The following is a 72,089-nucleotide window of genomic DNA, read 5'->3' as shown; positions in this document are numbered from 1 at the left end:
TTCCTCCTGTTTATTTTATGTAACTGCATATGTATTTTAATGTCCCCTTTGTAACATCCTTGTATATATTTTTCCTAAACACTGCCTCCCTTTTGGATTAAATATAAAATTTAATAGTCCTGTTCCTTTTGTTCTGTAATAGTTCCCTTCCCCGAAGCCATATACGCTACCAAAATGTAGGCGTCCGGACTGTATGATATTTCAAACTCGGCCGGTGGTGGCAGAGAGAATTAATAATTGGGCTATCTTGAAGCTGACAATGACCGTACGGAGGGCGTTAAACACGAATTCAAGGCTGTGGAACCCAGGGTGTTGCGTCATACACTCACTGGTTGCTTACCGATACCAACGTAAAGAGTAGTCTGGATCGCGTGCTCACGACTCCGAACAAAATACGCACAGCATGACGGCACGGTGAGATATTGCATGATCTCCCCGGTGTCGTCCCTCTGTGTGTGTTGGAATTCCTGACAGTTATCAAATTCTGTGTCGTACCTCTGGGTTCAAAATGTTCACTGTACCCCTTGATAAAATCCTTGAGGGGTGTAGTTTCCAAAATGGTGTCACTGGTGGGCGGTTTCCACTGTTTGGGAAGCCTCTGATGCACCTAAATGCGACACAGCGTCCACTAATTATTCAACCAAATTTTACATTCAAAAAGTCAAATAGCGCTCCTTCCCTTCTGTGCCCAAGCAGTGGTTTTCCCCCACATATGGGGTATCGGCGTGCTCAGGAGAAATTGCACAACAAATTTTGGGGTCTAATTTTTTTCCTGTTATCCTTGCGAAAAAAAAAAAAAAAATTAAAAATGTGTACAATTTTTGTGAAAAAAAAGTTAAATGTTAATTGTTCCATATTCCAAAAATTCCTATGAAGCACCTGAAGGGTTAATAAACTTCTTGAATGTGGTGTTAAGCACCTTGAGGGGTGCATTTTTTAGAATGGTGTCACTTTTGGGCATTTTCTGTCATAAAGGCCTCTTAAAGTCACTTCAAATGTGATGTGGTCTCGAAAAAAAAAAAAAAATGGTTTTGTAAATTTTGTTGGAAAAATGAGAAATCGCTGGTCACCTTTTAACCCTTATAACTTCCTAACCAGCACAATTTCGGAACCAAAATATTTTTGATGTAAAGTAGACATGTGAGAAATGTTATTTATTAACTACTTTTGTGTGACATATCTCTCTGATTTAAGAACATGAAAATTCAAAGTTTGAAAATTGCAAAATTTTCGCCAAATTTCTGATTTTTTTTTCTCTTTTTTTCACAAAAAAAGCCAGTCATATCAAATTTTACCAGTATCATGAAGTACGAGATGTCACGAAAAAACAATTTCAATCAGTGGGATCCGTTGAAGCGTTCCAGAGGTATTACCTTAAAGTGGCCTGGTCATTAATGTGCAAACAACCTTGGGGGTAAAGGTGTTAATGTGGACTTGCACACCGAGCCCACACCTTTCCTTGCACATGATGGCTGATCTAATCAGTCATCATGTGCCTTAACAGCCATGAGTGGAGCAGTTTATCCACTTGCAGCTATTAACTGGTTAAATGTCTGTCAATCACTGATGGCAGGATTTAACACGTGCTGGCAGAAATTGCATCATTGGTCTCCCTGTCACGTGATTATGGGGTGCTGATGGTTTGTTATGACAACTGAGGGTCTGCAAACCACCCCCCCCCACCTCCATGCCAGTCATTACAATCCTCCTGTGAACACCAGCCCGTAGCCGGCGTACAGTATACAGCAGATCGTGACTTCTGCTATACATGGCACAGGCGATCAGACGATCCCAGCTTCAAGTCCCCTAAGGGGACTATTAAGTCGATGTGTTCTATTTTTCATACTTTTAAAACCTACGTTTAAACCCTCTTCCTTTTGCTCCATTAAAAACCATTTGAAAAAGTGCACATTTGGTATCAGCGTTCAGAAATGTCCTATTTATCTAAATATAAAAACAAGTAATCTGAGGGAAAAACTAACAAACCCTATACATGTTTGGTATCTGTGTACTCATACTGACCTGGAGAATAATATAACAAGGTCACTTTTACCATATAGTGAACATGGGGTAAAAAAAAGCCCTCATATGACTATGGGGACAGAAAAATTAAAGGGTTATGGCTCTTGTAATAAGGGGAGGGAAAAACAAAAGCAGAAAATCACAAGGTCATGAAGGGGTTACATAGTAAACACTTTTCTAAATACCTTTTTGCTTGGTCTACTGCACTCAGGATTCCAAGATGGCGGCTACCATCAATTACAACCTGTCCTAGATCTGAGGACACGCGCTCTGAGTAGGAAAGGCTGTCAGGCACAAGACCAAGGGCAGAGCAGCGGCATTATGATCGCACATGCCCCCGTTCAGTCAGCCTGACCGTTTTACTGGGTCAGTCCTACTTCGTGTCCTGGCAGTTGCCATGTTTAAAATCCTGAGTGTGCAGTAGATAAAGCAAACCTCTGCTAAATGAAGGTATTCAGAAATAGGAATAGTTTGTAAATGTTTTATTACATTTCTTGGAGAACCCTTTTAAGCTTTTCACACACAATCTTGCAGACTAATCCTGCAAACAGGCTGCCAAGCAAGGAGCAAAACGCTCAATGGGGTGAAATGATCTGAGCAGCACAAAAGTCATTTTCAGCAGTGCGCCATCCTGTGTAATCAGTAAGTATCCCAACACAAATGATGCCGTCCTCTATAATACGCCCTTCCGAATAGATCTACCCGAAAGAAAGAAAGGGGAGCAGAGAGATGCGTCTAAGGATTAATCCAAATAAAATCAGATTCTTTATTGAAACATTAGCAATATAAAATTGATATAAAGGAGAAGTGACAGAGTGCCACACCACCACAGGTATACAGGTTCCCACAAGCCGCAAACAATAATTATAGGACAGCGATCCAATGGTAGAACAGCCCCAAATTCATGCACCCCTCACTCAGTAATCAGGGCATAAACCTCTCCAACAAATAGAGAAAATACAGAGGTATAAAAGGCAGGCCAATCAGTATCAGACGGTATGAACTATGCTTCAAGTTAGAAAAAGGTAATTTTTATATATAGACCATCAGATATACGATTAGACCTATCACCTAAATGTAAACATATATAACCTGATGAAACGGCTATAGTATCAAGAGGGACAAAAGGAATGATTTCATAAATCCAGTAAAGATGACAAGTAATTCTTAGGGGAAACAAAATACATACATAGTGTGTAATCATATACAACCTGGTGGCGGGATGTAGGTACCCCCTGAGGAAGCCGACGCAAAACGCGCGTTGGGGTAACGTACATCCCACCACCAGGTTGCACAATAATTCTGCTATGTTTAACTGTTCAAGCAAAGTGGATGTGATTTCATGAGACGTGCGCCTGCTATTAGAATTCAACAAATAGTATTTTATGTTATTTATAAGTTAGTATTTATCTATATTCCTGTCTCTTCACCTGTTTTTGCAAGTGTTCTTCCTTTCCCTTTTCTTTCTTTGCTTTTCCCATACCTTTTCTTCCCCTCCTACCTTTTTAAATGTTTTATATATAAGGTATCTTATATGTATATCGTAACTCCTTTCTCTTGCTTATCTTGTCCATACCAATCTTTTCCATTTTCCCTCTATCCCTTTAATTTTTTCTTTTTCCTTAATTTTCTTTAATAAACTATATTTTTCCTTCCCCCTTCTCATCCTTAACCCTTTATTTTGCCTATATCTTTCATCCCTTTAAATTTTGCTTTTATTTTGTTCTTGTTTGCTTCTATAAAACTGTGTATTTATAATATGTATCCCCTCCTTTTTCTTTACCCCATTTATGTAAAAAATCCTTAATAAAAACTACTTTACCAAAAAAGGCGCTCACTGTGCACCCAAGGACGCTGCTGCGGTTTTGGTGCTTTTTTTTCTCTAGATGCTTCTATGTGAAGCCTAAAAAAAAAGGCAGATACTATATTAAGTGCAGAATCAGTTTTTCTATACTATTAAAAGCACATTAAAAAAAGCGGCTTCACACCTGCACCAAAAATGCATCAAATAAGGGGGAGAAGATTGTTATTGCGTAGTTTGGTGCGGACATCTGCTGAAAACAAAAAACACAGTATTTCTGCAACGTGTGAACTCGCCCTTACAGAAACAAAAAAAGTCATATGTCATGTAGTGAAGCTACATAAAGATGAGAAAGTTCTGGCGGCTCCGACTGTGAATGAAGGAACAAAAAATAATTCACAGGTCCCAACTAGAGAGGAGCAGGACGCACAGATGACGTTGCGCTGCCCCGGGTGATCAAAAGCCGCCGGGGACACCGGAAGATAAGAGACTCGCGGCCTCCTGTCCAGCCGCCCAGTACCACTCATCTGGACGCTGGACCAGAGACCCGTGAATTGATCCGCTCATCTCTAGTCCCAACCATCCCGGACACAGCAGCCAGTCCCAGATTTGGGTCTTCGCCCTGCAGTCTCAAGCGTCTGCTGAGTCCCTCACTGCCAGAGCCCCTCTGACAACTCTTCCTGCCGGGGGATAAAGATAATGGTAAATGGCTGTGGATTGGGGTGTGGCCAGTGGCCAAAAATTGCCGTGGCGTGCCACATGATATGTCCCTCTTTCGGTTATTCAAAAGTTGGGAGGTATGGTAACGTCATCTCTTAACCATCTAACATAATGTAAGTGTTGTATCTAATCTACGGTGGTGTACCGACTATTATAACAATGTAGCAAACCCTATTCCTAGTGTCAGAAAACCTGGATAACGTGTTACTTATTCAGTGTAACAGGCTCTAAGTGAAGATGGTCTTTAATGTGCCTTTTTGGCTTGCACCACCCATGGTATCACCACTGTGTGTGTAATGTATACTTCGCAGATACAGAGGATTATAATGTAAAAGTCAGTTTATTTGAGATAAACTTGAGTCAAACTGGCGTTCAGCAGATTAATCTGAATAATCTGTAATTGTTTTTGCTATGTATACCCCTTTCACATCATGGAATAAATGGCGCTATAATAAATAAGAATAATTAATGTGCTGTAATATATTTCTGGGATAGTTTCACAGAAACCAGCCTGAGGGGTCTGGTGGCTTTTGGGCAGCTGATCTGCTCTCAGGATGTCCCCAGGGCAGGCTGTGGAGACTACAGAAGCTGCAGCAACAAGCGGCTGACCAGAGGTTCCTTTTGAAATAACATGAAGGGGATGATTAATGGAAATCAATGAGTCTACAGTCATATTCTGTTCCTCTAAGATCTAGATATTAACATGTAGTTTAATAGTAGGTGGCATTGTGGAGAAATCCAGGTCTTTGTACCGCTGCCTGCAGGTAGTAATGGTTTAAGGGGCTGGAGCCATTGCCAGTTGATGAGAGAATCCTAGGAAATTCTGTAGTCACCGTGCCTTCATGGCACTGCACCAGAGCACAGCTTGGCATACTAAGTGGTGACGAGCCGCCTGAGGCCTGTGCCTAGTTTCCTTTGGTGGCCCCTGTAATATCAGCACTTAGTATCTGATTCATCAGGACTTAAGCCTGGTTTAGAAGTTATTCCAAAATGTTGCAACACTTGGAATTTCCTTGCTAATTCTGGCCAGATATGCCAAAGTGAGCAGAGGAAGGGCGGGACGGGGCATGTGGAAGCCCACGCGACAGATTCTTTAAAAATTCACTTTTGTGGCATAACCTTACACCAGAAATGTCCTCCAGCCCCGCACACCAGTAAGATGTTCCATCATTATGTGGCATGCATCTCTTCACGAATTAGGTGCATTTACTCCTGCTCACCCATCATTAAGACTTGTGAACACAACGCCAGGCTTAATGAATGGGGCCCTTAATGTACTGGGGGTGGGGGGTTAATGGGAAGAATACTGTTAGAGTAGAATGGAGCAGCACTGGAACAAGAAAAATGTGCATTATTATCTTGTAAAATGTTTCCTTTTATTGGACATCATAGGATCGATGGCTGGTATAATGGGGCATTATGACTTAAGGCAATGTGGCTGCAATGAAACAATATGGCTGTGGGCACTATAAGCGTTATTTTGAGGCACTATTAGGTCTATTCTTCAAACAGTTTCTAGAGTAAAAATACTTGAACTGTCATAAGATTTTTGTGCACTTTTGATGTTATTGTGCCAGTCCAGCCCAGCCCAGCTTCGCCAACTTATTGATATGTATGGGAAATAACGACCGTGACATACAGTTGCACCAAATTCATTCACCCCTGAGCCTGTTTTCACCTTGCTGACCAGTGTCACTTTATGTTTTAATAATTCTGGAACTCTTCAACCAATCCCAGTTATTCTGAGATTGTTTCTCCGTGACACATTATAATTTATGTTAGTCATAAATTTAGGTCCAAAGTTTTTTTTGCATTTATTAGTGAAAATATCGGAATTTTGTCGAAAATTTAGAAAATTTTGCAATTTTCACACTTTCAATTTTTATATCCTTAAAGCAGTTAGTCATGCTGTACAAAATAATTTCTAAATAACATTTCCCATGTATCTACTTTACATCTGCATCATGTTTTATTTTTTTTTTTTAAGAAGTTAGAAGGGTTAAAAGTTTATCAGCAATTTCTAATTTTTCCAACAAAATTTACAAAACTTTTTTTTAGGGACCACATCAGGTTTGATGTGACCTTAAAGGGCCTCTAACACAGAAAATGCCCAAAAGTGACATCTTTTTAAAAAATGCATCACTCAAAGCGCTCAAAACCACATTCAAGAAGTTTATTAACCCTTCAGATGCTTCAGAGGAATTGAAGAAACGTGGAAGTAAAAAATGAACATTTTAATTTTTCCCACAAAAAATGTTCATTTATCCCCAAATTTTACATTTTTACAAGGGTAATAGGAGAAAATAAACCGTTCATTTTTTCTGTAATTTCTCATGAGTACGCCGACAACCCATATGTGGTGGACAACTACTGTTTGGGTGCATTGCAGTGCTCGGAAAAGAAGGCGCGCCATTTGACTTTTGTAGTGCAAAATTGGCTGGAATAGATAGTTCACACCATGTCGCGAGTGCAGAGCCCCTGATGTGTCTAAACAGTCGAAACCCCCCCACAAGTGACCCTATTTTGGAAACTACACCCCTCAAAGAATTTATCTAGAGGTGTGGTGAGCAGCTTGAACCCACAGGTACTTCCAGGTACTTCACAGAATTTTATAATGATCCGTGTAAATGAAAAATTACATTTTTCCAACAAACATGTTCCTTTTGCCCCAAATTTTTCATTTTCACAAGATTAACAAGAGAAAATGGACCATACAATTTGTTGTGCAATTTTTCCTGAGTACCCCATGTGTGGTGGAAAAATACTGTTTGCGTGCATGGCAGAGCTTGGAAGGGAAGGAGTGCCAATTCAATTTTGTCTGGAACAGATTGCGGATGCCATGTCACATTTAAAAGCCACTGACATGCCAAAACAGCAGAAACCCCATTTTGGAAACTATACCTTTTGAGGAATTCATCTAGTGGTCTCGTGTGCATTTTTAACCCTCGAGCCTCAGAATTGTATAACTTTGGGCTGAGTCAATGGAAAATTACCATTTTTTCCTCTAAAATGTTACTTTGGCCTCAAGTTTTCAATTTTCAAAAGGCATAATAGGAGAAAATGGACCATCAGGGTATCCATCTAAATCTCCAAATGACGATTCAGATGAAACCCCGAGTGATCCATTCACTATAATGAGGCAGCAGAGATATTCTGGACTCCATCTGGTCTCTGTTCAGTGTTGTTCTTCTTTTCAGAAGTGCACAAAACTGTTGTCAATCGCACTTTTATGCACGCCTAAAAAGACGGACACCGCCGGATCATAGGCCAGACAGAGTCCACAGTGCCTCCATCTGCCTCATTATAGGGAATCTTCCCCCCAGGGGTTCTGTCTGAATCGTGTATTTCAGAGATTTACACGTAAACCCCATTGTAAGCGCTCAGTGCAGAATACATGTGCGCCGAGCATTTCTGCGATTTTTGGGAGGCTAAATGAACAAATCAACAGCAGGTGAAGAATTTGTTTTATTTATTTTTTACGCCGTTCCTCATGTGGTATAAGTGATTAGACAACTTTACTCTCTGGGTCGGTGCGATTGCAGCGATTACAGCGATCGCTTCATGTTTGGCAGCTGTCACACACTAAAAGATGCTTTTTTTTTTTTGAGAACTATAATTTTTCTACATTTCTGCCAACAGTCATGTGAGGGCTTATTTTTTGCGGGATGAGTTGGCGTTTTCATTGGTACCATTTTCGGACACATGACATTTTTTGATTGCTTTCTTTTCCAATTTTTGGGAGGTAGAATGAACAAAAACAGAAATTGTTAACTATTGTGACAGAATAGATGTGGTTGTTCCAGACGCGGCAATATGTTAACTTTTTTGTTTATTTTTGTTTTTACATAAAAATATGTATTTATGGGTATAATTTTTTTTATTCCTTTTTCATTATTTTGTGATTTTTAAATAAAATATTTTTACTATTTTTTTATTCTTTTTTTTTTCTTAGTTCCTCTATGGGACTTTAACTTTTAGCAGTCTGATCACTGGTATAATGCATTGCAATGCACTACCATTGCAATGCTTTATACCTGTTTGAGAAAAACATGCGTATGTGTCTTTTTATATAATGTATGTAAACTTCTGGTTTCAACTGTATGTCCGTAGGAGAGGAAAGTGAAGCCAGTGCTGACTGTCACGCCAAAGATGGCTGCCCTCCTATTATATAAATCTCACTTTAACTCCACCACCAGCCTATCACATTCCTAGTTCCACATCCAACCTCCATATCAAACCCAGTAATAAATCCTTGTCAGGACCTCAATAAACCCAGCCTTTTTGAGGCCTAGTTCTGTACGGCCATTAATAATGCACTGGTGTAAATAATATGTGTGAGGTAAATTGTGTGGAAAACCGGATTGTAATCAAGCTATGATTTCTTCAATTGGACTGCAATGTCCTGGACCATACGACTTGTACCAGTCATGTGACTTATGCTGTCCCAGGACTACAGCCATATTGGCCAAAGCTGTGATATCACAGAGGCACATACCAGCATGTGGAAGCATGGCGACATAGCGATGACATCACAATGGCAGGTGCCGGAATGTGGAATCCTTGACAGCGATGACATCACAATAGATGGCAGCTTGTGGAATCTTCATGACATAGTGATGACATCACAATGGCAGGTGGCTACATAAACAGGAGCGCAGCTCAGGTGCTTTGCACTCGCTCACTGCAGGTGAGAGGAGACACACGGGAGCTCACAAACCACAAGGAAGGCAAGAAGAATCGACTGGAGAATAGGGACAGGAGAAGCCAAGAAGAACAGAATAACCCGCTTCTTAGGCTTCACTGAGCCATGACACGACTGACAGGATGGAAGCGGAGGAGGAGACCCAGGACCCAGTCACATCCACCTGACTGATGAGAAAGGTGAGAAATTATGTAGATTATGTAGCAGCATTACAACTATTCTCGTTACCCATAGCAACCAGTCAGAGCTCAGCTTTATTAAAGGGGTATTCCCATCTCCAAAATCCTCTCCCAATATGGAGTAGGTGTAATAATATTAGCAAATACATCCGATTAGAAATGTAGAATAGTTTTTCTGATTCGCTATGTCTCTTCCCTCATGTGCAGGCATTGCAGGACTTTAGCTATCCATGGTTACGACCAATGATATAGCGATAGTTAATTAGCTAGTTGCTAGTGGTCGTAACCATGGATACCTAAGGTCCTGCAATGCCTGCACACGAGGAAAGAGACATAGTGAATCAGAAAAACTATTCTACATTTCTAATTGGAGGCATTTGCTAATATTATTATTATTACTACACCTACTACATATTGGGATAGGATCTTGGAGATGGGAATACCCTTTTAATCTCTGATTGCTATGGGTAACTAGGAGAGTTTTTTGTTGCTCAGCTTTGATAAGGGGTGACAGTTTTTACTAGACTAAGTGGATATCATTGGTGCAACCAGTGCAGCTGCACAGGGGGCTAATAGGTTAGGGGGCCACTCACCTTCATTTTGTTAATTCTGTGTATTGCTGTAGCAGTGCTGTCCACGTATATATTGATGCCGTGAGGCAGGGGAGTACGTAGAAATCATGATGCCCCATAGCAGAAGTTATAGTTGGGGCCTCCCCCTTCAAAGAAAAAAAAATGATATATGTCGGGGTCACAGAAGAGCATATCTCAATTTTCTAGCCTTTACATAGTAATTTTCCTCCTGCTGAAGTCCTCAATTCCTCTCTCATTGCCACCATAAAGTATGATGCCAACAGAAGTGCCCCCCAAATACAGTATGATACCCCCATGGTGAATTCCTCCACCTTAGCCTCCACATGTACAGTAGGGTCATCAAACTGTGCCCCCCCCCTCAACTCCCAAGGAAAAGTAATGTGACCACAACACAGTGTGATCCCCCAACTGTGCCCCCCACACAGCCCTCTATGCAGTGTAATGGGCCTACATACAGTATAATGGCCCCACACTGTATAATAGTCCGCACTAGCCCTCCAAACAGTATAATGGACCCCACATAGGTCAAAGAGTAATATTCAGCTCACCCTTGAAGGATTCCCAGCGGGTTCCATATAACGAAGCACAGGATCCAGTCTCTGGCAGATGTAGAAGCAAGGTGAACGAATTGAAGTGAAGATCCAAATCCAGTATAAAAAAAAGTCTTTATTAGAACGATTGAAACAATGACATTGTTGTGACACACCATTAAGGTGTAGTTGATTGAAAATATTGTTTCCCCGTCATTTTCTGTGGCCAAATATTTTCCTATTGATAAAGCTATATGATGAATTATTTTGTGTGAGTTAAACTTATGTTTTTATTGACAACAATTTGGAGAACACAAAAGATTTTGATTGTTTTTTAACTCATTGTTTAGGAGGAGGTATGGCAACTAAAATACGATCATTAAAGGGGTAAATGCTTCTTGTGGCGCTTATATTATGGGTTCAATAATTTAACATTTTTATATAGAGAATTGTTTAAATGCTACTTCTGCGTCTTAAATTTTTATACCATTAAAAACTGACAGGTCATCGGATCCGGGCCCGTTTGCCCACCTGACAATAGGTCATCGGATCGGGGCGCATATGCCCACTGGTCAACAGGTCATCGGATCCAGTCCCGTTTTCCATCCGGAAAACAGGTCATCAGATCGGGGCCCATCTGTCCACCGGACAACAGGTCATCGAATCCGGGCCCGTCTGCCCACCGGACAACATGTCATCGGATCGGGGCCCATCTGCCCACCGGACAACAGGTCATCGGACCGGGGCCCTTCTGCCCACCGGACAATAGGCCATCGGATCCAGTCCCGTTTTCCCATAGGAAAACAGGTCATCGGATCCGGGCCCATCTGTCCACGGGACAACAGGTCATCGGATCCGGGCCCGTTTGCCCACCTGACAATAGGTCATCGGATCGGGGCACATATGCCCACTGGACAACAGGTCATCGGATCCAGTCCCTTTTTCCCACCGGAAAACAGGTCATCGGATCGGGGCCCATCTGTCCACCGGACAACAGGTTGTCGGATTGAAGCCCATCTGCCCACCGGACAATAGGTCATCGGATCCAGTCCCGTTTTCCAACCGGACAACAGGTCATCGGATCGGGGCCCATCTGCCCACCGGACAACAGGTCATCGGACCGGAGCCCTTCTGCCCACCGGACAATAGGCCATCGGATCCAGTCCCGTTTTCCCATAGGAAAACAGGTCATCGGATCGGGGCCCATCTGTCCACGGGACAACAGGTCATCGGATCCGGGCCCGTTTGCCCACCTGACAATAGGTCATCGGATCGGGGCACATATGCCCACTGGACAACAGGTCATCGGATCCAGTCCCTTTTTCCCACTGGAAAACAGGTCATCGGATCGGGGCCCATCTGTCCACCGGACAACAGGTTGTCGGATCGGGGCCCATCTGCCCACCGGACAACAGGTCATCGGATCGGTGCCCGTCTGTCCACCGGACAATAGGTTGTCGGATTGGGACCCATCTGCCCACCGGAAAACAGGTCATCGGATTGGGGCCCATCTGCCCACCGGACAACAGGTCATCGGATCCGGGCCCTTCTGCCCACCGGACAACAGGTCATCGGATCGGGACCCATCTGCCCACCGGACAACAGGTCATCGGATCGGGGCCCGTCTGCCCACCGGACAATAGGCCATCGGATCCAGTCCCGTTTTCCCATGGGAAAACAGATCATAGAATTGGAGCCCATCTGTCCACGGGACAACAGGTCATCGGATCCGGGCCCGTTTGCCCACCTGACAATAGGTCATCGGATCGGGGCGCACATGCCCACTGGACCACAGGTCATCGGATCCTGTCCCGTTTTCCCACCGGAAAAGAGGTCATCGGATCGGGGCCCATCTGTCCACCGGACAACAGGTTGTCGGATTGAAGCCCATCTGCCCACCGGACAATAGGTCATCGGATCCAGTCCCGTTTTCCAACCGGACAACAGGTCATCGGATCGGGGCCCATCTGTCCACCGGACTACAGGTTATCGGATCCGGGCCCGTCTGCCCACCGGACAACAGGTCATTGGATCAGGGACCATCTGCTCACCGGACAACAGGTCATCGGATCGGGGCCCGTCTGCCCACCGGACAATAGGCCATCGGTTCCAGTCCCGTTTACCCACCGGAAAACAGGTCATCGGATCGGGGCCCATCTGTCCACCGGACAACAGGTTGTCGGATCGGGGCCCATCTGCCCACTGGACAACAGGTCATCAGATCGGTGCCCAACTGTCCACCGGACAACAGGTTGCCTGATCGGGACCCATCTGCCCACCGGACAACAGGTCATCGGACCGGGGCCCTTCTGCCTACCGGACAACAGGTCATCGGATCCAGTCCCGTTTTCCCACTTGAAAACAGGTCATTGGATCGGGGCCCATCTGTCCACCGGACAACAGGTCATCGGAACCGGGCCCGTCTGCCCACCGGACAACAGGTCATCGGATCGGGGCCCGTCTGCCCACCGGACAACAGGTCATCGGATCGGGGCCCGTCTGCCCATCGGACAACAGGTCATCGGATCGGGGCCCATCTGCCCACCGGACAACAGGTCATCGGACCGGGGCCCTTCTGCCCACCGGACAATAGGCCATCGGATCCAGTCCCGTTTTCCCATAGGAAAACAGGTCATCGGATCGGGGCCCTTCTGTCCACGGGACAACAGGTCATCGGATCCGGGCCCATTTGCCCACCTGACAATAGGTCATCGGATCGGGGCGCATTTGCCCACTGGACAACAGGTCATCGGATCCAGTCCCTTTTTCCCACCGGAAAACAGGTCATCGGATCGGGGCCCATCTGTCCACCGGACAACAGGTTGTCGGAGTGAAGCCCATCTGCCCACCGGAAAACAGGTCATCGGATCGGGGCCCATCTGTCCACCGGACAACAGGTTGTCGGATCGGGGCCCATCTGCCCACCGGACAACAGGTCATCAGATCGGTGCCCAACTGTCCACCGGACAACAGGTTGCCTGATCGGGACCCATCTGCCCACCGGACAACAGGTCATCGGACCGGGGCCCTTCTGTCCACGGGACAACAGGTCATCGGATCCGGGCCCATTTGCCCACCTGACAATAGGTCATCGGATCGGGGCCCATCTGTCCACCGGACAACAGGTTGTCGGAGTGAAGCCCATCTGCCCACCCGACAATAGGTCATCGGATCCAGTCCCGTTTTCCAACCGGACAACAGGTCATCGGATCGGGGCCCTCTGTCCACCGGACAACAGGTTATCGGATCCGGGCCCGTCTGCACACCGGACAACAGGTCATCGGATCGGGGCCCATCTGCTCACCGGACAACAGGTCATCGGATCGGGGCCCGTCTGCCCACCGGACAATAGGTCATCGGATCCAGTCCCGTTTTCCCACCTGAAAACAGGTCATCGGATCGGGGCCCATCTGTCAACTGGACAACAGGTCATCAGATCCGGGCCCGTCTGCCCACTGGACAACAGGTCATCGGATCAGGGCCCATCTGCCCACCGGACAACAGGTCATCGGATCGGGGCCCGTCTGTCCACCGGACAATAGGCCATCAAATCCAGTCCCGTTTTCCCACCGGAAAACACTTCATCGGATCGGGGCCCATCTGTCCACCGGACAACAGGTCATCGGATCCAGGCCCGTTTGCCCACCTGACAATAGGTCATCAGATCGGGGTGCATATGCCCACTGGACAACAGGTCATCGGATCCCGTCCCGTTTTCCCACTGGAAAACCGGTCATCAGATCGGGGCCCATCTGTCCACCGGACAACAGGTCATCGGATCCGGGCCCGTCTGCCCACCGGACAACAGGTCATCGGATCGGGGCCCATCTGTCCACCGGACAACAGGTCATCGGACCGGGGCCCGTGTGCTCACCGGACAATAAGCCATCGGATCCAGTCCCGTTTTCCCATAGGAAAACAGGTCATCGGATCGGGGCCCATCTGTCCACGGGACAACAGGTCATCGGATCCGGGCCCGTTTGCCCACCTGACAATAGGTCATCGGATCGGGGCGCATATGCCCACTGGACAACAGGTCATCGGATCCAGTCCCGTTTTCCCAGCGGAAAACAGGTTATCGGATCGGAGCCCATCTGTCCACCGGACAACAGGTTGTCGGATTGAAGCCCATCCGCCCACCGGACAATAGGTCATCGGATCCAGTCCCGTTTTCCAACCGGACAACAGGTCATCAGATCGGGGCTCATCTGTCCACCAGACAACAGGTTATCGGATCCGGGCACGTCTGCCCACCGGACAACAGGTCATCGGATCAGGGCCCGTCTGCTCACCGGACAACAGGTCATCGGATCGGGGCCCGTCTGCCCACCGGACAATAGGTCATCGGCTCCAGTCCCGTTTTCCCACCTGAAAACAGGTCATCGGATCGGGGCCCATCTGTCCACCGGACAACAGGTAATCGGATCCGGTCCCGTCTGCCCACTGGACAACAGGGCATCGGATCGGGGCCCGTCTGCCCACCGGACAATAGGCCATCGGATCCAGTCCCGTTTTCCCACCGGAAAACAGTTCATCGGATCGGGGCCCATCTGTCCACCGGACAACAGGTCATCGGATCCGGGCCCGTTTGCCCACCGGACAATAGGTCATCGCATCGGGGTGCATATGCCCACTGGACAACAGGTCATCGGATCCAGTCCCGTTTTCCCACCGGAAAACAGTTCATCGGATCGGGGCCCATCTGTCCACCGGACAACAGGTCATCGGATCCGGGCCCATCTGCCCACCGGACAACAGGTCATCGGATCGGGGCCCGTCTGCCCACCGGACAATAGGCCATCGGATCCAGTCCCGTTTACCCAGCGGAAAACAGGTCATCGGATCGGGGCCCATCTGTCCACGGGACAACAGTTCATCGGATCTGGGCCCGTTTGCCCGCCTGACAATAGGTCAACGGATCGGGGCCCATCTGCCCACCGGACAACAGGTCATCGGATCGGTGCCCGTCTGTCCACTGGACAACAGGTTGTCGGATTGGGACCCATCTGCCCACCGGAAAACAGGTTGTCGGATTGGGACCCATCTGCCCACCGGAAAACAGGTCATCGGATTGGGGCCCATCTGCCCACCGGACAACAGGTCATCGGATCCGGGCCCTTCTGCCCACCGGACAACAGGTCATCGGATCGGGACCCATCTGCCCACCGGACAACAGGTCATCGGATCGGGGCCCGTCTGCCCACCGGACAATAGGCCATCGGATCCAGTCCCGTTTTCCCATGGGAAAACAGGTCATCGAATTGGAACCCATCTGTCCACGGGACAACAGGTCATCGGATCCGGGCCCGTTTGCCCACCTGACAATAGGTCATCGGATCGGGGCGCATATGCCCACTGGACCACAGGTCATCGGATCCAGTCCCGTTTTCCAACCGGACAACAGGTCATCGGATCGGGGCCCATCTGTCCACCGGACTACAGGTTATCGGATCCGGGCCCCTCTGCCCACCGGACAACAGGTCATTGGATCAGGGCCCATCTGCTCACCGGACAACAGGTCATCGGATATGGGCCCGTCTGGCCACCGTACAATAGGTCATCGGATCCAGTCACGTTTTCCCATCTGAAAACAGGTCATCGGATCGGGGCCGATCTGTCCACCGGACAACAGGTCGTCGGATCCGGGCCCGTCTGCCCACTGGACAACAGGTCATCGGATCGGGACCCATCTGCCCACTGGACAACAGGTCATCGGATCGGGGCCCGTCTGCCCACCGGACAATAGGCCATCGGATCCAGTCCCGTTGTCCCACCGGAAAACAGGTCATCGGATCGGGGCCCATATGTCCACCGGACAACAGGTCATCGGATCCGGGTCCGTTTGCCCACCTGACAATAGGTCATCGGATCGGGGCTCTTATGCCCACTGGACAACAGGTCATCGGCTCCAGTCCCGTTTTCCCACCTGAAAACAGGTCATCGGATCGGGGCCCATCTGTCCACCGGACAACAGGTCATCGGAACCGGGCCCGTCTGCCCACCGAACAACAGGTCATCGGATCCAGTCCCGTTTTCCCACCGGAAAACAGGTCATCGGATCGGGGCCCATCTGTCCACCGGACAACAGGTTGTCGGATTGAAGCCCATCTGCCCACCGGACAATAGGTCATCGGATCCAGTCCCGTTTTCCAACCGGACAACAAGTCATCGGATCGGGGCCCATATGTCCACCGGACAACAGGTCATCGAATCCAGGCCCGTTAGCCCAACTAACAATAGGTCATCTGATCGGGGCTAATAAGCCCACTGGACAACAGGTCATCTGATCCAGTCCCGTTTTCCCACCGGACAACAGGTCATCGGATCGGGGCCCATCTGCCCATCGGACAACAGGTCATCGGATCGGGGCCCGTCTGCCCACCGGACAATAGGCCATCGGATCCAGTCCCGTTTTCCCACCGGAAAACAGGTCATCGGATAGGGGCCCATCTGTCCACCGGACAACAGGTCATCGGATCCGGGCCCGTTTGCCCACCTGACATTAGGTCATCGGATCGGGGCGCATATGCCCACTGGACAACAGGTCATCGGATCCAGTCCCGTTTTCCCACCTGAAAATAGGTCATCGGATCGGGGCCTATCTCTCCATCGGACAACAGGTCATCGGATTCAGTCCCGTTTTCCCACCGGACAACAGGTCATCGGATCGGGAACCATCTGCCCACCGGACAACAGGTCATCAGATCGGGGCCCGTCTGCCCGCGAGACAATAGGCCATCGGATCCAGTCCCTTTTTCCCATCGGAAAACAGGTCATCGGATTGGGGCCCATCTGTCCCCGGGACAACAGGTCATCGGATCCGGGCCCGTTTGCTCACTTGACATTAGGTCATCGGATCGGGGCGCATATGCCCACTGGACAACAGTTCATCGGATCCAGTCCCGTTTTCCCATCTGAAAACAGGTCATCGGATCGGGGCTCACCTGTCCACCGGACAACAGGTCATCGGATCCGGGCCCGTTTGCCCACCTGACAATAGGTCATCGGATGGCGGCTCATATGCCCACTGGACAACAGGTCTTCGGATCCAGTCCCGTTTTCCTACCTGAAAACAGGTCATCAGATCGGGGCCCATCTGTCCACCGGACAGCAGGTCATCGGATCCGGGCCCGTCTGCCCACCGGACAACAGGTCATCGGATCGGGGCCCATCTACCCACCGGACAACAGGTCATCGGATCGGGCCCGTCTGCCCACCGGACAATAGTTTATCGGATCCAGTCCCGTTTTCCCATCTGAAAACAGGTCATCGGGTCGGGACCCATCTGCCCACTGGACAACATGTCATCGGATCGGGGCCCGTCTGCCCGCCAGACAATGGGCCATCGGATCCAGTCCCGTTTTCCCATCAGAAAACAGGTCATCGGATCGGGGTCCATCTGTCCACGGGCCAACAGGTCATCGGATCCGGGCCCATTTGCCCACCTGACAATAGGTCATCGGATCGGGGCGCATATGCCCACTGGACAACAGGTCATCGGATCCAGTCCCGTTTTCCCACCTGAAAACAGGTCATCGGATCGGAGCCCATCTCTCCACCGGACAACAGGTCATCGGAACCGGGCCCTTCTGACTACCGGACAACAGGTCATTGGATTGGGGCCCATCTGCCCACCGGACAACAGGTTATCGGATCGGGGCCCGTCTGCCCACCGGACAATAGGCCATCGGATCCAGTCCCGTTTACTCACCGGAAAACAGGTCATCGGATCGAGGCCCATCTGTCCACGTGACAACAGGTCATCGGATCCGGGCCCGTTTGCCCACCTGACAATAGGTCATCGGATCGGGGAGCATATGCCCACTGTACAACAGGTCATCGGATCCAGTCCCGTTTTCCCACCTAAAAACAGGTAATCGGATCGGGGCCCATCTCTCCACCGGACAACAGGTCTTCGGATCGGGACCCATCTGCCCACCGGACAACAGGTCATTGGATCCAGTCCCGTTTTCCCACCGGAAAACAGGTCATCAGATCGGGGCCCATCTGTCCACCGGACAGCAGGTCATCGGATCCGGGCCCGTCTGCCCAAGGGACAACAGGTCATCGGATCGGGGCCCATCTACCCACCGGACAACAGGTCATCGGACCGGGGCCCGTCTGCCCACCGGACAATAGGCCATCGGATCCAGTCCCGTTTTCCCATAGGAAAACAGGTCATCGAATCGGGGCCCATCTGTCCACGGGACAACAGGTCATCGGATCCAGTCCCGTTTTCCCACAGGAAAACAGGTCATCGGATCGGGGCCCATCTGTCCACGGGATAACTGGTTGTCAGATTGAAGCCCATCTGCCCACCGGACAATAGGTCATCGGATCCAGTCCCGTTTTCCAACCGGACAACAGGTCATCGGATCGGGGCCCATCTGTCCACCAGACAACAGGTTATCGGATCCGGGCCCGTCTGCCCTCCGGACGACAGGTCATCGGATCGGGGCCCATCTGTCCACCGGACAACAGTTAATCGGATCCGGTCCCGTCTACCCACTGGAGAACAGGTCATCGGATCGGGGCCCGTCTGCCCACCGGACAAAAGGCCATCGGATCCAGTCCCGTTTTACCACCGGAAAACAGTTCATCGGATCGGGGCCCATCTGCCCACCGGACAACCGGTCATCGGAACCGGGCCCGTCTGCCCACCGGACAGCAGGTCATCGGATCCAGTCCCGTTTTCCCACCGAAAAACAGGTCATCAGATCGGGCCCATCTGTCCACCGGACAACAGGTCATCGGACCGGGGCCCGTCTGCCCACCGGACAATAGGCCATCGGATCCAGTCCCGTGTTCCCATAGGAAAACAGGTCATCGGATCGGGGCCCATCTGTCCACGGGACAACAGGTCATCGGATCCAGTCCCGTTTTCCCACCGGAAAACAGGTCATCGTCCCGTTTTCCCACCGGAAAACAGGTCATCAGATCGGGCCCATCTGTCCACCGGACAACAGGTCATCGGACCGGGGCCCATCTGTCCACCGGACAACAGGTCATCGGATCCAGTCCCGTTTTGACACCGGAAAACAGGTCATCGGATCGGGGCCCATCTGTCCACCGGACAACAGGTTGTCGGACTGAAGCCCAGCTGCCCACTGGACAATAGGTAATCGGATCCAGTCCCGTTTTCCAACCGGACAACAAGTCATCGGATCGGGGCCCATCTGTCCACCAGACAACAGGTTATCGGATCCGGGCCCGTCTGCCCACCGGACAACAGGTCATCGGATCAGGGCCCATGTGCTCACCGGACAACAGGTCATCGGATCGGGGCCCGTCTGCCCACCGGACAATAGGTCATCGGATCCAGTCCCGTTTTCCCACCGGAAAACAGGTCATCGGATCGGGGCCCATCTGTCCACCGGACAACAGGTCATCGGATCTGGTCCCGTCTACCCACTGGACAACAGGTCATCGGATCTGGTCCCGTCTGCCCACTGGACAACAGGGCATCGGATCGGGGCCAGTCTGCCCACCGGACAATAGGCCATCGGATCCAGTCCCGTTTTCCCACCGGAAAACAGTTCATCGGATCGGGGCCCATCTGTCCACCGGACAACAGGTCATCGGATCCGGGCCCGTTTGCCCACCTGACAATAGGTCATCGGATCATGGTGCATATGCCCACTGGACAACAGGTCTTCGGATCCAGTCCCGTTTTCCCACCAGAAAACAGGTCATCGGATCGGGGCCCATCTGTCCACCGGACAAAAGGTCATCAGAACCGGGCCTGTCTGTCCACCGGACAACAGGTCATCGGATCGGGGCCCATCTGCCCACCGGACAATAGGCCATCGGATCCAGTCCCGTTTACCCACTGGAAAACAGTTCATCGGATCGGGGCCCATCTGTCCACGGTCCAACAGGTCATCGGATCTGGGCCCGTTTGTCCGCCTGACAATAGGTCATCAGATCGGGGCACATATGCCTACTGAACAACAGGTCATCGGATCCAGTCCCGCTTTTCCACCGGAAAACAGGTCATCGGATTGGGGCCCATCTGCCCACCGGACAACAGGTCATTGGATCGGGGCCCGTCTGCCCACTGGACAATAGGCCATCGGATCCAGTCCCGTTTTCCCACCGGACAACAGGTCATCGGATCGGGGCCCGTCTGCCCGCGAGACAATAGGCCATCGGTTCCAGTTCCGCTTTCCCATCGGAAAACAGGTCATCGGATTGGGGCCCATCTGTCCACGGGATAACAGGTCATCGGATCCGGGCCCGTTTGCCCACCTGACAATAGGTCATCGGATCGGGGTGCATATGCCCACTGGACAACAGTTCATCGGATCCAGTAACGTTTTCCCACCGGAAAATAGCTCATCGGATCTGGGCCCATCTGTCCACCGGACAACAGGTTGTCGGATTGAAGCCCATCTGCCCACCGGACAATAGGTCATCGGATCCAGTCCCGTTTTCCCATCTGAAAACAGGTCATCGAGTCGGGACCCATCTGCCCACTGGACAACAGGTCATCGGATCGGGGCCCGTCTGCCCACCGGACAATAAGCCATCAGATCCAGTCCCGTTTTCCCATCGGAAAACAGGTCATCGGATCGGGGCCCATATGTCCACTGGACAACAGGTTGTCGGACTGAAGCCCATCTGCCCACCGGACAAGAGGTCATCGGATCCAGTCCCGTTTTCCAACCGGACAACAGGTCATCGGATAGGGGCCCATCTGTCCACCGGACAACAGGTTATCGGATCAGGGCCCGTCTGCCCACCGGACAACAGGTCATTGGATCAGGGCCCATCTGCTCACCGGACAACAGGTCATCGGATCGGGGCCCGTCTGCCCACCGGACAATAGGTCATCGGATCCAGTCCCGTTTTCCCATCTGAAAACAGGTCATCGGATCGGGACCCATCTGCCCACTGGACAACATGTCATCGGGTCGGGGCCCGTCTGCCCGCCAGACAATGGGCCATCGGATCCAGTCCCGTTTTCCCATCAGAAAACAGGTCATCGGATCGGGGTCCATCTGTCTACGGGCCAACAGGTCATCGGATCCGGGCCCGTTTGCCCACCTGACAATAGGTCATCGGATCGGGGCGCATATGCCCACTGGACAACAGGTCATCGGATCCAGTCCCGTTTTCCCACCTGAAAACAGGTCATCGGATCGGAGCCCATCTCTCCACCGTACAACAGGTCATCGGATCCGGGCCCGTCTTCCCACCGGACAACAGGCCATCGGATCGGGACCCATCTGCCCACCGGACAACAGGTCATCGGATCGGGGCCCGTCTGCCCACCGGACAATAGCCCATCGGATCCAGTCCCGTTTTCCCATCGGAAAACAGGTCATCGGATTGGGTCCCATCTGTCCACGGGACAACAGGTCATCGGATCCGGGCTCGTTTGCCCACCTGAAAATAGGTCATCGGATCGGGTCGCATATGCCCACTGGACAACAGGAACAGGTCATCGGATCCAGTCCCGTTTTCCCACCGGAAAACAGGTCATCGGATCGGGGACCATCTGTCCACCGGACAACAGGTCATCGGATCTGGGCCCATCTGCCCACTGGACAACAGGTCATCGGGTCGGGACCCATCGGCCCACTGGACAACAGGTCATCGGATCGGGGCCCGTCTGCTCACCAGACAACAGGTCATTGGATCAGGGCCCATCTGCTCACCGGACAACAGGTCATCGGATCGGGGCCCGTCTGCCCACCGGACAATAGGTCATCGGATCCAGTCCCGTTTTCCCATCTGAAAACAGGTCATCGGATCGGGGCCCATCTGTCCACCGGACAACAGGTCATCGGATCTGGGCCCATCTGCCCACTGGACAACAGGTCATCGGGTCGGGACCCATCGGCCCACTGGACAACAGGTCATCGGATCGGGGCCCGTCTGCCCACCGGACAATAGGCCATCAGATCCAGTCCCGTTTTCCCATCGGAAAACAGGTCATCGGATCGGGGCTCATATGCCCACCGGACAACAGATCATTGGATCGGGGGCCCGTCTGCCCGCCAGACAATGGGCCATCGGATCCAGTCCCGTTTTCCCATCGGAAAACAGGTCATCGGATCGGGACCCATCTGCCCACTGGACAACATGTCATCGGATCGGGGCCCGTCTGCCCGCCAGACAATGGGCCATCGGATCCAGTCCCGTTTTCCCATCAGAAAACAGGTCATCGGATCGGGGTCCATCTGTCCACGGGCCAACAGGTCATCGGATCCGGGCCCGTTTGCCCACCTGACAATAGGTCATCGGATCCAGTCCCGTTTCCCAACCGGAGAACAGGTCATCGGATCGGGGCCCGTTTGCCCACCAGACAACAGGTCATTGGATCAGGGCCCATCTGCTCACCGGACAACAGGTCATCGGATCGGGGCCCATCTCTCCACCGGACAACAGGTCATCGGATCCGGGCCCGTCTTCCCACCGGACAACAGGTCATCGGATCGGGACCCATCTGCCCACCGGACAACAGGTCATCCGATCGGGGCCCGTCTGCCCACCGGACAATAGGCCATCGGATCCAGTCCTGTTTTCCCATCGGAAAACAGGTCATCGGATTGGGTCCCATCTGTCCACGGGACAACAGGTCATCGGATCCGGGCCCGTTTGCCCACCTGAAAATAGGTCATCGGATCGGGGTGCATATGCCCACTGGACAACAGGTCATCGGATCCAGTCCCGTTTTCCCACCAGAAAACAGGTCATCGGATCGGGGCCCATCTGTCCACCGGACAACAGTTTGTCGGATTGAAGACCATCTGCCCACCGGACAATAGGTCATCGGATCCAGTCCCGTTTTCCAACTGGACAACAGGTCATCGGATCGGGGCCCATCTGTCCACCGGACAACAGGTCATCGTTCCGGGCCCGTTTGCCCACCTGACAATAGGTCATCGGATGGCGGCTCATATGCCCACTGGACAACACATCTTCGGATCCAGTCCCGTTTTCCTACCTGAAAACAGGTCATCGGATCAGGGCCCATCTGTCCACCGGACAACAGGTCATCGGAACCGGGCCCTTCTGACCACCGGACAACAGGTCATCGGATCGGGGCCCATCTGCCCACCGGACAACAGGTTATCGGATCGGGGCCCGTCTGCCCACCGGACAATAGGCCATCGGATCCAGTCCCGTTTACTCACCGGAAAACAGGTCATCGGATCGGGGCCCATCTGTCCACGTGACAACAGGTCATCGGATCCGGGCCCGTTTGCCCACCTGACAATAGGTCATCGGATCGGGGAGCATATGCCCACTGTACAACAGGTCATCGGATCCAGTCCCGTTTTCCCACCGGACAACAGGTCATCGAATCGGGACCCATCTGCCCACCGGACAACAGGTCATCGGATCGGGGCCCGTCTACCCGCCAGACAATAGGCCATCGGATCCAGACCCGTTTTCCCATCGGAAAACAGGTCATCGGATCGGGGCCCATCTGTCCATGGGACAATAGGTCATCGGATCCGGGCCCGTTTGCCCACCTGACAATAGGTCACCGGATCGGGGTGCATATGCCCACTGGACAACAGGTCATCGGATCCAGTCCCGTTTTCCCACCTAAAAACAGGTAATTGGATCCGGGCCCGTCTGCCCACCGGACAACAGGTCTTCGGATCGGGACCCATCTGCCCACCGGACAACAGGTCATTGGATCCAGTCCCATTTTCCCACCGGAAAACAGGTCATTAGATCGGGGCCCATCTGTCCACCGGACAGCAGGTCATCGGATCCGGGCCCGTCTGCCCACCGGACAACAGGTCATCGGATCGGGGCCCATCTGCCCACCGGACAACAGGTCATCGGACCGGGGCCCGTCTGCCCACCGGACAATAGGCCATCGGATCCAGTCCCGTTTTCCCATAGGAAAACAGTTCATCGAATCGGGGCCCATCTGTCCACGGGATAACTGGTTGTCGGATTGAAGCCCATCTGCCCACCGGACAATAGGTCATCGGATCCAGTCCCGTTTTCCAACCGGACAACAGGTCATCGGATCGGGGCCCATCTGTCCACCAGACAACAGGTTATCGGATATGGGCCCGTCTGTCCAACGGACAAAAGGTCATCGGATCAGGGCCCATCTGCTCAGCGGACAACAGGTCATCGAATCGGGGCCCATCTGTCCACGGGACAACAGGTCATCGGATCCAGTCCCGTTTTCCCACCGGAAAACAGGTCATCGGATCGGGGCCCATCTGTCCACCGGACAACTGGTTGTCGGATTGAAGCCCATCTGCTCACCGGACAATAGGTCATCGGATCCAGTCCCGTTTTCCAACCGGACAACAGGTCATCGGATCGGGGCCCATCTGTCCACCAGACAACAGGTCATCGGATCCGGTCCCGTCTGCCCTCCGGACAACAGGTCATCGGATCGGGGCCCATCTGTCCACCGGACAACAGTTAATCGGATCCGGTCCCGTCTACCCACTGCAGAACAGGTCATCGGATCGGGGCCCGTCTGCCCACCGGACAAAAGGCCATCGGATCCAGTCCCGTTTTACCACCGGAAAACAGTTCATCGGATCGGGGCCCATCTGCCCACCGGACAACCGGTCATCAGATCGGGCCCATCTGTCCACCGGACAACAGGTCATCGACCAGGGCCCGTCTGCCCACCGGACAATAATAGGCCATCGGATCCAGTCCCGTGTTCCCATAGGAAAACAGGTCATCGGATCGGGGCCCATCTGTCCACGGGACAACAGGTCATCGGATCCAGTCCCGTTTTCCCACCGGAAAACAGGTCATCGTCCCGTTTTCCCACCGGAAAACAGGTCATCAGATCGGGCCCATCTGTCCACCGGACAACAGGTCATTGGACCGGGGCCCATCTGTCCACGGGACAACAGGTCATCGGATCCAGTCCCGTTTTCCCACCGGAAAACAGGTCATCGGATCGGGGCCCATCTGTCCACCGGACAACAGGTTGTCGGATTGAAGCCCATCAGCCCACTGGACAATAGGTAATCGGATCCAGTCCCGTTTTCCAACCGGACAACAAGTCATCGGATCGGGGCCCATCTGTCCACCAGACAACAGGTTATCGGATCCGGGCCCGTCTGCCCACCGGACAACAGGTCATCGGATCAGGGCCCATGTGCTCACCGGACAACAGGTCATCGGATCGGGGCCCGTCTGCCCACCGGACAATAGGTCATCGGATCCAGTCCCGTTTTCCCACCCGAAAACAGGTCATCGGATCGGGGCCCATCTGTCCACCGGACAACAGGTCATCGGATCTGGTCCCGTCTACCCACTGGACAACAGGTCATCGGATCCGGTCCCGTCTGCCCACTGGACAACAGGGCATCGGATCGGGGCCGGTCTGCCCACCGGACAATAGGCCATCGGATCCAGTCCCGTTTTCCCACCGGAAAACAGTTCATCGGATCGGGGCCCATCTGTCCACCGGACAACAGGTCATCGGATCCGGGCCCGTTTGCCCACCTGACAATAGGTCATCGGATCGGGGTGCATATGCCCACTGGACAACAGGTCTTCGGATCCAGTCCCGTTTTCCCACCAGAAAACAGGTCATCGGATCGGGGCCCATCTGTCCACCGGACAACAGGTCATCAGAACCGGGCCTGTCTGTCCACCGGAGAACAGGTCATCGGATCGGGGCCCATCTGCCCACCGGACAATAGGCCATCGGATCCAGTCCCGTTTACCCACTGGAAAACAGGTCATCGGATTGGGGCCCAACTGTCCACGGTTCAACAGGTCATCGGATCTGGGCGCGTTTGTCCGCCTGACAATAGGTCATCAGATCAGGGCACATATGCCTACTGAACAACAGGTCATCGGATCCAGTCCCGCTTTTCCACCGGAAAACAGGTCATCGGATTGGGGCCCATCTGCCCACCGGACAACAGGTCATCGGATCGGGGCCCGTCTGCCCACCGGACAATAGGCCATCGGATCCAGTCCCGTTTTCCCACCGGACAACAGGTCATCGGATCGGGACCCATCTGCCCGCGAGACAATAGGTCATCGGTTCCAGTTCCGCTTTCCCATCGGAAAACAGGTCATCGGATCCGGGCCCGTTTGCCCACCTGACAATAGGTCATCGGATCGGGGTGCATATGCCCACTGGACGACAGTTCATCGGATCCAGTAACGTTTTCCCACCGGAAAATAGCTCATCGGATCTGGGCCCATCTGTCCACCGGACAACAGGTTGTCGGATTGAAGCCCATCTGCCCACCGGACAATAGGTAATCGGATCCAGTCCCGTTTTACAACCGGGCAACAGGTCATCGGATCGGGGCACATCTGTCCACCGGACAACAGGTTAGCGGATCAGGGCCCGTCTGCCCACCGGACAACAGGTCATTGGATATTTGATCAGAGCCCATCTGCTCACCGGACAACAGGTCATTGGATCGGGGCCCATCTGCCCACCGGACAATAGGTCATCGGATCCAGTCCCGTTTTCCCATCTGAAAACAGGTCATCGGATCGGGGCCCATATGTCCACCAGACAACAGGTCATCGGATCCGGACCCATCTGCCCACTGGACAACAGGTCATCGGATCGGGGCCCGTCTGCCCACCGGACAATAGGCCATCAGATCCAGTCCCGTTTTCCCATCGGAAAACAGGTCATCGGATCGGGGCCCATATGTCCACTGGACAACAGGTTGTCGGACTGAAGCCCATCTGCCCACCGGACAAGAGGTCATCGGATCCAGTCCCGTTTTCCAACCGGACAACAGGTCATCGGATAGGGGCCCATCTGTCCACCGGACAACAGGTTATCGGATCAGGGCCCGTCTGCCCACCGGACAACAGGTCATTGGATCAGGGCCCATCTGCTCACCGGACAACAGGTCATCGGATCCAGTCCCGTTTTCCCATCTGAAAACAGGTCATCGGATCGGGGCCCATCTGTCCACTGGACAACAGGTCATCGGATCTGGGCCCATCTGCCCACTGGACAACAGGTCATCGGGTCGGGACCCAGCGGCCCACTGGACAACAGGTCATCGGATCGGGGCCCGTCTGCCCACCGGACAATAGGCCATCAGATCCAGTCCCGTTTTCCCATCGGAAAACAGGTCATCGGATCGGGACCCATCTGCCCACTGGACATGTCATCGGATCGGGGCCCGTCTGCCCGCCAGACAATGGGCCATCGGATCCAGTCCCGTTTTCCCATCAGAAAACAGGTCATCGGATCGGGGTCCATCTGTCCACGGGCCAACAGGTCATCGGATCTGGGCCCGTTTGCCCACCTGACAATAGGTCATCGGATCGGGGCGCATATGCCCACTGGACAACAGGTCATCGGATCCAGTCCCGTTTTCCCACCTGAAAACAGGTCATCGGATCGGAGCCCATCTCTCCACCGGACAACAGGTCATCGGATCCGGGCCCGTCTTCCCACCGGACAACAGGTCATTGGATCGGGACCCATCTGCCCACCGGACAACAGGTCATCGGATCGGGGCCCGTCTGCCCACCGGACAATAGCCCATCGGATCCAGTCCCGTTTTCCCATCGGAAAACAGGTCATCGGATTGGGTCCCATATGTCCACGGGACAACAGGTCATCGGATCCGGGCTCGTTTGCCCACCTGGAAATAGGTCATCGGATCGGGGCGCATATGCCCACTGGACAACAGGAACAGGTCATCAGATCCAGTCCCGTTTTCCCACCGGAAAACAGGTCATCGGATCGGGGAAAATCTGTCCACCGGACAACAGGTCATCGGATCTGGGCCCATCTGCCCACTGGACAACAGGTCATCGGGTCGGGACCCATCGGCCCACTGGACAACAGGTCATCGGATCGGGGCCCATCTGCCCACCGGACAACAGGTCATTGGATCAGGGCCCATCTGCTCACCGGACAACAGGTCATCGGATCGGGGCTCGTCTGCCCACCGGACAATAGATCATCGGATCCAGTCCAGTTTTCCCATCTGAAAACAGGTCATCGGATCGGGGCCCATCTGTCCACCGGACAACAGGTCATCGGATCTGGGCCCATCTGCCCACTGGAAAACAGGTCATCGGGTCGGGACCCATCGGCCCACTGGACAATAGGTCATCGGATCGGGGCCCGTCTGCCCACCGGACAATAGGCCATCAGATCCAGTCCCGTTTTCCCATCGGAAAACAGGTCATCGGATCGGGGCCCATATGTCCACCGGACAACAGGTCATCGGATTTGGGCCCGTTTGCCCACCTGACAATAGGTCATCGGATCGGGGCTCATATGCCCACCGGACAACAGATCATCGTATCGGGGCCCGTCTGCCCGCCAGACAATGGGCCATCGAATCCAGTCCCGTTTTCCCATCGGAAAACAGGTCATCGGATCGGGACCCATCTGCCCACTGGACAACATGTCATCGGATCGGGGCCCGTCTGCCCGCCAGACAATGGGCCATCGGATCCAGTCCCGTTTTCCCATCAGAAAACAGGTCATCGGATCGGGGTCCATCTGTCCACGGGCCAACAGGTCATCGGATCCGGGCCCGTTTGCCCACCTGACAATAGGTCATCGGATCCAGTCCCGTTTTCCAACCGGACAACAGGTCATCGGATCGGGGCCCATCTGTCCACCGGACAACAGGATATCGGATCCGGGCCCGTCTGCCCACCGGACAACAGGTCATTGGATCAGGGCCCATCTGCTCACCTGACAATAGGTCATCGGATCGGGGCGCATATGCCCACTGGACAACAGGTCATCGGATCCAGTCCCGTTTTCCCACCTGAAAACAGGTCATCGGATCGGGGCCCATCTCTCCACTGGACAACTGGTCATCGGATCGGGACCCATCTGCCCACCGGACAACAGGTCATCCGATCGGGGCCCGTCTGCCCACCGGACAATAGGCCATCGGATCCAGTCCTGTTTTCCCATCGGAAAACATGTCATCGGATTGGGTCCCATCTGTCCACGGGACAACAGGTCATCGGATCCGAGCCCGTTTGCCCACCTGAAAATAGGTCATCGGATCGGGGTGCATATGCCCACTGGACAACAGGTCATCGGATCCAGTCCCGTTTTCCCACCGGAAAACAGGTCATTGGATCGGCGCCCATCTGTCCACCGGACAACAGGTTGTCGGATTGAAGCCCATCTGCCCACCGGACAATAGGTCATCGGATCCAGTCCCGTTTTCCAACTGGACAACAGGTCATCGGATCGGGGCCCATCTGTCCACCGGACAACAGGATATCGGATCCGGGCCCGTCTGCCCACCGGACAACAGGTCATTGGATCAGGGCCCATCTGCTCACCGGACAACAGGTCATCGGATCGGGGCTCGTCTGCCCACCGGACAATAGGCCATCGGATCCAGTCCCGTTTTCCCACTGGAAAACAGGTCATCGATTCGGGGCCCATATGTCCACCGGACAACAGGTCATCGGATCCGGGACCGTTTGCCCACCTGACAATAGGTGATCGGATCGGGGCTCATATGCCCACTGGACAACAGGTCATCGGATCCAGTCTCGTTTTCCCACCTGAAAGCAGGTCATCGGATCGGGGCCCATCTGTCCACCAGACAACAGGTCATCGGAACCGGGCCCGTCTGCCCACCGGACTACAGGTCATCGGATTGGGGCCCATCTGCCCCCCGGACAACAGGTCATCGGATCGGGGCTCGTCTGCCCACCGGACAATAGGCCAATGGATCCAGTCCCGTTTACCCACTGGACAACAGGTCATCGGATCGGGACCCATCTGCCCACCGGACAACAGGTCATCGGATCGGGGCCCGTTTACCCACCTGACAATAGGTCATCGGATCGGGGCGCATATGCCCACTGGACAACAGGTCATCGGATCCAGTCCCGTTTTCCCACTGGAAATCAGGTCATCGGATCGGGGCCCATCTCTCCACCGGACAACAGGTTGTCGGATTGAAGCCCATCTGCCCACCGGACAATAGGTCATCGGATCCAGTCCCGTTTTCCAACCGGACAACAGGTGATCGGATCGGGACCCATCTGCCCACCGGACAACAGGTCATCGGATCGGGGCCCGTCTGCCCGCCAGACAATAGGCCATCGGATCCAGTCCCGTTTTCCCATCGGAAAATAGGTCATCGGATCGGGGCCCATCTGTCCACGGGACAACAGGTCATCGGATCTGGGCCCGTTTACCCACCTGACAATAGGTCATCGGATCGGGGCGCATATGCCCACTGGACAACAGGTCATCGGATCCAGTCCCGTTTTCCCACCGGAAAACAGCTCATCGGATCGGGGCCCATCTGTCCACCGGACAACAGGTTGTCGGATTGAAGCCCATCTGCCCACCGGACAATAGGTCATCGGATCCAGTCCCGTTTTCCAACCGGACAACAGGTCATCGGATCCAGTCCCGTCTGCCCACCGGACAAAAGAACATCGGATCAGGGCCCGTCTGCTCACCGGACAACAGGTCATCGGATCGGGGCCCGTCTGCCCACCGGACAATAGGTCATCGGATCCAGTCCCATTTTCCCACCGGAAAACAGGTCATCGGATCGGCGCCCATCTGTCCACCGGACAACAGGTCATCGAATCTGGGCCCGTCTGCCCACCGGACAACAGGTCATCGGATCGGGCCCATCTGCCCACCGGACAACAGGTCATCGGACCGGGGCCCGTCTGCCCACCGAACAATAGGCCATCGGATCCAGTCCCGTTTTCCCATAGCAAAACAGATCATCGGATCGGGGCCCATCTGTCCACGGGACAACAGGTCATCGGATCCAGTCCCGTTTTCCAATCGGGAAAACAGGTCATCGGATTGGGGCCCATCTGTCCACCGGATAACTGGTTGTCGGATTGAAGCCCATCTGCCCACCGGACAATAGGTAATCGGATCCAGTACCGTTTTCCAACCGGACAACAGGTTATCGGATCCGGGCCCGTCTGCCCACCGGACAACAGGTCATCGGATCCGGGCCCGTCTGCCCACCGGACAACAGGTCATCGGATCATGGCCCATCTGCTCACCGGACAAAAAGTCATCGGATCGGGGCCCGTCTACGGTCATCGGATCGGGGCCCGTCTACGGTCATCGGATCCAGTCCCGTTTTCCCACCTGAAAATAGGTCATCGCATCGGGGCCCGTCTGCCCACCGGACAACAGGTCATCGGATCCAGTCCCGTTTTTCCACCGGAAAACAGGTCATCAGATCGGGGCCCATCTGTCCACCGGACAACAGGTCATCGGATCCGGGCCCGTCTGCCCATCGGACAACAGGTCATTGGATCGGGGCCCATCTGCCCACCGGACAGCAGGTCATCGGACCGGGGCCCATCTGCCCACCGGACAATAGTCCATCGGATCCAGTCCTGTTTTCCCATAGGAAAACAGGTCATTGGATCAGGGCCCATTTGTCCACGGGACAACAGGTCATCGGATCCAGTCCCTTTTTCCCACCGGAAAACAGGTCATCGGATCGGGGCCCATCTGTCCACCGGACAACAGGTTGTCGGATTGAAGCCCATCTGCCCACCGGACAATAGGTCATCGGATCCAGTCCCGTTTTCCAACCGGACAACAGGTCATCGGATCGGGGCCCATCTGTCCACCAGACAACAAGTTATCGGATACGGGCCCGTCTGCCCACCGGACAACAGGTCATCGGATCAGGGCCCATCTGCTCACCGGACAACAGGTCATCGGATCGGGGCCCATCTGTCCACCGGACAACAGGTCATCGGATCCGGTCCCGTCTGCCCACTGGACAACAGGTCATCGGATGGGGGCCCGTCTGCCCACCGGACAATAGGCCATCGGATCCAGTCCCGTTTTCCCACCTGACATTAGGTCATCGGATCGGGGCGCATATGCCCACTGTACAACAGGTCATCGGATCCAGTCCCGTTTTCCCACCGGACAACAGGTCATCGAATCGGGACCCATCTGCCCACCGGACAACAGGTCATCGGATCGGGGCCCATCTGCCCACCGGACAACAGGTCATCGGACCGGGGCCCATCTGCCCACCGGACAATAGGCCATCGGATCCAGTCCCGTTATCCCACAGGAAAACAGGTCATCGAATCGGGGCCCATCTGTCCACGGGACAACAGGTCATCGGATCCAGTCCCGTTTTCCCACAGGAAAACATGTCATCGGATCGGGGCCCATCTGTCCACGGGATAACTGGTTGTCGGATTGAAGCCCATCTGCCCACCGGACAATAGGTCATCGGATCCAGTCCCGTTTTTCAACCGGACAACAGGTCATCGGATCGGGGCCCATCTGTCTACCAGACAACAGGTTATCGGATCCGGGTCCGTCTGCCCAACGGACAACAGGTCATCGGATCAGGGCCCATCTGCTCAGCGGACAACAGGTCATCGAATCGGGGCCCATCTGTCCACGGGACAACAGGTCATCGGATCCAGTCCCGTTTTCCCACCGGAAAACAGGTCATCGGATCGGGGCCCATCTGTCCACCAGACAACTGGTTGTCGGATTGAAGCCCATCTGCCCAACAGACAATAGGTCATCGGATCCAGTCCCGTTTTCCAACCGGACAACAGGTCATCGGATCGGGGCCCATCTGTCCACCAGACAACAGGTTATCGGATCCGGGCCCATCTGCTCACCGGACAACAGGTCATCGGATCGGGGCCCATCTGTCCACCGGACAACAGTTCATCGGATCCGGTCCCGTCTGCCCACTGGAGAATAGGTTATCGGATCGGGGCCCGCCTGCCCACTGGACAAAAGGCCATCGGATCCAGTCCCGTTTTCCCACCGGAAAACAGTTCATCGGATCGGGGTCCATCTGCCCACTGGACAACCGGTCATCGGAACCGGGCCCGTCTGCCCACCGGACAGCAGGTCATCGGATCCAGTCCCGTTTTCCCACCGGAAAACAGGTCATCAGATCGGGCCCATCTGTCCACCGGACAACAGGTCATTGGATCGGGGCCCATCTGCCCACCGGACAGCAGGTCATCGGACCGGGGCCCATCTGCCCACCGGACAATAGTCCATCGGATCCAGTCCCGTTTTCCCATAGGAAAACAGGTCATTGGATCAGGGCCCATTTGTCCACGGGACAACAGGTCATCGGATCCAGTCCCTTTTTCCCACCGGAAAACAGGTCATCGGATCGGGGCCCATCTGTCCACCGGACAACAGGTTGTCGGATTGAAGCCCATCTGCCCACCGGACAATAGGTCATCGGATCCAGTCCCGTTTTCCAACCGGACAACAGGTCATCGGATCGGGGCCCATCTGTCCACCAGACAACAAGTTATCGGATACGGGCCCGTCTGCCCACCGGACAACAGGTCATCGGATCAGGGCCCATCTGCTCACCGGACAACAGGTCATCGGATCGGGGCTCATCTGTCCACCGGACAACAGGTCATCGGATCCGGTCCCGTCTGCCCACTGGACAACAGGTCATCGGATGGGGGCCCGTCTGCCCACCGGACAATAGGCCATCGGATCCAGTCCCGTTTTCCCACCTGACATTAGGTCATCGGATCGGGGCGCATATGCCCACTGTACAACAGGTCATCGGATCCAGTCCCGTTTTCCCACCGGACAACAGGTCATCGAATCGGGACCCATCTGCCCACCGGACAACAGGTCATCGGATCGGGGCCCATCTGCCCACCGGACAACAGGTCATCGGACCGGGGCCCATCTGCCCACCGGACAATAGGCCATCGGATCCAGTCCCGTTATCCCACAGGAAAACAGGTCATCGAATCGGGGCCCATCTGTCCACGGGACAACAGGTCATCGGATCCAGTCCCGTTTTCCCACAGGAAAACATGTCATCGGATCGGGGCCCATCTGTCCACGGGATAACTGGTTGTCGGATTGAAGCCCATCTGCCCACCGGACAATAGGTCATCGGATCCAGTCCCGTTTTTCAACCGGACAACAGGTCATCGGATCGGGGCCCATCTGTCTACCAGACAACAGGTTATCGGATCCGGGTCCGTCTGCCCAACGGACAACAGGTCATCGGATCAGGGCCCATCTGCTCAGCGGACAACAGGTCATCGAATCGGGGCCCATCTGTCCACGGGACAACAGGTCATCGGATCCAGTCCCGTTTTCCCACCGGAAAACAGGTCATCGGATCGGGGCCCATCTGTCCACCGGACAACTGGTTGTCGGATTGAAGCCCATCTGCCCAACAGACAATAGGTCATCGGATCCAGTCCCGTTTTCCAACCGGACAACAGGTCATCGGATCGGGGCCCATCTGTCCACCAGACAACAGGTTATCGGATCCGGGCCAGTCTGCCCTCCGGACAACAGGTCATCGGATCAGGGCCCATCTGCTCACCGGACAACAGGTCATCGGATCGGGGCCCATCTGTCCACCGGACAACAGGTCATCAGATCCAGTCCCGTTTTCCCACCGGAAAACAGTTCATCGGATCGGGGCCCATCTGCCCACTGGACAACCGGTCATCGGAACCGGGCCCGTCTGCCCACCGGACAGCAGGTCATCTGATCCAGTCCCGTTTTCCCACCGGAAAACAGGTCATCAGATCGGGCCCATCTGTCCACCGGACAACAGGTCATCGGACCGGGGCCCGTCTGCCCACCGGACAATAGGCCATCGGATCCAGTCCCGTTTTCCCACCGGAAAACAGTTCATCGGATCGGGGCCCATCTGTCCACCGGACAACAGGTCATCGGATCCGGGCCCGTTTGCCCACCTGACAATAGGTCATCGGATCGGGGTGCATATGCCCACTGGACAACAGGTCTTCGGATCCAGTCCCGTTTTCCCACCAGAAAACAGATCATCGGATCGGGGCCCATCTGTCCACCGGACAACAGGTCATCAGAACCGGGCCTGTCTGTCCACCGGACAACAGGTCATCGGATCGGGGCCCATCTGCCCACCGGACAACAGGTCATCGGATCGGGGCCCTTCTGCCCACCGGACAATAGGCCATCGGATCCAGTCCCGTTTTCCCACCGGAAAACAGGTCATCGGATCGGGGCCCATCTGTCCACCGGACAACAGGTCATCGGATCCGGTCCCGTCTACCCACTGGACAACAGGTCATCGGATCCGGTCCTGTCTGCCCACTGGACAACAGGGCATCGGATCGGGGCCAGTCTGCCCACCGGACAATAGGCCATCGGATCCAGTCCCGTTTTCCCACCGGAAAACAGTTCATCGGATCGGGGCCCATCTGTACACCGGACAACAGGTCATCGGATCCGGGCCCGTTTGCCCACCTGACAATAGGTCATCGGATCGGGGTGCATATGCCCACTGGACAACAGGTCTTCGGATCCAGTCCCGTTTTCCCACCAGAAAACAGATCATCGGATCAGGGCCCATCTGTCCACCGGACAACAGGTCATCAGAACCGGGCCTGTCTGTCCACCGGACAATAGGCCATCGGATCCAGTCCCGTTTACCCACTGGAAAACAGGTCATCGGATCGGGGCCCATCTGTCCACGGTTCAACAGGTCATCGGAACGGGGCCCGTTTGCCCGACTGACAATAGGTCATCAGATCGGGGCACATATGCCTAATGAACAACAGGTCATCGGATCCAGTCCCGCTTTTCCACCGGAAAACAGGTCATCGGATTGGGGACCATCTGCCCACCGGACAACAGGTTATCGGATCGGGGCCCGTTTGCCCACCTGACAATAGGTCATCGGATCGGGGTGCATATGCCCACTGGACAACAGTTCATCGGATCCAGTAACGTTTTCCCACCGGAAAACAGCTCATCGGATCTGGGCCCATCTGTCCACCGGACAACAGGTTGTCGGATTGAAGCCCATCTGCCCACCGGACAATAGGTCATCGGATCCAGTCCCGTTTTACAACCAGGCAACAGGTCATTGGATCGGGGCACATCTGTCCACCGGACAACAGGTTAGCGGATCAGGGCCCGTCTGCCCAACGGACAACAGGTCATTGGATATTTGATCAGGGCCCATCTGCTCACCGGACAACAGGTCATTGGATCGGGGCCCGTCTGCCCACCGGACAATAGGTCATCGGATCCAGTCCCGTTTTCCCATCTGAAAACAGGTCATCGGATCGGGGCCCATATGTCCACCGGACAACAGGTCATCGGATCCGGGCCCGTCTGCCCACTGGACAACAGGTCATCGAGTCGGGACTCATCTGCCCACTGGACAACAGGTCATCGGATCGGGGCCCGTCTGCCCACCGGACAATAGGCCATCAGATCCAGTCCCGTTTTCCCGTCGGAAAACAGGTCATCGGATCGGGGCCCATATGTCCACTGGACAACAGGTTGTCGGATTGAAGCCCATCTGCCCACCGGACAATAGGTCATCGGATCCAGTCCCGTTTTCCAACCGGACAACAGGTCATCGGATAGGGGCCCATCTGTCCACCGGACAACAGGTTATCGGATAAGGGCCCGTCTGCCCACCGGACAACAGGTCATTGGATCAGGGCCCATCTGCTCACCGGACAACAGGTCATCGGATCGGGGCCCGTCTGCCCACCGGACAATAGGTCATCGGATCCAGTCCCGTTTTCCCATCTGAAAACAGGTCATCGGATCGGGGCCCATCTGTCCACCGGACAACAGGTCATCGTATCTGGGCCCATCTGCCCACTAGACAACAGGTCATCGGGTCGGGACCCATCGGCCCACTGGACAACAGGTCATCGGATCGGGGCCCGTCTGCCCACCGGACAATAGGCCATCAGATCCAGTCCCGTTTTTCCATCGGAAAACAGGTCATCGGATGGGGGCCCATATGTCCACCGGACAACAGGTCATCGGATTTGGGCCCGTTTGCCCACCTGACAATAGGTCATCGGATCGGGGCTCATATGCCCACCGGACAACAGGTCATCGGATCGGGGGCCCGTCTGCCCGCCAGACCATGGGCCATCAGATCCAGTCCCGTTTTCCCATCGGAAAACAGGTCATCGGATCGGGACCCATCTGCCCACTGGACAACATGTCATCGGATCGGGGCCCGTCTGCCCGCCAGACAATGGGCCATCGGATCCAGTCCCGTTTTCCCATCAGAAAACAGGTCATCGGATCGGGGTCCATCTGTCCACGGGCCAACAGGTCATCGGATCCGGGCCCGTTTGCCCACCTGACAATAGGTCATCGGATCGGGGCGCATATGCCCACTGGACAACAGGTCATCGGATCCAGTCCCGTTTTCCCACCTGAAAACAGGTCATCGGATCGGAGCCCATCTCTCCACCGGACAACAGGTCATAGGATCCGGGCCCGTCTTCCCACCGGACAACAGGTCATCGGATCGGGACCCATCTGCTCACCGGACAACAGGTCATCGGATCGGGGCCCGTCTGCCCACCGGACAATAGCCCATCGGATCCAGTCCCGTTTTCCCATCGGAAAACAGGTCATCGGATTGGGTCCCATCTGTCCACGGGACAACAGGTCATCGGATCCGGGCCCGTTTGCCCACCTGAAAATAGGTCATCGGATTGGGACGCATATGCCCACTGGACAACAGGAACAGCTCATCGGATCCAGTCCAGTTTTCCCACCGGAAAACAGGTCATCGGATCGGGGACCATCTGTCCACCGGACAACAGGTTGTCGGATTGAAGCCCATCTGCCCACCGGACAATAAGTCATCGGATCCAGTCCCGTTTTCCAACCGGACAACAGGTCATCGGATCGGGGCCCATCTGTCCACCGGACAACAGGATATCGGATCCGGGCCCGTCTGCCCACCGGACAACAGGTCATTGGATCAGGGCCCATCTGCTCACCTGACAATAGGTCATCGGATCGGGGCGCATATGCCCACTGGACAACAGGTCATCGGATCCAGTCCCGTTTTCCCACCTGAAAGCAGGTCATCGGATCGGGGCCCATCTGTCCACGTGACAACAGGTCATCGGATGCGGGACCGTTTGCCCACCTGACAATAGGTCATCGGATCGGGGCGCATATGCCCACTGGACAACAGGTCATCGGATCCAGTCCCGTTTTCCCACTGGACAACAGGTCATCGGATCGGGACCCATCTGCCCAACAGACAACAGGTCATCGGATCGGGGCCCGTCTGCCCGCCAGCAATAGGCCATCGGATCCAGTCCCGTTTTCCCATCGGAAAACAGGTCATCGGATCGGGGCCCATCTGTCCACCGGACAACAGGATATCGGATCCGGGCCCGTCTGCCCACCGGACAACAGGTCATTGGATCAGGGCCCATCTGCTCACCTGACAATAGGTCATCGGATTGGGGCGCATATGCCCACTGGACAACAGGTCATCGGATCCAGTCCCGTTTTCCCACCTGAAAACAGGTCATCGGATCGTGGCCCATCTCTCCACCGGACAACAGGTCATCGGATCCGGGCCCGTCTTCCCACCGGACAACAGGTCATCGGATCGAGACCCATCTGCCCACCGGACAACAGGTCATCCGATCGGGGCCCGTCTGCCCACCGGACAATAGGCCATCAGATCCAGTCCTGTTTTCCCATCGGAAAACAGGTCATCGGATTGGGTCTCATCTGTCCATGGGACAACAGGTCATCGGATCCGGGCCCGTTTGCCCACCTGAAAATAGGTCATCGGATCGGGGTGCATATGCCCACTGGACAACAGGTCATCGGATCCAGTTCCGTTTTCCCACCGGAAAACAGGTCATCGGATCGGGGCCCATCTGTCCACCGGACAACAGGTTGTCGGATTGAAGCCCATCTGCCCACCGGACAATAGGTCATCGGATCCAGTCCCGTTTTCCAACTGGACAACAGGTCATCGGATCGGGGCCCATCTGTCCACCGGACAACAGGATATCGGATCCGGGCCCGTCTGCCCACCGGACAACAGGTCATTGGATCAGGGCCCATCTACTCACCGGACAACAGGTCATCGGATCGGGGCTCGTCTGCCCACCGGACAATAGGCCATCGGATCCAGTCCCGTTTTCCCACTGGAAAACAGGTCATCGGATCGGGGCCCATATGTCCACCGGACAACAGGTCATCGGATCCGGGCCCGTTTGCCCACCTGACAATAGGTGATCGGATCGGGGCTCATATGCCCACTGGACAACAGGTCATCGGATCCAGTCCCGTTTTCCCACCTGAAAGCAGGTCATCGGATCGGGGCCCATCTGTCCACGTGACAACAGGTCATCGGATGCGGGACCGTTTGCCCACCTGACAATAGGTCATCGGATCGGGGCGCATATGCCCACTGGACAACAGGTCATCGGATCCAGTCCCGTTTTCCCACTGGACAACAGGTCATCGGATCGGGACCCATCTGCCCACCGGACAACAGGTCATCGGATCGGGGCCCGTCTGTCCGCCAGACAATAGGCCATCGGATCCAGTCCCGTTTTCCCATCGGAAAACAGGTCATTGGATCGGGGCCCATCTGTCCACGGGACAACAGGTCATCGGATCCGGGCCCGTTTACCCACCTGACAATAGGTCATCAGATCGGGGCGCATATGCCCACTGGACAACAGGTCATCGGATCCAGTCCCGTTTTCCCACCGGAAAACAGCTCATCGGATCGGGGCCCATCTGTCCACCGGACAACAGGTTGTCGGATTGAAGCCCATCTGCCCACCGGACAATAGGTCATCGGATCCAGTCCCGTTTTCCAACCAGACAACAGGTCATCGGATCGGGGCCCATCTGTTAACCAGACAACAGGTTATCGGATCCGGGCCCGTCTGCCCACCGGACAACAGGTCATCGGATCAGGGCCCATCTGCTCACCAGACAAAAGGTCATCGGATCGGGGCCCGTCTACGGTCATCGGATCCAGTCCCGTTTTCCCACCTGAAAACAGGTCATCGCATCGGGGCCCGTCTGCCCACCGGACAATAGGCCATCGGATCCAGTCCCTTTTTCCAACCGGAAAACAGGTCATCAGATCGGGGCCCATCTGCCCACCGGACAATAGGCCATCGGATCCAGTCCCGTTTTCCAACCGGACAACAGGTCATCGGATCGGCGCCCATCTGCCCACCGGACAACAGGTCATCGGAACCGGGCCCGTCTGCCCACCGGACAACAGGTCATCGGATCCAGTCCCGTTTTCCCACCGGAAAACAGGTCATCAGATCGGGGCCCATCTGTCCACCAGACAACAGGTCATCGGATCCGGGCCCGTCTGCCCACCGGACAACAGGTCATCGGATCGGGGCCCATCTGCCCACCGGACAGCAGGTCATCGGACAGGGGCCCATCTGCCCACCGGACAATAGGCCATCGGATCCAGTCCCGTTTTCCCATAGGAAAACAGGTCATCGGATCGGGGCCCATTTGTCCACGGGACAACAGGTCATCGGATCCAGTCCCTTTTTCCCACCGGAAAACAGGTCATCGGATCGGGGCCCATCTGTCCACCGGACAACAGGTTGTCGGATTGAAGCCCATCTGCCCACCGGACAATAGGTTGTGGGATTGAAGCCCCTATGCCCACCGGACAATAGGTCATCGGATCCAGTCCCTTTTTCCAACCTGAAAACAGGTCATCGGATCGGGGCCCATCAGTGCACCGGACAACAGGTCATCGGATCCGGGCCTGTGTGCCCACTGGACAACAGGTCATTGGATCGGGGCCCATCTGCCCACCGGACAACAGGTCATCGGATCGGGGCCCGTCTGCTCACCGGACAATAGGCCATCAGATCCAGTCCCGTTTTCCCACCGGAAAACATGTCATCGGATCGGGGCCCATCTGTCCACCGGACAACAGGTCATCGGATCCGGGCCCGTTTGCCCACTGGACAACAGGTCATCGGATGGGGGCCCGTCTGCCCACCAGACAATAGGCCATCGGATCCAGTCCCGTTTTCCCACCTGAAAACAGGTCATCGGATTGGGGTCCATCTGTCCACCGGACGAGCCCCGATTCGATGACCTGTTGTCCGGTGGGCAGATGGCCCCGATCCGATGACCTGTTGTCCGGTGAGGAGACTGGCCCCGATCCGATGACCTGTTGTCCGGTGGGCACATCAGCACCTGTTGTCCGGTGGGCATAGGGGCCCCGATCCGATGAGCTATTGTCCGGTGGGTATAAGGGCCTCGATCCGATGAGCTATTGTCCGGTGGGCAAACGGGCCTGGATCCGATGATCTGTTGTCCGGTGGGCAGATGGGCCCCGATCCGATGACCTGTTGTCTGGTGGGTAGTCCGGCCCCGATCCGATGACCTGTTGTCCTGTGGGCATAAGGGCCCCGATCCGATGAGCTGTTGTCCGGTGGGTATAAGGGCCCCAATCCGATGACCTGTTTTCCGGTGGGCAAATGAGCCTGGATCCAATGACCAACTGTTGTCTGGTGGGCAGATGGGCCCCGGGATCCGATGACCTTTTGTCCGGTGGGCAGATGGCCCCGATCCGATGACCTGTTGTCCGGTGAGGAGACTGGCCCCGATCCGATGACCTGTTGTCCGTTGGGCACATCAGCACCTGTTGTCCGGTGGGCATAGGGGCCCCGATCCGATGAGCTATTGTCCGGTGGGTATAAGGGCCTCGATCCGATGAGCTATTGTCCGGTGGGTATAAGGGCCTCGATCCGATGAGCTATTGTCCGGTGGGTATAAGGGCCTCGGTCCGATGATCTGTTGTCCGGTGGGCAAACGGGCCTGGATCCGATGATCTGTTGTCCAGTGGGCAGGCGGGCCCCGATCCCATGACCTTTTGTCCGGTGGGCAGACGGGCCCCGATCCCATGACCTGTTGTCCGGTGGGCAGACGGGCCCCGATCCGATGACCTGTTGTCCGGTGAGCAGACCGGCCAGAATCCTATGACCTGTTGTCCTGTGAGCAAACGGGCCTCAATCCGATGGCCTTTTGTCCGGTGGGCAGATGGGCCCCGATCCGATGACCTGTTGTTCGGTGGGCAAACAGACCTGGCCAGATCTGATGACTTGTTGTCCGGTGGGCAAACGAGCCTGGATCCGATGACCTGTTGTTCGGTAGGCAAATGGGCCCCGATCCACAGACCTGTTCTCTGGTGGGCAAACGTGCCTGGATCCGATGACCTGATGTCCGGTGGCAGATGCGCCCTGATCCGATGACCTGTTTTCCGGTGTGCAAACGAGCCTGGATCCGATGACCTGTTGTCTGATGGGCAGATGGGCCCCGATCCGATGACCTGTTGACCGGTGGGCAAATGGGCCCGGATCCGATGACCTTTTGTCCGGTGGTATAACGGGCCTGGATCCAATGACCTGTTGTCCGGTGGACAGATGGGCCCCGATCCGATGACCTGTTGTCCGGTGGACAAACGAGCCTGGATCTGATGATCTGTGTTCCGGTGGGCAGATGGGCCCCGATCCAATGACCTGTTGATCCGATGACCTGTTGTCCGGTGGGCAAACAAGCATGGATCTGATGACCTGTTGTTCTGTGGGCAGATGGGCCCGGATCCGATGACCTGTTGTCCGGTGGGCAAACATGCCTGGATCCACCTGTTGTCCGGTGTGCAGATGGGCCCCGGATCCAATGACCTGTTATCCGGTGGGCAAACGGGCCTGCATCCGATGACCTGTTGTTAGGTGAAATGGGCCCCGATCCAAAGACCTGTTCTCCGGTGGGCAAACGTGCCTGGATTCGATGACCTGTGTCCGGTGGGCAGATGGGCCCCAATCCGATGACCTGTTTTCCGGTGGGCAAATGAGCCTGGATCCAATGACCAACTGTTGTCTGGTGGGCAGATGGGCCCCGGGATCCGATGACCTGTTGTCCGGTGGGCAAATGGGCCAGGATCACATCTTTTATCCGGTGGGCAAACGGGCCTGGATCCGATGACCTGATATCTGGTGGGCAATTGGGCCCAGATCCAATGACCTGTTTGTTGTCCGGTGGGCCAAAATACCTGGATCCGATGACCTGTTGTCCGGTGGGCAGATGGGCCCCGATCCGATGACCTGTTTGTTGTCCGGTGGGCAAACGGGCCTGGATCCGATGACCTGTTGTTCGTTCGGTGGGCAAATGGGCCCCGTTCCACAGACCTGTTCTCCAGTGGGCAAACGTGCCTGGATCCGATGACCTGATGTCCGGTGAGCAGATGCGCCCTGATCCCATGACCTGTTTTTCGGTGTGCAAACGAGCCTGGTTCCGATGACCTGTTTGTTGTCTGATGGGCAGATGGGCCCCGATCCGATGACCTTTTGTCTGATGGTCAAACGGGCCTGGATCCGATGACCTTTTGTCCGGTGGTCAAACGGGCCTGGATCTGATGACCTGTTGTCCGGTGGACAGATGGGCCCCGATTCGATGACCTGTTGTCCGGTGGAAACACTGGACTGGATCTGATGACCTATTGTCTGTTGGGGCAGACGGGCCCCGATCCGATGACCTGTTGTCCGGTGGGCAGATGGGCTCAGATCCGATGACCTTTTGTCCGGTGGGCAGACCGGCCCCGATCCCATGACCTGTTGTTCGGTTGACAGACGGGCCCGGATCCGATGACTTGTTGTCAGGTGGGCATAAGGTCCTGGATCCGATGACCTGTTGTCCGGTGGGCAGATGGCCCGATCCGGTGACCTTTTGTCCGATGGGCAAACGAGCCTGGATCTGATGACCTCTTGTCCGGTGGGCAGAAAGGCCCCGATCAGATCAGATGACCTGTTTCCAGGGAGCAGACGGGCCCCGGACGGTGGGCAGACGAGCCCCGATTCGATGGCCTGTTGTCCGGTGGGCAGACGGGCCCCGATCCAATGACCTGTTGTCCGGTGAGCAGACGGGCCCCGATCCAATGACCTGTTGTCCGGTGGGCAGATGGCCCCGATCCAATGACCTGTTTTCCGGTGAGTAGACGGGCCCGGATTCGATGACCTGTTGTCCGGTGGGCAGACGGGCCCCGATCCAATGACCTGTTGTCCGGTGGGCAGATGGCCCCGATCCGATGACCTGTTTTCCGGTGAGCAGATGGCCCCGATCCAATGACCTGTTGTCCGGTGAGGAGACGGGCCCGGATTCGATGACCTGTTGTCCGGTGGGCAGATGGGCCCCGATCCAATGACCTGTTGTCCGGTGGGCAGATGGCCCCGATCCGATGACCTGTTGTCCGGTGAGCAGACGGCCCCGATCCGATGACCTGTTGTCCGGTGAGGAGACGGGCCCGGATCCGATGACCTGTTGTCCGGTGGGCACATCGGCACCTGTTGTCTGGTGGGCATAGGGGCCCCGATCCGATGAGCTATCGTCCGGTGGGTATAAGGGCCTCGATCCGATGAGCTATTGTCAGGTGGGCAGATGGGCCCCGATCCGATGACCTGTTGTCTGGTGGGCAGTCCGGCCCCGATCCGATGACCTGTTGTCCTGTGGGCATAAGGGCCCCGATCCGATGAGCTGTTGTCCGGTGGGCAGATGGGCCCCGATCCGATTGTCAGGTGGGCAAACAAGCCTGGATTCGATGATCTGTTGTCCGGTGGGCAAATGGGCACAGATCAAATGACCTGTTGTCCTGTGGGCAAACAAGCCTGGATTCGATGACCTGTTCTCCGGTGGGCAGATGGGCCCTGTCCAATGACCTGTTTTCCGGTGAGCAAACTGCCCCGTTCCGATGACCTGTTGTTCGGTGGTCAGACAATGACCTGTTGTCCGGTGGGCAAATGAGCCTGGATCCGATGACCTGTTGTCCTTTGGGCAGATGGGCCCCTATTCGATGACCTGTTGTCCGGTGGGCAAAAATGCCTGGATCTGATGACCTGTTGTCCGGTGGGCAGATGGGCCCCGATCCTATGATCTGTTGTCCGGTGGGAAAACGAGCCTGGATCCGATGACCTGTGTCGGAGTGGGCAGATGGGCCCCGATCTGATGACCTGTTGATCCAATGACCTGTTGTCCGGTGGGCAGACAGGCCCCAATCCGATGGATGACCTGTTGTCCGGTGGGCAAACGAGCCTGGATCCGAGATCAGTGATGTTCAGCTCCTCCACACTGTTTACATCTGACCTCTGCCGAAGCTGCAAACAGCTGATTAGTGGAGGTGCCGTGTGCTGGACCCCCACAAATCTGATATTAATGACCTAACCAGGGGATAGGCCATCAATATGTTTGTCCTGGAAAATCCCTTTAAGGCCCACCTGCCCATACTATGTATATAATATATTATGATGGGCCCCGATTCGATGACCTGTTGTCTGGTGGGCAAATGGGCCCGGATCCGATGACCTGTTGTCCGGTGGGCAAACATGCCTGGATCCAGCTGATGTCCGGTGGGCAGATGGGCCCCGGATCCAATGACCTGTTTGTTATACGGTGGGCAAAAGGGCCTGGATCCGATGACCTGTTGTTCGGTGAAATGGGCCCCGATCCAAAGACCTGTTCTCCGGTGGGCAAACGTGCCTGGATTCGATGACCTGTGTCCAGTGGGCAGATGGGCCCCGATCCGTTGACCTGTTTTCCGGTGGGCAAACGAGCCTGGATCCAATGACCTGTTGTCTGGTGGGCAGATGGGCCCTGGGATTCGATGACCTGTTGTCCGGTGGGCAAATGGGCCCGGCCGGATCACATCTTTTATCTGGTGGGCAAACGGGCCTGGATCCGATGACCTGTTATCCGGTGGGCAAATGGGCCCAGATTCAATGACCTGTTGTACGGTGGGCAAACGAGCCTGGATCCGATGACCTGTTGTCCGGTGGGCAGATGGGCCCGGATCCAATGACCTGTTTTCCGGTGGGCAAACGGGCCTGGATCCAATGACCTGTTGTCCGGTGGGCAGATGGGCCCCGATCTAATGACCTGTTGTCCGGTGGGAAAACGGGCCTAGATCCGGACAACAGGTCATCGGATCCAGGCATGTTTGCCAACCGGACAACAGGTCATCAGATCCAGGCCCGTTTGCCCACCGGACAACACGCCATCGGATCCAGGCCCATTTTCCCACTAGACAACAGATCATCGGATCCAGGCCCGTCTGTCCACCGGACAACAGATCATCGGATCGAGGCCTCTATACACACCGGACAATAGCTTATCGGATCGGGGCCCTTATGCCCACCGGACAATAATTGCTCATCGGATCAGGGACCATCTGCCCACCGGACAACAGGCCATCGGATCGTGGTCGGTCTGTCCACCGGACAACAGGTCATCGGATCAGGGCCCGTCTGCCCACCGGACAACAGGTCATCGGACCCGCCCGTCTTCCCACTTGACAACAGGTCATCGGATCAGGGCCCGTTTGCCCACTGGACAACAGGTCATCGGATCGGGGCCCGTCAGCCCACCGGACAACAGGTCATCAGATCGGGGCCCATCTGCCCACCGGACTACAGGTCATCGGATCCAGGCCCGTTTGCCCACCGGATAACAGGTCATCGGATCGGGACCCATCTGCCCACCGGACAACAGGTCATCGGATCCAGGCCCCTTTGACCTGTTGTCCGGTGGGCAGATGGGCCCATTGTCCAGTGGGCAAACAGGCCTGCATCCGATGGCCTGTTGTCTGGTGGACAGATGGACCCCAATCCGATGACCTGTTGTCCGGTAGGAAAACTGGTTTGGATCCGATAACCTATTGTCTGTTGGGGCAGACAGGCCCCGATCGGATGATCTGTTGTCCGGTGGGCAGACAGACCCCGATCCGATGACCTGCTGTCCGGTGGGCAGACGGGCCCTGATCCGATGACCTGTTGTCCTGTGGGCAGACGGGCCCCGATCCAATGACCTGTTGTCTGGTGGGCAGACCGGCCCCGATCCGACGACCTGTTGTCCGGTGGGCATAAGGGCCCCGATCCGATGAGCTGTTGTCCGGTGGCCAGATGGGCCCCGAATCCGATCAGCTGTTGTCCGGAGGGCATAAGGGCCCGGATCCGATGACCTGTTATCTGGTGGGCGGCATAAGGGCCCCAATCCGATGAGCTATTGTCCGGTGGGAATCAGCATGACTATTCCGGTGATTTACATGCTGGAGCACATGTTAAACAGAATTCGGAGTCAGGTGGTGGCACAAGAGGAGGTGGAGGAAGTAGAGGAGGAGGAGTTGTATGCGGAAGGGTTAACATCTGCAAGGTCCAGACGATCGGCAGCACCAAGGCGGCAGGCATGTGAGGGTGGGGGAGATGGTTTTACCAGGGCGCATGGTAGCAGCCAAACTGTTGAGGAAGGTGCAGGAGCCCAGGAAGAAGTGGATACAAGGGCCTTGATCCGATGAGCATGTTGTCCGGTGGGCAAATGGGCCTGGATCTGATTACCTCTTATCCGGTGGGCAAATGGGCCTGGATCCAAAGACCTGTTCTCCGGGGGACAGACGGGCCCCGATCCGATGACCTGTTGTCCGTGGGCTGGCGGGCCCCGATCCTTTGACCTGTTGTCCGGTTGGCAAATGGGCCTGTATCCGAAGGCCTGTTGTCCGGGGGACAGACGGGCCCCGATCCGATGACATGTTGTCCGGTGGGCAAATGGGCCTGGATCTAATGACCTGTTGTCTGGTGGGCAGACGGGCCCTGATCCGATCGATGACCTGTTGTCCTTTGGGCAGATGGGCCCCGATCCGATGACCTGCTGTCCGGTGGGCATAAGGGCCCTGATCTGATGACCTGTTGTCCGGTGGGCATAAGGGCCCCGATCCGATGAGCTATTGTCTGGTAGGTATAAGGGACTCGATCCGATAACCTGTTGTCCAGTGGGCAAACGGGCCTGGATCCGATGGCCTTTTGCCCCGATGGACAGATGGGCCCTGATCCGATGACCTGTTGTCCGGTGAGCAAAAGGACCTGGATCCGATGACCTATTGGGTCTGGTGGGCAGATGGGCCCCGATACGATGACCAACTGTTGTCCGGTGGGCAAACGGGCCTGGATCCGATGACCTGTTGTCTAAGGGGCAGATGGGCCCCGATCCAAAGACCTGTTCTCCGGTGGGCAAACGGGCCTGGATCCGATGACCTATTGTCTAGTAGGCAGATGGGGCCCCATCCGATGACCTGTTGTCCGGTTTGCAAACAGGCCTGGATCCGATGACCTGTTGTCCGGTGGGAAGATGGGCCCCGATCCAATGACCTGTTCTCTGGTGGGTAAACAGACCTGGTTCCGATTGCCAACGTGTTGTCCAGTGGGCAGATGGGACCCGATCAGATGACCTGTTGTCCGGTGGGCAAACGGGCCTGGATCAGATGACCTGCTGTCGAGTGGGCTAACTAACGGGCCTCGATCCGATGACCTGTTGTCCGGTGGGAAGACGGACCCCGATCCGATGACCTGTTGTCTAGTGGGTAGACGGGCCTGGATCCGATGACCTGTTGTCCAGTGGGCAGATGGGCCCCGATCCGATGACCTGTTGTCCGGTGGGCAAACGGGCCTGGATCAGATGACCTGCTGTCGAGTGGGGTAACGGGCCTGGATCCGATGACCTGTTGTCCGGTGGGAAGACGGACCCTGATCCGATGACCTGTTGTCTGGTGGGCAGACGGGCCTGGATCCGATGACCTGTTGTCCGGTGGGCAGACGGGCCCGGATTTAATGATCTGTTGTTCGGTGGGCAGACAGGCGCCGATCATCGCGATGACCTGTTGTCCGGTGGCCAAATGGGCCCCAATCCCACCTGTTGTCTGGTGGGCAGACGGGCCCTGATCCGATGACCTGTTGTCTGTTGGGCAGACGGGCCCCGATCCGATGACCTGTTGTCTGTTGTCTGTTGGGCAGACGGACCCTGATCCGATGACCTGTTGTCCGGAGGGCAGACGGGCCCAGATTCGATGACCTGTTGTCCGGAGGGGCAGACGGGCCCCGATCCGATGACCTGTTGTCCGGAGGGCAGACGGGCCCCGATCCGATGACCTGTTGTCCGGTGAGCAGACCGGCCACGATCCGATGACCTGTTGTCCGGTGGGCAGACAGGCCCCGATCCGATGACCTGTTTGTTGTCCATTGGGCGGGCATAAGAACCCCGATCCGATGAGCTATTGTCCGGTGGGTATAAGGGCCTCGATCCGATGACCTGTTGTCCGGTGTACAGATGGGCCCCGATCCAATGACCAACTGTGGTCCGGTGGGCAAACTGGCCTGGATCCGATGACCTGTTGTCCGGTGGGCAGATGGGCCCCGAGGTCCCTTAAAGACCTGTTCTCCGGTGGACAATCGGGCCTGGATCCGATGACCAACATATTGTCCGGTGGGCAGATGGGCCCCGATCCAATGACCTTTTGGAATGTGTGGGCTTGTCCTTAGCTGTTTTGTGGACTGATACAATCCATGGTGATTAACCCAATCTGGGGCTCCCAAGCTAATGTTGTAAAACTGCCAGTGACAATGTGACCAGACCAACAGTCACTGAGTAGATAGATAATCTGCACTATGAATTCAGCATTATCCTGTACTGTGACATCACTGTGTGTATTATCCCTGTGGTAGTGTGACATCACTGTGGGCCTGGCCCGTGTCCATACTGTGGGTGCCGCCCTCCTCGGCCCTGGCACCGTATCCGGACTGTGGGGGCCTGGCCCCTTGTCCGGACTGAGGGGGCCGCCCGACTTAGGCCTGGCCCCGTGTCCGGACTGTGGAGGCCGCCAACCTCGTGCCTGGCCCCTTGTCCGGACTGTAGGGGCCGCCATCCTCGGGCTTGGCTCCAGGTGTCTGAACTCTTGGGGTCGCCCGCCTCTATTGTCAGGTAGGCAGATGGGCCCCGATCTGATGACCTGTTTTCCAGTGGGCAAACGGGCCTGGATCCGATGACCGTTTGTCCGGTGGGCAGACTGGCTTGAATCCGATGGCCTGTTGTCCGGTGGACAGATGGGCCCCGATCTGATGACCTGTTGTCCGGTGGGAAAACGGGACTGGATCCGATGACCTATTGTCCAGTGGGCAGATGGGCCCCGATCCAATGACCTGTTGTCCGGTGAGCAAACGGACCTGGATCCGATGACCTGTTGTCCGGTGGGCAGACGGGCCCCGATCCGATGACCTGTTGTCCGGTGGGCAAACGGGCCTAGATCCGATGACCTGTTGTCCGGCGGGCAGGCAAGCCCTGCCTGATCTGATGACCAACTGTTGTCCAGTGGGCGGGCATAAGGGCCCCGATCCGATGAGCTATTGTCCGGAGGGATCCAATGACCTATTTATTGTCAGGTGGGCAAACGGGCCTGGATCCGAGATGACCTGTTGTCCGGTTGGCAAACTGGCCTGGATCCGATGGCCTTTTGTCCGGTGGACAGATGGGCCCCGATCCGATGACCTGTTGTCCGATGGGAAAACGGGACTGGATCCGATGACCTATTGTCCGGTGAGCAGACGGGCCCCGATCCGATGACCTGTTGTCCGGTGGGCAGATGGGCCACGATGCGATGACTTGTTGTCCGGTGGATAGATGGGCCCCGATCTGATGACCTGTTGTCCGGTGGGTAAACGGGACTGGATCCGATGACCTTTTGTTTGGTGGGTAGATGGGCCCCGATCCGATGACCTGTTGTCTGGTGGGCAGATGGCCCCGATCCGATGACCTGTTGTCGGGTGGGCAAACGGGCCTGGATCCGATGTCCTCCTGTTGTCCAGTGGACAGATGGGCCCCGATCCGATGGCCTGTTGTCCGGGGGGCAGATGGGCCCCGATACGATGACCTGTTGTCCGGAGGGAGGGCAGACAGGCCCGGATCCGATTGTTTGTTGTCTGTCCGGTGCACAGATGGGCCCCGGGATCCGATGACCTGTTGTTTGGTGGGCAGACGGGCCCCAATCCGCAGACCTGTTGTCCGGTGGGCAGACGGGCCCCGATCCGATGACCTGTTGTCCGGTGGGTAGACGGGCCCCGATCCGATGACGTGTTTTCCGGTGGACAGACCGGCCTCACTGTATGTAGTGCTCATCAGTCACTGTATATAGTGCTCATCTGGTATATAGTGCTCTGCACTCACTGTATATAGTTAGTGCTCATCCACTGTATATAGTGCTCAGCAGTCACTAACTAGCTCATCAGTCACTACTGGATCCGATGACCGACTAGTCGTCCGGTGGACAGACCGGCCATGATCCGAACAACAGGTCATCTGATCGGGGCCCATCTGCCCACCGGACAACAGGTCATCGGATCCAGGCCAGTTTGCCCACCGGACAACAGTTGGTCATTGGATCGGGGCCCATCTGTACACCGGCCAACTGGTCATCGGATCCAGGTCCGTTTGCCCACCGGAAAACAGGTCATCGGATGGGGGCCCATCTGCCGACCGGACAAAAGGTCATCGGATTCAGGCCCGTTTGCCAACCGAACGGCAGGTCATCGGATCGAGGTCCTTATACCCACCGGACAATAGCTCATCGGATCGGGGTCCTCATGCCCACTGGACAACAAACAGGTCATCGAATCAGGGCCTGTCTGACCTCCGGACAACAGGTCATCGGATCGGGGCCCGTCTGCTCACCGGACAACAGGTCATCGGATCCGGGCCCGTCTGACCTCCGGACAACAGGTCATGGGATCGGGGCCCATCTGCCCACCAGACAACAGGTCATTGGATTGGGGCCCATCTGCCCACCAGACAATAGGTCATTGGATTGGGGCCCATTTGCCCACCGGACAACAGGTCATCGCGATGATCGGCGCCTGTCTGCCCACCGGACAACAGATCATCCGATCCGGGCCCGTTTGCCCACCGGACAACAGGTCATCGGATCGGGGTCCGTCTTCCCACCGGACAACAGGTCATCGGATCCAGGCCCGTTAGCCCACTCGACAGCAGGTCATCTGATCCAGGCCCGTTTGCCCACCGGACAATAGGTCATCGGATCGGGACCCATCTGCCCTCTGGACAACAGGTCATCGGATCCAGGCCCGTCTGCCCAACAGACAACAGGTCATCGGATCAGGGCCCATCTGTCCACCGGGCAAAAGGTCATCGGATCCAGGCCCGTTTGACCACCGGACAACAGGTCAAAGGATCGGGGCCCATCAGCCCACGGACAACAGGTCATCCAATCCAGGCCTATTTGCCCACTTGACAAGTCATCGGATCAGGGCCTATCTGCCCACCGGACAACAGGTCATTGGATCCAGGCCCATTTGCCCACCGGAGAAGATGTCATCAGATCCAGGCCCATTTGCCCACCGGACAACATGCTCATCGTATCAAGGCCCTTATATCCACCGGACAATAGCTCATCGGATTGGGGCCCTTATGCACACCAGACAACAGGTCATCGGATCTGAGCCCTTATGCCCTCCGGACAACAGCTCATCGGATCGGGGCCCATATGGCCACCGGACAACAGCTCATCGGATCGGGGCCCTTATGCCCACCAGACAACAGGTCGTCGGATCGGGGCCGGTCTGCCCACCAGACAACAGGTCATCGGATCGGGGCCCGTCTGCTCACCGGACAACAGGTCATCGGATCGGGGCCCGTCGGCCCACCAGACAGCAGGTCATCGGATCGGGGTCCGTCTGCCCACCGGACAACAGATCATCCGATCGGGGCCCGTCTGCCCCAACAGACAATAGGTCATCGGATGCAGGCCTGTTTGCCCACTGGACAACAGGTCAACGGATCGGTGCCCATCTGCCCACCGGACAACAGGTCAAAGGGGCCTGGATCCGATGACCTGTTATCCGGTGGGCAATCGGACTTGGATTTGATGACCTGTTGTTCAGTGGACAGATGAGCCCCGATCCGATGACCTGTTGTCCGGTGGACAAATGGGCTTGGATCCGATGACCTGTTATCCGGTGGGCAGATGGGCCCCGATCCAAAGACCTGTTCTCCGGTGGGCAAACGGGCCTGGATCCGATGACCTGTTGTCCGGTGGGCAGATGGGCCGGATCTGATGACCTGTTGTCCGGTGGGCAGATGGGCCCCGATCCGATGACCTGTTGTCCAGTGTGCAGATGGGCGGGTACCGATGACCTGTTGTCCGGTGGGCAGACGGGCCCTTATCCGATGACCTGTTGGCCGGTGAACAGACTGACCACGATCCGATGGCCTGTCGTCCGGTGGGCAGACGGTCCCTGATCCGATGAGCTATTGTCCGGTGGGCATAAGGGCCCCGATCCGATGAGCTATTGTCCGGTGTGTATAGAGGCCTCGATCCGATGATCTGTTGTCCGGTGGACAGACGGGCCTGGATTCGATGACCTGTTCTCCAGTGGGAAAATGAGCCTGGATCCGATGACCTGTTGTCCGGATCTAAGCCCGTTTTCCCACCGGACAACAGGTCATTGGATCGGGGCCCATCTGCCCACCGGACAACAGGTCATCGGATCCAGGCCTGTTTGCCCACCTGAGAACAGGTCTTTGGATCGGGGCCCACCTGCCCACCAGACAACAGGTCATTGGATCCAGGCCTATTTGCCCACCGAACAGCAGGTCATCGGATCGGGGCCCATCTGCCCACCGGACAGCAGGTCATCGGATCGGGGCCCCTCTGTCCACCGGACAACAGGTCATCGGATCCAGGCCTATTTGCCCACTGGATAACAGGTCATCGGATCGGGGCCCATCTGCCCACCGAACAGCAGGTCATCGGATCGGGGCCCATCTGCCCACCGGACAGCAGGTCATCGGATCGGGGCCCCTCTGTCCACCGGACAACAGGTCATCGGATCCGGGCCCATCTGCCCACCGGACAACAGGCCATCGGATCCAGGCCCATCTGCCCACCGGACAACAGGTCATAGGATCCAGACCCGTTTGCCCACCGGACAACAGGTCATCGGATCCAGGCCCGTTAGTTAGCCCACTCAATAGCAGCTCATCTGATCCAGGCCCGTTTGCCCACCGGACAACAGGTCATCGGATCGGGGCCCATCTGCCCACTGGACAACATGTTGGTCATCAGATCCAGGCCCGTTTTCCCACCGGAGAACGGGTCATCAGATCGGGGCCCGTCTGCCCACCGGACAACAGGTCATCGGATCGGGGCCCGTCTGCACACCGGACAACAGGTCATCGGATCGGGGCCCGTTTGCCCTCCAAACAGGTCATCAGATCGGGGCCCATTTGCCCACCGGACAACAGGTCATTAGAACCAGGCCCGTTTGCCCACCTGACAACAGGTCATCGGGTCGAGGCCCTTATACCCACCGGACAAAAACCTAACTGTTTGTCAAGTGATATACTGTGGATAAGGGTTGAGAGACTGAACCACTAATAGACAGACACAGAAACATGGGAAGCAAGATGAAATAGACTTTCCAGCTCAGGCAGAAGGTGGCCACCCACCGGACAACAGGTTATCGGATTGGGGCCCGTCTGTCCACAGGACAACAGGTCATAGGATTGAGGCCCGTCTGCCCACCGGACAACAGGTCATCTGATCGGGGCGCATCTGCCCACCGGACAACAGGTCATCAGATCCAGGTCCTTTTGCCCACCGGACAACAGGTCATCGGATCGGGCCCATCTGCCCACAGGACAACAGGTCATAGGATCCAGGACTGTTTGCCCACCGGACAACAGGTTATCAGATCGAGGCCCTTCTACCTACCGGACAAAAACCTTACTGTTTGTCAAGTGATGTACTGTGGATAAGGGCTGAGAGACTGAACCACTAATAGACACAGAAACATGGGAAGCAAGATGAAATAGACTTTCCAGCTCAGGCAAAAGGTGGCCACACCCTTATATGCACTTGTGCACATTAGACTGAAAAAAGCTGAAGGACTGAACTGGAATGTAAATTGGTGTGCATGCTACAAGTAAGAGCATGTTCACACATGGTCACTAAACAGAAAAAAAACAAATATAGAAACACAATACACAAATACCCTGCCTGGTCGGACGACTGCTTTCTGGTAGCGTATATGGCTTCAGGGGAGGGAACGATTACAGAGCAAAAGAAACAGGACTATTACATTTTATATTTAATCCAAAAGAGAGGCAGTGCTTATGAAAAATATACAAAAGGTCTTATAAAAGGGGACATTTACAGTACAGAATATACAGCGTCACTGGTGTTATATATGAGGGGACGTATGTGTCACTTAGGTTGCTAGCCTGTGTGAACGGAAACCTACATACTTTCTGCCAGCATGCTGGGGGCTAACTCACTAAAGGGTGTGTTTTTTTGTGAATGGCAAAGAGGGTGGGACGCCATTCACACTACCTCGCCTCAGGGTGTGGCTGAGCAAGCTTAAATACACAGTCACTGTTTTTTTTTCTGTTGTTGTGTTTGGAGAGGCAAGGTCTCCAGACTGAGAAGCCATAGCTCAGGAAGGAGCTGAAGGCTGTGCTACAACCTGTGTGGACAAACCACACACTCCTATGGACTGTGCTGTCGTTTATCTTTTGCTTTGTCATTTTGCCAGTAAGGTCGTGTTTATTTTTAATGGAGCTGCGGGGCTTTATGCCATATAATAAAGCCTGCAGAGAAAACCCGGTTCCTGAGTCTACTTCCGAAAGCGGACAAGTGAGTCGTCTTACCACAACAGTTACACAAAATAAACAGGATTACAGAAGACTTACTATAAAGATCGCTGAGATGATTCGGTATAGGTGGAGGGGAGGTGCCCCAATTATTGATTTGACCGTTCTCGAACAGGATCCATTGCTTATAGAACCTATACCCCCCGGCAATGAATACTGACCCCCCTTTGACTGTGTCTTTTATGCCGAAGGTGGAGACCTGCCCACACACCCCACGTGATGACCTCACGTATGCTGGGCTCCAGCCTTCATATTTTTATTAGAATCTCTAATTTCTGGCATAACTTATCGCTGGTTGATCGCAGAAGCCCCAAAGTGATACCATATTTTCCATTATGAATTTAACTCTCTTTAGAGACCACAGATGACTTAGTTGCGGTCTGTTATTTTGTTACTTTTCCATCACAGCTTCCCGGAGGGGCTTACAGCTATGGAAAAATATCCATATTACTCCTTAGCTGACCCTGCAACTAAAAATATGGGTCCCATTATTATCAGAAGTATAGCACTTCAGTTATTCCATATTTTGTGTTGGTGACGAAAATCCTGCAGTTTGCAGCTGGGAATTGTCCTGGTTATTGTGAGTGTGTTTGAAATGGGAGAAAGATACCCCGAACCAACCGTTCAGGGTGATCGGAAGGCTGTATCCCCAGTCGGTCAGGGTGGTGGGCGAGCTGGGTCCATATCTCGTCAGACCACTAGGAAAAGGTGGTTATCCCCCAGGGAAAGGGCAGGAATAACCAACCGCAGATATGTCATGTCTACTCTCTAAAGAAAGTTAAATTGATAATAAAAAATATGGTATCACTTGCGAACTTATGCGATCACATGGCCCCACTCACGCCTCAAAAGTCACATGTGTACCATCGTAAATGCCATCTGTATCGCTCCTGGTTTCAGTTACAGCTGCGAGACGTGCAGTCCTGCCTCATCTGCGCACAGCACAACCCAGGTAAGACAGTAAAAGTCCCTTAGAAAGCGACACCAAGGCCTCTCTACCCACTTCAGAGACTGCAGAGAAAAACAAACACACTCTAATACATCACTATTATTTTGTTGCACCACCTCTGTCTTTAATAACAGCTTGCAGTCTCTGAGGCATGGACTTAATGAGTGACAAACAGTACTCTTCATCAATCTGGCTCCAACTTTCTCTGATTGCTGTTGCCAGATCAGCTTTGCAGGTTGGAGCCTTGTCATGGACCATTTTCTTCAACTTCCACCAAAGATTTTCAGTTGGATTGAGATACGGACTATTTGCAGGCCATGACATTGACCTTATGTGTCTTCTTTCAAGGAATGTTTTCACAGTTTTTGCTCTATGGCAGGATGCATTACCATCTTGAAAAATGATGTCATCATCCCCAAACATCCATTCAATTGATGGGATAAGAAAACTGTCCAAAATATCAATGTAAACTTGGGCATTTATTGAAGATTTAATGACAGCCATCTCCCCAGTGCCTTTACCTGACATGCAGCCCCATATCATCAATGACTGTAGAAATTTGCATGTTCTCTTCATGCAGTCATCTTTATAAATCTCATTGGAACGGCACCAAACAAAAGTTCCAGCATCATCACCTTGCCCAGTGCAGATTTGCGATTCATCACTGAATATGACTTTCATCCAGACATCCACAGTCCACGATTGATTTCCTTAGCCCATGGTAACCTTTTTTTTTTCTGTTTAGGTGTTAATGATGGCTTATGTTTAGCTTTTCTGTATGTAAATCCCATTTCCTTTAGGCGGTTTCTTACAGCTCGGTCACAGGCATTGACTCCAGCTGCCTCCCATTCATTCCTCATTTGTTTTATTGTGCATTTCCTGTTTTGGAGACATTTTGCTTTAAGTTTCCGGTCTTGACGCTTTGATGTCTTCATTGGTCTACCAATATGTTTGCCTTTAACAACCTTCCTGTTACGCTCACGCCCGGACTGACTAGCGTGAGCGTGATTAGTGATCCCACTGTACCATGAACCGAGGAGTGCCTGGAGGGGCGTAACTAAGTATCAACCCGATCCAACCAAGGTTGCATGGCGGCTAGTCGACTCCGTGGACCAAGGAGGAACCGAGCAGAGGGACCAGGTGCGACTCCAGGTCAGACCCCGGTCACAGTTGTTGACCCACACCGGGGAATGCAGGAACAGGCAGGTTAGATTGGCATACAGACAGGTGGGTATTGGCAAGTACGGCTGGTATGCAGACAGTTGGGTACTGGCAAGTACGGCTGGTATGCAGACAGGTGGGCACTGGCAAGCACGGCTGGTATGCAGACAGGTGGGTATTGGCAAGTATGGCTGGTATGCAGACAGGTGGGTACGGGGAAGCACGGCTGGTATGCAGACAGGTGGGCACTGGCAAGCACGGCTGGTATGCAGACAGGTGGGCACTGGCAAGCACGGCTGGTATGCAGATAGGGAGATACTGGCAAGCACGGCTGGAGTGCAGACCGGGAGGTACTAGCAGGTTGGAGCGCAGGCTGGATAGGGTCCAGTACAGACTGGGAGACAGACAGCTACAGAGCCGCAGATGCGGTAGAAAAGCAGAGTAAAGCGAAACCGCCAGAGCGGAGGACAAGGCAGAGCAGAGAGGAACTGCTGGTGCGGTGAGCAAGGCAGAGCAGAGAGAAGCCGCCGGAGCGGTGAGCAAGGCAGAGCAGAGAGAAGCCGCCGGAGCGGTGGCCAAGTCAGAGCAGAGAGAAACCGCCGGAACGGTGGGTAAGGCAGAGCAGAGGGAAAACGCCGGAGCGGTGGGCAAGTCAGAGCAGAGAGAAACCACCGGAGTGGTGGGTAAGTAAGAACAAAGAGAAACCGCTGGTGCGGTGGGCAAGGCAGAGCAGAGAGAAGCCGCTGGAGCGGTGGGTAAGGCAGAGCAGAGGGAAGCCGCCGGAGTGGTGGGAAAGTCAGAGCAGAGAGAAACCGCCGGAGCGGTGGGTAAGGCAGAGCAGAGGGAAACTGCCGGAGCGGTGGGCAAGTCAGAGCAGAGAGAAACCGCCGGAGCGGTGGGCAAGACAGAGCAGAGCGAAACCGCAGGTGCGGTGGACAAGGCAGAGAGGACAGGGCTCTGTTCACATGGAACAGACTGGAAAATACAGGAAGATACGGAGGAAGGGAAAAGGGACAAGCAGAACCAGATACACACAAGGTACTTCCTATGACAGATAACAGGTCTGGGTATGCAACCAGCCCCAGAGATGGCGGGAACAGACAAGAAGCAGAACTGGACCTGGCAACTTCAGAGTCAAGGAGCACACTGAATGTTAGTGTTGCTCAGGCACCTCTTACTGGGTGGAGGGGGTTTAAATATCCAGTGACTCACAGCAATAGGCTGGAGACGCATTAGGCATGCGCCCACAGCAGCTATAAGAATCAGGAAGTAACCGGGCCGCCGCCCTAAGCAGTCAGTCAAGAGACATGCACACAGCATGAACTGGAGCAAGATTTGCAGGCTGGACAGACTGGTAAGATTGCGGTCTTGCATAGTGGGAGGTGGTTCACTATGCAAGCACGCCGCCAGGGATGTTACACTTCCCATGTTGTTTGTATTTGGTCCAGAGTTTAGACACAGCTGACTTTGAACAACCAACATATTTTGCAAAATTGCGTGATGATTTACCTTCTGTTAAGAGTTTGATAATCCTCTCCTTTGTTTCAATTGACATCTCTCGTGTTGGAGCCATGATTCATGTCAGTCCACTTGGTGCAACAGCTCTCCAAGGTGTGATCACTCCTTTTTAGATGCAGACTAATGAGCAGATCTAATTTGATGCAGGTGTTAGTTTTGGAAATGAAAATTTACAGGGTGATTCCATATTTTTTTCCTCAGAATTGAGTGATTCCATAATTTTTTCCCTCTGCTTGGTCTGAAAAAAATTATCCTTACTGAGTACCATATTTTTTATCTTGATTTCTTTTAGTGTTTCTTAAAGCCCTAAAGTTGCCATTTGAAATGACTTTAGTTTTGTGCCATGTCTGTGATCTGCTTTTTTTCAACAACATTAAACAACTGAATGAACATCCTCCAAGCCCGGTGATTCCATAATTTTTGCCAGGGGTTGTATGGACTAGGACAACAAATTTATTCAACATCATGGTTTTCTTATAAAAGATATGGAAGGAGAAAAGCCGAAGGACTGTTGGATTTGCACACACAGCCCAGTATCTGCAAAGACTATGCCGTACTTAACCTTACCTCTGGAGCCAGGGGAGGTATTAACACCACACTGCAAACACAATGAGAAAAACCTACAAGATGCAAAATGAACATAAACCCTGCTGTAAATAAATAAAAAGCAAGTGCATTTAAATAAAATAGGGTTCTTAGTAACACTGTTTTTGATCAAAAATAGTATAAAAGATTTCCCACTGCGACAAGGTGAACCCGTTCGGGAAAGTCATACACTCTCTAATATAAATTGACTTTCCAGAACAGCAGGGTTTATGTGGGTGAAAGGCACGTAGGGGTGCAAGGACACACAGCTCATATTCACCCTTCACTATAAGTATATGTCACTACCTATTAGGATGATATCTTATACATGAATATATTAAGTCAGTGGTGAGGTGCGCAATTTTTGCTTACATTTATCTCTAGGGTCATCCTATTTAGGATTCAGGCATATCTATTGGTATGTATGACCATATACATTCCCCATTTAGCCCTTTTAGGTGTATTACTATTAGGACTAATTAAATCATTTTGATCCAGTTTTGCACAAAGCACATGTCACTTTATAAAGGTATTGGGGATATTTAATTGTGGTTTGATAAAAACTTATTTACTTGATTTGTAACTGTAAAAAATATTCAAGATGATCCCTTGTCAATCATTGTGCCCTGTTGGCGGGCTTATAGAGCTCTTCTAATGTACAGTGTAATCCAACACTTCTGCAAGGGAGGGGGCCGAGAGGCAGGGAGTAACAGCAGCTCTCAGCCCAGAAGCTGCCATAGAAAGACCTCCTGTGGACCCCAGCCATGCGGTCTTTTATGTCTGACTATTATAATTCAACACCGAGTTATGGGAATACAATACATCCCAGTGATACACCAAATAGATTTTTGGAAACACACAAATTGGATGAATCTCACCCTTCCTTTCAGCACAGTCCAGCGTGTAGGGAAAGGGAGATACACGACACAGCCTTGCGAGAGCCCCTAGGGCCCCGGTGCTTGGTTTCCACGCATAGCAGGAGCCCGGCCGGATCCGATGACACCAGAACCGGCTCCCTAGGTCCGTCCATTAAGGAAGTATAGCTGTTTTAGTTTTAGAGTTTTTAGCTGAGAGAGGCCAGGGGTGGAGATTCAGGTCCAGCCAGGAGGCAGAAGGGGGAGTGACCAAGAGGGGTTAAGAGCTCCAGCAGCCCTAGATCCATTGTCTTTTTCCCTGGGAGGTCGTGATGACACATCATATGTGGGAGAAGTCCTGCAACAAAGGGGACCACAAGCCTCCCATGTGGCAGCCCCTACCTCACAAGCCAGCTCTTCCAATTGACTGGTGACTGATTCATATCTTTTGTACTCCTACTATTGTGTTTGTTTCTCTGATCATTATGTAAATGTAACCCTTATGTATATAGTGTAATGTCTAGTGTGCCCTTATGGCGATTAAATATATGATTTAACCTTGGGCTGCTCTGTTATCTTTAGCCATGAACTCATATGTCCGTTGTTTGGCTTAATCCTCATGCTACCGAGGCAGGTTTCTGGCCCCATATAATTCCCGTTAACGGACCGGCGATTTATATCTAATAGAAACCGGTGGCAGCTCTACCAGGCCAACAAGATTCTGCTTCACTGGGGCTAGTGAATGGGCCTCTCAGCCTGTCAGGGGTGGGAGCGAGTGTGATGCCATGTCAGTGACTGAGTGGGCCACCTCTTCTCACTCCCGGTGCCTTCTTGTACCCGTGTGGACAGGGGGTGTCTGTGTAGAACTATACCAATCTGAACTTACACATCCTCGAGGGGGTTCAGAACATAACGTTGGTGCAAGGGGCAGATCCTTATCACGTGATCTGTCGAAAGTAATTGTGACGTCAGGTGGGTGACGAGGTGTGGATCTATCACAAGTGGCGGCAGTGGTGGGATTCTGCGGGGTCCCTCTGGTGCCATTTCTTCACATTGGTGGCAGCGGTGGGATTCTGCGCGGTCATTTAGTGCCATTCATCACAAGTGGTGGCAGCGGTGGGATTCTGCAGTGTCCCTCTACTGCTGTTTCTTCACAGTACCCTATTAGCACCTTCTAAGGACAAAAGGAGTTATGAAATGATCTGTGTCTCCTCTGTGTAGCACTGTGTTATTTTAAATTTGTTAGATGTGTTTAATAAAGATATTTTTTGGTTTAAAAAGAACTCTGGTCATCTGGGCTTTCTTTTTTAGGCCCACTCTTCATGTTAATTATGTGTTGTTTTGGAGTTTAAAAAACATGACATTGTTACCTTATGAGTATAATGTTGAAGATGCATACAAGCAGCACACAAGCTGCACATCGAAAACATACAAGCTGCATACAAGCCACATACAAACTCCATAAAAGCAGCATACAAGCTGTATACAAGATGCATTCAAGCTGCACACAATCTGTATCCAAGATGCATAAAAGCCGCATACAAGTTGAATATAAGCTGCATACAAGCAGCAAACAAAGCCGCATACAAGATGTACACAAGCTGCATACAAGCAGCATACAAGATGCACACAAGGCACATACAATCTGCACACAAGCAGCATACAGGATGCATACAAGCTGCACACAAGGCACATACAATCTGCACATAAGCAGCATACAGGATGCATACAAGCAGCATATAAATTGCATACAGGTAGCACACAAGTTGCATACAAGCTCCATAAAAGACACATACAATCTGCATACAAGCATCATTCAAGTTGCATTCAAGGCACATACAATCCGCATACAAGCTGCACACAAGGCACATACAATCTGCATACAAGCCGCATACCATCTGCACACAAGCAACATACATGATGCATATAAGCTGCACACAAGCAGCATACAAGGCACATACAATCTGCATAGAAGCAGCATACAATCTGCATACAAGCAGCATACAATGGTACATACAAGATGCATTCAAGCCACATATAAGATGTATACAGGATACATAAAAGTTGCATACAAGGCACCTACAAACTGTATACAGGATACATACAACCTGCATAAAAACCGCACATATAAGACACATACAAGCAGCTGTATAAAGGATACATCCATGTTGCATGCAGGATACATAAAAGGCACATACAAGCTGCATACAAGCCGCATATACGTTGCATACAGGATACAAACACGGCACATACAAGCTGTATACAGGATACATACATGGCACATACAAGCTGTATACAGCGTAGGGATTTGTACTCACTGAGCCGCGTTGTAGGTAGGCACAGGTTCACATAGTGATGCAGTCCGCGGGTTCAAACAAACTGGTGGTTTATTTAGTGCCCATACACCAGTGAGGAAACAAAAGTAACAGCCTTTTCCTGGCACAAAAAAGGAATAACAGAACAAAGCTCAAAATAACAAGTCCATGCAGCACGGCCTCAGCCGTTTAAACAAAGTGCCTTCCTCTGCCTCCTGCAGAGTCTAAGCAGCACATGCAAGGTCTGCTCACCTTATCCAACACAGACAGACTGTGAGACAGGCGCAGCTGTCTTAAATCAGCCTTCCAAGACCTGGACTGGAGGTACTGTAAGTGAGCAGCTGTTCCCCCCTCAGCTCTTTCAGCTGCTCGTAAAACCCGGCTCTGTAATCTGGGCCCATTAAACTCCTCTCAGCACTATGTGTGCTGGAGCCTGCTTCTCCGGGTCCTACATCACCGAAGCTTGGCACTTCAGGGACACATACCTCCCGTCCACGACCTGTCCAGCAGCCACCTTATATACCCCCGCCTCTGCCCAAAGCCGGGGGGCTTGGCACCTTCTGTCACCATACAATAAACCCTTGACAAGGCATCAGCATACCCATGTTGTTTCCCAGGCCTATGTTCTACCTGGAAACAAAAATCTTGTAGAGCCAGGAACCACCTAGTCACTCTGGCATTGTTCCCCTTCTTTTCACGCATCCACCTCAGTGGGACATGGGCTGACACTAGCCTGAACCTTCTACCTAACAGGTAATACCTCAGACTGTCTAACGCCCACTTAATGGCCAAACATTCTTTTTCTACAATGGAGTAGTTCTTCTCACAAGTGGAGAGCTTCTGACTGAGGTATATTACAGGGTGTTCTTCTCCGTTAATCTCCTGGGACAAGACTGCTCCCAGCCCAACATCCGATGCATCCGTCTGGACCACAAACTCCTTGGAGAAGTTGGGCGCCACCAAGACTGGCTGTTTACAGAGGACCAGTTTCAATTCCTGGAAGGCCGCTTCTGCTTCCGGGGACCACTTGGCCATAGCCGACTTCGTCCCTTTCAGAAGATCCGTCAGCGGGGCTGCTATCAGGGCAAAGTTAGGGACAAATCTTCGATAGTAGCCCACAATGCCTAGAAACGCCCTGACCTACTTCTTCGAGAGGGGCTGTGGCAAGTTCAAGATCGCCTCGACCTTATTTATTTGTGATTTTATTTCCCCTCTACCAACCACGTACCCTAGGTACTTGGCTTCCTCCATCTCCATGGCACATTTCTTTGGGTTGATAGTAAAGCCCGCCTTCCTTAGGGCATCAAGTATGGCTTGAACTTTGTCCAGATGACTTTCCCAGTCCTGGGTGAATATGACGATGTCATCTAGGTAGGCCGCTGCATACTTTTTGTGGGGTGCTAAGATCCGGTCCATGGCTCCCTGGAAGGTGGCCGGAGCTCCCTGCAACCCAAACGGCATCCTGACGTATTGATAACATCCGTCTGGCATCGAGAAGGCTCTCTTCTCCTTGGCCTCTTTGGACAGGGTAATTTGCCAATATCCTTTGGTGAGGTCCAGAGTGGTGATGTACCTAGCAAGTCCTAGCCTTTCGATTATCTCATCTACTCTAGGCATTGGGTATTTGTCGAACTTCGAGATCTTATTCAGCTTCCTATAGTCATTGCAAAAACACCATTCCCCATCTGCTTTCGGCACTAAGACTATAGGACTGGATCATCCACTTTTGGACTCTTCAATGACTCCCAGGTTAAGCATCCGCCTCACTTCTTTTGAGATCACCTCTCTGCGGGCCTCGGGGATCTGGTATGGTTTTAGATTGACGCGAACATGAGGCTCTGTGAGAACCTCATGCTCTATGACCTGAGTGAGTCCTGGCAACTCCGAAAACAGGTCTTTATTTCGCTGTAGCAACTCTTTGCACTGTTACTTTTGGGCACGTGACAGTGACTCTGCCACCTTGACCTCTTTCACATCGGCCTCAGCCACTAAACAGGGAGCTTCCATTGGCTCTCTATCTTGCCATGGCTTAATCAAGTTAACATGGTAAATTTGGTAGGGCTTCCTCTTCCCCGGTTGGTGGATTTTATAGTTGACTTCCCCCACTTTCTCTACCACCTCATAGGGGCCCTGCCACTTGGCCATGAACTTGCTCTCCACTGTCGGCACTAGCACAAGCACTCGATCTCCTGGGTTGAACGATCTCACCCTGGCTGACCTATTGTACACCCTGGACTGTGTCTCTTATGCCTTGAGGAGGTGCTCCCTCACGATGGGCATCACGTGGGCAATCCTCTCTTGCATCTGGGCAACGTGCTCCACCATGCTCCTATAGGGCATGGTTTCAGCTCCCCAGGACTCTTTCGCCACATCCAGGAGTCCTCGAGGGTGTCGTCCATAGAGTAGTTCAAACGGGGAGAAACCTGTAGAAGCTTGGGGAACTTCCCTGATGGCGAACAACAGATAGGGAAGCAGACAGTCCCAGTCTCGGCCATCCTTTTCCACTGCTTTCCTCAACATTGCTTTCAAGGTTTTGTTAAACCTCTCGACCAGTCCGTCCGTCTGGGGATGGTACACGGAGGTTCTCAGTTGTGCTATCTGCAATGTCTTGCACAATTCCCTCATGACCTTCGACATAAATGGAGTTCCTTGGTCTGTTAGAATCTCCTTAGGCAACCCCATTCTTGAAAACATGAGGACTAACTCCCAGGCGATACACCTGGCGGAGGAGTTTCGTAGTGGTACGGCCTCCGGATACCGTGTAGCATAATCTAATACCATCAGGATATACTGATGCCCTCAGGCGGACTTGACCAGAGGCCCCACTAGATCCATTGCTATGCATTCGAATGGAACCTCGATGATGGGTAGGGGCACTAGGGGACTGCGGAAGTGGGCCACTGGGGAGGTTATCTGGCATGTGGGGCAGGAACGACAATAACTCTTTATTTCTCTATAGCAACCTGGCCAGTAGAATTTCTGGAGGATCCGTTCCTGAGTCTTGTCTGCACCCAGGTGACCACTCAACACATGAGAATGAGCCATGTCTAACACCCTGAGTCTATAGGGCTCTGGCACCAGCAACTGTTCTATTACCTCACCCCTGGGCTTGGTTACTCTGTACAGCAAATCCGCATTCACAGCAAAATGAGGGAACCGAGTGTCAGCCCCCGGTTCCTGAGGCACCCCATTTAACACAGTAACATTTTCAAAGGCCTCTTTCAGAGTTAAATCCCTGAGTTGGGCAGTTCCAAAGTTTCCCTCGGACACCTCCAGCTCAGGGATATTGGCCTCAGGGGATGTTGCCTCATCCTCATCTCCCACAAACACACACATGGGAAACTCATCTACCATGTTCTGCGGGTAAATTTCCTTAGGGGCGATCTGGCTGTTGACCGAGCAACCAGGTGTCCCCGCTTTCCCCCACATTTCCCAGAATAATATAAAGTCACGTCCAATTATTATGGGATGCAATAGGTCCTTAACGACCGCCACTTCATGAGATGTGCCACAGTCTGTGTTTACATCCATCTGGGCCACAGGATAGTTTTAGCATCCCCATGGATACACCAGACACCCACCACCTTCCCAGGAACCAGTCGATCAGGGAGTGTGGCCCTTATCAGGGTCACCAAACTTCCTGAGTCCAATAGTCCAGAGACTTGTACCCCGTTTACTGACACTGAGCATGCCTGAGGGCCCTCGCCATGTTGAGGAACCGTGCTGCAGGCGGGGTAAGCAAAATAGGAGCAACGCCGGCCCATGTTGCAGTCCATTGGCTCAGAGTTTATGGGACACCGGGCGGCAATATGGCCAGAGGTATGACATCTCCAACACACTATATTATGGGGTGTGACCTTGGGCAGCAACTCAGACCCCTCCTGAACTCTAGGACGCCCCTCAGGTGTGGCGCTAACTCCATTCTTTTGGGTGTCCGCCTCCTTTTGGGAACCTTTTGGAAACCCCAGTATTGAGAGGCTATGACCCCTTGTTTTCCCAATGAACTCTCAACCGCCTGGTATCTTTCCACCAACCCCACCAAGTCATCAGCATTATGGGGATCTCCCTGGGCAACCCAGGATTTCACCGACTTCGGGAGAGAGTGTATAAACCTGTGTATAATGACCTTCTCCACCATCTGTGCTGGGGAGGAAGATTCAGGTTGCAACCACTTTTGGACCAGGTGTAGGAGGTCGAACATCTGGGACCGGGCATGTTTGTCACTGCAATAGGCCCAGTGGTGCACCCGTTGCGCCCTGACAGTAAGATTCACTCCCAAGCATGCCAAAATCTCAGTTTTCAACTTAGCATACTCTTTCGCGTCCTGAAAGGCCAAGTCATAATAGGCCTTCTGCGGATCGCCTATCAAATATGGCGCCAGCACCTCCATCCACTGCTCTGGAGGCAATTTCTCCCGCTCTGCCACCCTCTCAAAGATCGTCAAGAACGCCTCAACGTCATCACCCAGGGTCATCTTTAGTTATGCTCTTCTTACCGTCTTCCTGACGTATGAGTCATCACCTGGATCTGATGATGTGGCGGTCGTCCTGCCACGGATCTGCTCTGCCAAGATTTCCATTTGTCTTTGCTAATGTTGGATCTGCTGCATCAGAAGTTTATTTGTTTCCTGCTGCTGCTCCCGTTGCTGCTGCCTGCTCTGCAGGTACTGCTGCTGCAACTGCGCCTACTGTTGCTGAATTTGCTGCTGGTGCTGCACTTGTTGCGCCTGCTGTGCCTGTAACAGATGTTTAAGCAGTTCCTCCATTTTGTCCGGCGACACTTGCTGGCTAATTGCCGACTTCACCCAGGACATATACGTCTGCTTGTAGCAGTCACACTGCCACTTGGGATCTGTGCCCGTGCTTCTACCGCTACTGGTTTATTTAGTGTCCATACACCAATGAGGAAACAAAAGTAACAGCCTTTTCCTGGCACAAAAAAGGAATAACAGAACAAAGCTCAAAATAACAAGTCCATGCAGCATGGCCTCAGCCGTTTAAACAAAGTGCCTTCCTCTGCCTCCTGCAGAGTCTAAGCAGCACATGCAAGGTCTGCTCACCTTGCCCAACACAAAGACAGACTGAGACAGGCGCAGCTGTCTTAAATCAGCCTTCCAAGACCTGGACTGGAGGTAAGTGAGCTGCTGTCCCCCCCCCCCCCAGCTCTTTCAGCTGCTCGTAAAACCCGGCCCTGTAATCCGGGCCCATTAAATTCCTCTCAGCACTATGTGTGCTGGAGCCTGCTTCTCCGTGTCCTACATCACCGAAGCTTGGCACTTCGGGGACACATACCTCCAGTCCACGACCTGTCCGGCAGCCACCTTACAGCAGGATACATGCAAGGCACATACAAGCTGTATACAGGATACATACACGCTGTATACATGATACATACAAGGCACATACAAGCTGTATACAGGATACATACACGCTGTATGCAGGATACATACAAGTTGTATACACGATATATACAAGCTGTATACAGGATACATACAAGCTGTATACAGGATACATACAAGCTGTATACAGGATATACACAAGATGTATACAGGATACACACAAGCTGTATACAGGATATACACAAGCTGTATATAGGACACACACAAGCTGTATACAGGATACATATGACGCGCCCCCTGGGACATATTCCTTTTTGAGGGGAATACCCGGCACCGGATCAGATGGGGGGTTGTAGTCTCCGAGCGGCTGTGACCCGGCCCCGTGCCCAGGGCGTCAAGCTCAGTGTTATGTGGCAGCTTTACAGATGTTACTAAAGTTCTTTTGTGTCGACTACGCCACCCGTTGTGATGCGGTCACTGTGGCCGCCGCTGCTGCAGGGTCCGCTGAGGCTGATGGTGGGTGCGCAGCTTGGTGGGATAACCCCCAACGGGAGGGGTATAGCCTCAGGGGGTCAGGTGCAGAGGATGGGGGTTGTAGTGGTGCGGTGCAGCCGGCAATGAAGACAGACTCGGGTTGTGCAGTTAAGGGTGTTTACTTACTGCAGATGTTGTACTGGTCACTCCAGCTGCTAGTGACCACCCGAGCCGTGCTGCGTCCACCAGGTCCTGGATCCAGCCAACCCCCAAACAAGTCCGGAGCGTGGCCCTGAGCTCTCCCTCTGTCCTTTCTTCAGCCGTCCCCACCAGGGATTCACCTAGGTCCAGCTCCCTCGGGCCTTCTTTTGGGACACCCTTGGCCCTGGGTTCCCTGACCCTTCATGTGGTTTGCCTTCAGGGTGAATGTGGTGGGTGACCGTGGCAAACGCTGCCCACGATCTCCGGTCTCTGGCTGGGGATTGTTTTTGCCCCCACCAGCTTGGGTTCCGGTACCCTGATGCTGACTCCTCACCCGGTGTTCTAATTTGGGTTCTTGGGTCCCTTCAGTCTTCCCCCTCTGGGTCTTTCTCTTTCTTTCTCCTCTCTCTCTCTCTAGGGCTCTGCTCTGCTCCTCTTCCTGATTCTGACAGACTGACCCTGATCTCAGTTGGTGCCCACCTTATATACACCCTCTATGTGTGAGCTCAGGTGACCAGCACCCAATGAGCTCCTAACACTACCCAGACTGCTCCCCCTATCTGCCCCTACACTACATGGGATGTACCACCCCCCTCCCACTCCAGCCAGGAACAGGCTCGGTTGTACCTGCACATTTCTAAGTGGGAGTACCGTCGGCCTGCTCCTCTGAAATGGGATGTATGTAGTGCATGCAGTCTATCTGAGCTCAGTTCCACACTCCATCCTTACCCGGGAGTGGAATATCACACCTCTGGGTTGAGGTGCAATACCCCTGTAGCAGCCGAATCCTCAGGGTGCTACATTCCCCCCTGGTAAATCACAGCACGTCCTCGGGCTGTAAAGACATAAAACACCAAAACATACAAAATTTTTATATGAACATATAAAACATATAAACATTATATATATATAAAACTTTTTTATATAAACATTCTCGTAGACTTCTCTTGTCTCTGGTTCTTCCTCCGGACACTGTGCAACGTGTGTCCGGGAAAAGTGCGACAGTCTCTTAGAAAAACAGGTCTTCTATAAAACCGGTAGGGGGCGCTTTAGGACGCGCAACTATATACAGGGGAAGTTGGCCGCTCTCAGTCCTCGGCCAGGTAGAGGGAAGGGAATGGCTGCTCACAGTCCTCAGCCTGTAGGATGAAGGGGTTAACGGGTAAACAGTTCACTGGTCCCAACGGGGACTATTTTAGCAGCAACGGTTCACTGTGCCCCGACAGGCAACTATATACAGTCTCTACTCCCGTCCTCAACGACGGCTCCCTCCTGCTCTTTCTTGATATGATGTTTCTTCAGACCCGTCCGGGTCCTCTGGCTCCTCCTCTCCGTACCGCAACTCCTCCTCCGTCAAGCGGTGTACGTGGAGGGCGTAAGGTCCTTTGGCACACTTGTGCCGGGTGAAGGTGACCTCGTCTCCGACGTAGAGGTCACGGCCTTTGTGACCTTCCGGCAGGTGGGACTCGACGTCTCTGCGAGTCACAAAAACGTCACCGCGGTTGTTACGGTCCCGAATAAAGCCCCACCCATGCTGCGGGTTGAACTTTATCACCGTCCCGATGGTGCGGGGACAGTGCGCTGCACGGGGGTTCCTCCTAGTCCGGCTCTTTTGCTCCGCGCTCCGGATTTGGGCCTGTTGTTCTCTGGCCCGCCTCTCCTCCCGTTCTCTCTTAAACTCTGCTAGCTGCTGACGACAACACTCAGTACGCTCAGCGGCAACTGCCCGAGTTTCCTGAGTGAACCCCATTAGATCTTCTCCGGTGGGGTCCCACTCAAACTGTGCGTCTTCCAAAGGAGGCGAGACCTGAGTCACGGGCTTCGGAGCCGGGATCAGGGGCTCACACAAGGGCCCTAGTCTTTGTTGCCGCCCCAGCTCATGGTATCCTTCGGGCCAGATGAAGGGCCGCCCGTCCGGCCATGTGAGCTGGCTGAAGAGGTCCTCCCCCAGGTGTGGCACCCTTGGTATTGCGGGCGCGGGCGCGGTGGTGGTGGCGCCCGGGTTGCCCAGGCCTTGTGGCCAGGCCTGGGGCACCTGGAAGGTGAAGGGCACCGTTAGGACGGCGGCGCCCTGGGCTACCTGGCCTTGCGGCCAGGCCGGAGGCTCCGCGGAGGTAGGGGGCGCTGTTGGTGGTGCGGCGCCCGGGGGTACTAGGCCTTGCGACCAGGCTGGTGGTAATTCCTGCTTTGTCACGCTCCGGATCGAGGCGCGTGACGTCACAGGGGTCGCGGCGGCGGCTTCCGGTCGGGGCCTAGTCCATGGCGGTGAACTGGCGGCTACGGGCACAGCAGGGGGACTTTCGGGCTCTGCGACGGGGAGCTGGGGCAGGTAAGCGGTGTCACGGCTTGGGGTATAGGCGTCCCCTTTACCTGCCTCCATGCGCTCGGCTCCCTCCTCGGCGCCGTCTCCGGCCTTGGGTCCTCCCGCGCCATCCTCAGAGGCGGTCTGTTTCCTCTTCCAGGGTAGCGTGCTCCGTTGACTGGTCTCAGCTTGCTGGGTCATCTCCCGGCTCCACTCCGCCAGTATCTCGCGCTGTACCCGGGCCATCCTCCTTGCGAGGCCCTCCAGGGCAGTTTGTGCACACTCCCGGTCTCGGGGGAGCTGCGCTAAGATCTCCGCTAGACCTAGCGGGGTTGTGGACTCTAGCAGGCTCCTGACCATCGGGTCGGTGCTGCTCTGCTCTGCTTCCGGCAGGCTCCTGGCCAGCGGGCCGGTGCTGCTCTGCCCTCCTTCCTCGGTCTCTAGCAGACTCCTGGCCAGCGGGCCGGTGCTGTTCTGCTTTCTCTCCATCTCCGGGTAAGCTCCTCCGCTACTCCTCGTTAGACCTCTTGCCTCCGGGTGCGCTCGCTCTAGACTGCTC

This window comes from Phyllobates terribilis, unplaced genomic scaffold, assembly GCF_046119375.1.
Source record: "Phyllobates terribilis strain yellow unplaced genomic scaffold, ASM4611937v1 Scaffold_10__3_contigs__length_209671492, whole genome shotgun sequence".
Lineage (NCBI taxonomy): Eukaryota > Metazoa > Chordata > Amphibia > Anura > Dendrobatidae > Phyllobates > Phyllobates terribilis.
This window is presented reverse-complemented; position numbering follows the sequence as displayed.